The sequence below is a fragment of the Protopterus annectens genome, chromosome 13.part0 (genome assembly GCF_019279795.1).
Source record: "Protopterus annectens isolate FY-2018-M chromosome 13.part0, PAN1.0, whole genome shotgun sequence".
Taxonomy (NCBI): Eukaryota; Metazoa; Chordata; order Ceratodontiformes; family Protopteridae; genus Protopterus; species Protopterus annectens.
In genome coordinates this window covers 994847432-994919520 of record NC_056747.1, presented here as the reverse complement: position 1 = coordinate 994919520, position 72089 = coordinate 994847432, and the positions used below count along the sequence as shown (strand labels likewise).

The following is a 72089-nucleotide window of genomic DNA, read 5'->3' as shown; positions in this document are numbered from 1 at the left end:
TAAGGGTATGTGGTTGTACCATATCACACTCAAACACAAAAAGGTTTTGTATGGTATATTACTATGTTCTGTTTAGTGTACACAGTTATAAATAGGTTTTCACAATGTTTGTATATTTATATTTGTTATAGGTAATGTGTTGTGTATTAGTATGTTTCTTTAAAAGATAATCACAGTTTTGCCGCCAAGTATACTATTTAAATGCAAGTAATGGTTGCATACATTAGTTCTGAGGAAGTCTGCGCGTAGCAGATGAAAGCGCTTAACAATCAGTGTGGTTACTTTGTCGTATCTTTTGTGGATTTTGTGCAATAAAGAAGAGTTTTTCAAACTTTGACGGTATTTGTGGATACTGTGTGCACGGAGATATTCAAGGTTGACTTGCTTTGGATTTATAGTTCCTGCTGTTCCAGTTTCATTCATCTGACCTGGTACCTTTCGAGATGGCTTTTGCTTTATTTGGTCACTTCGCTTTACACTGTTACACTCAAACACAAACCAATGTTTAGTCCAAAAAAGGAACATCAATGGAGTAATGTATTGTTTACCACGGAAAGGACAGGATGACTACAAAATTTCAAGAGCAAACCTCTTGAAACACAATTTTTGTTGTGGCAGCACATAAGTAGTACTTTTTTCCCCTCACTCCCAAAACAACAGGCAAATGAGAGTTTATACAAATCAAAGAATACCATATTAGTCAATTATTATAAATGCTTTCAACAAAATTCTCATTAAATGTATTCATATTTACAACAGAAAAGTCAATTTTATAAAGTTGCCAGTTACCCTTTACTGTGCCCAGCACTCCCCTGGAGGTGTCTATTGGCCATCTTAGAAGCCTAACACACCTGGCTCATTGACAATATAGTATATTACATTTCCCTGCAATAACATAGAAAAGTGTAAGATATGCAATTGTAACAATAATACTTGTTTTTTTATACTCAAAAAATTGTATTGCTTTTCTTCAGAATATAATAAATGACTCAATTGAAATTTAGGTAGTCCTTCAAAACATATTGACAAACTATATACATTATTTACATTTGGCCTGAAGACAAAATATTAGATGAACCAATCTAAGTCAATTTTATGTAAACTTTGAACAAATATTTTTCTTCCTTAATTTTCTTTTTTTAAGTAGAGTCTGAGTTCATTTTTAATGTCTCAATAAGAGTTGAAATCTTCTTCCTTGGGTTGTTTGTCCATATATTAGGAGCATTCCTTAGCTCCTTGACTTTCACTTCCATCATTGCTGTTTCATTTAATAACCTTAAAAATTCTTCAAAAGATGGTTCAGAAATGGATTTCCACTTTCTAGTTATGCACTTCCTAGCAACTGCTAGTATAGTCCAATAATAAATATAATTTTTTTATTCATTTCAGTTCTTTTATTAATATTCAGTAAAATTAAAGATTTAGTTAAAGTAAATGAATTTGTGAATATGGCTTGAAAGAAATTATCAATATCTTCCCAGCATTTTCTGACTTTAATACAATCATAAAATATATGTATCCAATCTGCTTTACATATGTGTAGGCATCTCCAACAGGTAACATTGTTGGAAGAGCCGAGTTTAGCTATTTTATTGGGTGTATAAAATGATTATGCAGAAATTTCCACATGTATATTCTCCAAAATTGTACATTAGATGTTAGTTTAATAGACTACAATAAGTTTGTTTTGCTTTCTGTGGATAGATTTATTGAATGTCCTTTTGTGATGAGATCCCAATTGTTCTGTTGAGTTTTAATTTTATTAGTAGTAATTTATATAATGTTGAAGTTATATTATTCCAGTTATTATTATCATATATAATTTCATCTAAATATTTTATGAACTTAGGTCTGTTTTTGAAAGGAGAATTGTTTATTATTCTGCATAGATATTGTGAATATATCAATACACTTTGTAGAACTAGCCAGTCTGAAGGTGAAAGATCATATGCATTTATTGTTAGTTGACTGTCAACAATTTTTTGATTATTAAAACATTTCTGCCAACAAATAAAGTTTTTTTTTTTCCCAAGTGGTAAAAATATTCTTATGAAACATATTAGGGAAGATTTTTTGTAGAACTAAAAGGAATTATTAAATCCATCCAAATCTTTATATCTGTATTGGCGATAATAAATTTTCTAAAGATGTTAAAAATGTAATTTGTAAATTCTAATTTAGTAGGTTTTACTATATGATATTGGATTCCTATACATAAAATGTGCCAGGGTTTATTAATTTGATTATCTAACATAAGGCTATTTATTAAAAGATTTTCGTTTGAATAAATAATAGTATGTAAGGTTTTCCAACTAGAGGAGTAATTTGGATCTATCTAGTTTGTAATTATTCTAAATATAGAAGCTTTTATGTATGCCTCTATGTCTGGAAAGTTAATAATGGCTGCCTATCTGAGAATGTAACATGCCTGACAAAAATGCCTGTGCCAGCAGTAAACTTATAAGAAGTGCATACAGATAAAAGTTCCATTTTCTAATGCATATATATATATATATATATATATATATATATATATATATACATATATATAGAGAACATATTTTTCCTTGTAACATGTGAACAAATCTAGCATGTACATGAAAAAGGCAAGCATACCTTAACAAGATCCAGAGGCTTCTATACAGATAAATCCAAATGAATGTCAAGCTTCTGTGTTCTCTGAATATGCAGCTCTTCCTCACCTTCAAGTTCCCCAGCTACATGGTTACCTTTTTATAGTGTAGATTCAGACCTCTGAGCATGGTGAGATACAAATCAGGTGTGAACGTATTAGAATTGGTGAATGTCAAACTTTAGACTTTGTGTAGCAGGTGTAAACATAGTATAGGAACTACCTTAGTGTTAGTTGCTAATGGATTGCAACTGTAAATGATTAGTGGTAGGGAGAAGGAGGATACAACAGCAATTCAGACCTCTTTACCTGAATTAGGTATGTCACCCATGATACACTTTCAAAGTTTTGAAGGAATTGTAGCAAGATTTTAAATGGAAATGAAGAGCACACATTTCTCAGATTTTATTTACTAACAGACAAACTCTCCCACCTGTAATGAAAGCTGTATTTTACTGTCATGTAATATTCTCATATATTTTAAGGACAGTAATACAAAGTGCTATATATACTGCAGAGAGTGTATAAGTGTTATATGTCTTTATAATAGGGTCTATATTATATTCTCGAAAGCCGACAATATCGAAGCTGATATTGTCGACACGAGAATAGTGAAAACGCACATCAAACATGTAAATGGAAATCTCCATAGGGGGAGATTTCCATTTACTGAAATGTAGTGCGGTCTCGGAGTTGATATATTTAAGTAGTGGGGGGTGCAGGGGGGCTTGCCCCCCTGTTTAAACCTGTTAGGGTACTTTCTTCTTTTTTTTTTTGTTGTTTTTATAAGTTCGATGTTTGAAGACATCGACCATATGGTGTCGACCATATGATGTTCGATGTTTTATACTGTCGATCCTATAATATAGACCCTTTATAATACTATGGTAGAAATGGGTCTTGCTTGCATGCACAATGATTTGCATTCCCACTACAAAGCTGTTTCTGTGGCCAAGAGAGATAAGAAAGCTTTACTGTGTTTTGTAGGTTCACTAGTCTGACAGTTCAATTCCAGAGTTGTGTAAAAATCTGTAAGGTGTATTAAAAAGTATCTTATAATATTGTTTATGTTTCCTTTTTTAAAATATTAATATTTGCACTATGTGTGGCTTTGTGTAAATATGGTTTAATGATGAAATAAATTACATCTAATAGAAGCAAATTATATGATAAAGACAGCAATAATTAAAGTTGTGAATCAAGGGTGTGTGTGTAGATATCTGGTAAATGTGATGAATCAAGCAGCACATAGTATATGTAGATCAAGATTCAAGTACTGCATGTATTTTTAGGGAGGAAAATAAATAAACAATTTTTACAATATTAATATTTATTTTATTTATTTATTTACAGTTTGTTTACCGGGATAGTCCATTGGGCCGAGAAAAGCCCATTTTCAATAGAGGCCCAGGGAGAAAAGCTCCCTAAACATTATATCAATTAAAAATTAACATATTTACAAATTATTATACAGTTTCAGAAATTGCAGCACATAATGAAAAGCAAAGCAAAACATAATGTAATAACAAATCATGTTGTAACATGCTCTGTTAGAGCAACAAGGGATATATCCAAGTGAGAAGGTAGCACAAGATACACAAGGTAGGGGCAAAGAAACTCACACAGCATATAGGTAGGGATGTGTAACATATTAATAAAGATGGTAGCTAAGCATAGGGAAACCAGAGAAATAGTTAAGTTGGGAGAGAAAGAGAAATAGGAAAATAGGGGTGTAGTAAAAGGAAGTTATGTGGGGGTGAGAGCAGGAACATTCCCAGTGATGATCTTTCTTACTCTCATTTGCACAGTGCTCTCCTCTGCACAAACAAGGTGTAATGGACCATACAACAAGCAGACATTGTAAATTTCATAAAAAATACATTGTAACATCTTTTGTCTGCCATCTCGCAAACACACTAGGCAGCATTGGTTAGCGAATTTTCACAACACTTGCAGATAACAAGCAGACACATCCCAATTTCCAAATGGATACATTGTATTATGTGCGGTCTTCCACTGTGCAAACAAGGAAGAGGAGATGCGCAGCAGTCAGTACATATACATAGAAAAGAATGTCAAACTAGACACATGCTGCCTTGTTGTTTCTGTGGCAGCAAATGTAAGTTTAGAGCTATAATATAGCTAAGCCTGGGTTCTAATACAGCAAAGTCAAACTTTTTACTACTGCTGTTCCACTTTATTTCATATAAAAATTCACAATAGAAAACGAATTACACATGGAAATAACTATGTATAGCAGGTGCACTGAGTATACACAGGATGTCTTATATATTAAATATTAACTGTGGGTATCTGTTGAATAATGGTTTTACAATTAACCATTTATTTTCTGAACTTTCATGTCACACACATACATGGTTAGACACTCAGCTCTTTAATGTATATGTGTAATTAATGTACAGGTCTGACAAACAAGGTTTTAGTTGCACTGTGCACTCTGCACAGTAATGGTTTTAAAAAATTCACCTGTTACCCAGCTTTCTCTGTGGCAACTACTATAAGTTAATACCCACAGTACAGGTGAACCAGCATTCTAATCTAGCACACTTCAAATTTTATTCCTGATTCTCCAGTCAATTTTAAAAGCTAAAAAACAATGTTAAGATAATTATTAATTACAATAAGTATGTGTAGCACTGGAGATCATATTAATTATATGCATGACTGGGGGTATATTGGCAATTATGTTTTTGCACTAAAAAGTGTCTTTTCTGCCATGGGGTGGACTTCATAATTCAGTGATAGTCAGATACTCATTTATGTATAAATCAGGACCTTGTCAGGTCACACACATACATGGTTATCCACTCACTCTTTCATGCATCCATATAATTAATGAGCATGTCTGACAAGCACTTCTTCTGTGGCAAGAGTGAAAAAACACCTATGTGGAAGAATATGTTTAGTCTATTTTACATAGATTTGAATATCACATTGTACAAATTGCTTTTATTTGTGTGTAAAGCCACACAAAAATGTGTCAGGTCATAACATTTATAGCCCCAATACATGTCTGCAAAGATAAATCAACTAAGTGGTCCAGCAGCAGCCATACCAAAAACTAATGCCAGCTGTCACATTGCCCTTCCTAATTCATAAACTGCCTTCCTCAATGTTTGGTATTATGCTCTCCTCTTAACATCATGCAAACGACTCTGGCATCATTGTTCATGTTTGCATACTAGCCTTAAACCCACTAACACAAACTGGCAGGAAAAAAACTCTGATGCTGTTTGACCTGTTCTGACATGACTAGAGCTAGAAGGGAAGTTGTTCAATTTAGGGCTCAAAGATGGGGTCTAGAAGAGTCCAGAATATTCACTGGACTCCTTGTAAAGTGCCAGAGTGGTAGGCTATTGCACTGGGACTATACTGAGTCTCAGTACAAATCAATGGTTTGGAATAGTCTGGTCAGGGCTGTCTCCAGTGCAACTGGCATTGCATGCACTAGAGAGCATTGCAGGCATCACTACAACAACCTGAAAAGATGCAAGCAGGAATAGCGCAACCAGTGGCTGCATGAATTTAGGACTGCTGACACTCCACAATTGTATAAGTATACAGATAAAGATACTTTAAATTATATAGAAAGCTGGATATAGCTAAGACTATGGTATGCATAATGCTCTTCTCTTTTTCTACCCTCTGTCTTTTACAGCCACCCAGGAGATTGCAACAAACAGGAATGCACATGCTGAACATTTGGAAAGACTTAGAAAAGCAAGGGGGTATGTATGCAGCACAAAATAATATTATTTTATAGGTTCATAGGTTCATAGGTTTATACTAGGCTATCTGCCCTAAGGCATTTATAAGCCTAGCCCAAAGTTTTGTGGCTTACGCCACCCCTTATATGAAAAAATACTGTACCCATTAGTTTGTTGTGCCTCTGTCCAGCAGTGACACAGAGATGATTCCCGGGGTAAACCTACGATCTCCCATCCACAGGTCAAGATTTCTCTTGAACAGAGCCAGCGAGGTGCTCTGACTCACATGGACCGGGATTTTATTCCACAGCATAGGGAGTCTCTGAGTGATAAATCGATCCATCCAGCACATCCTATTTATATCCGTGCTAAGGTTTAAGTCACTTGCTCTAGTGGTTTTGGTGGATTTGGATTTTTTGAGGTGGAGCATGTCCATTAATTCCGGGTTGGACATGGCCTTGTATGTCAGGCACATGTCACCTCTGAGCAGACGGTATGCGACTGAATAGAGCTGGAGTTTCTTCAATCTGGCAGCATATGATAGATTTTGGAGTCCCTTTATCCTTTTGGTGAGGAACTTTTGGGGTCTCTCCAATTGCTGCAGATGTCGGGTGAGATACATCCCGAATGGGGCATTGTACTCGATCATTGGTCTGATAAGTGAAGAGTGCAGGGGAACAATGACCTCACTAGATCTGGATGTGAATCCCTTCATGATCAGGTGGGCAATGTAGAAGGTCTTTCTAACCACTTTAGCAACGTGAGTGTCAAAAGAAAGGCCACTGTCAACCTGGGTCCCCAGGTCCCTGATAACCTCTTCTGTGCTTAGTGGATTGCCACCTATATGGTAGCTTGGGGTTACCTTGTTTTTCCCAAAGGATATGACTATACATTTTTTGGCGTGCTCTTCTATACATTAGTAGCACATTAAACATGCATATTATAACTGTAAAATCAAGCATACATGCTTCAGTTTGTAGCCCAAACTAACTGTAGTAGTCTGTTTTAATAGTGTATTCCGATGTTGTCGGTTCAAATCCCAGAGGTAACAAATGTATTGTAAAATAATTAAAAATATTACATAATAATTTCACCAAAATTGACATACATGCCATGCTATTAACTTAATCAGTATTATTTGACAAACCATGTGTGCAATATATGCATAATGTAAAGATTACTTGGAGCAACTATCGATCCTACTTTGTAGTTGTTAAAATGTCCAGCTAATATAAAATAAAGTTTATTATTTATATCATACTAATTTATTGTATGTGACATATGGTGATTCTAATTATCTTTTTGATTTTTCTCTTACCTCACCTCACCCCTTAGCTTGCCTTTTTATTTTTAGATGTTTGGTCACAATGTTGTGATGTTGTCAGTTTATGACAATTGACAAAATGATTTCCAGCACAGGGAGGTTGGTCAATCACTGTGGCTCAGCCTGTTACCCTCCCAACAGCCACACTGATGACCAGCACATCTGGGTCCCAGCCTGGCAGTACTGCCTCTGCAGCCCCTGCGCTACCTAGGCTCTCTACATCAAGTAGTATTACCCCAGCAGCTGGGTGCAGTGGTAACCTCCAGGAATTCTGGTAGAGGTGGTGATTTTGTCACCCACCCGAAGATGCCAGGTATGGTGTGTGAGGTCTTGAAAAGAACCATTGGTGAATGCTTCAGCTGGATGGAGAAGATGCTTGCCAGAATGCTCGGAAAAAGAAAATGTCAAGCACTCCAACAGCAATCTCAGGAAGGGGACAGTGATGACAGTTTTGAGGGTGAGTACTAGATTCACTCTGTCTCCATGCTTGACAGGCATGGGCATTTGATTTCCCCTCCCTATCCCCAATAATGGTGTCCCCCAACCTGTTGTGTCCCTCACCATCCTTGTTCCTTGTCTTGTTTGTCCTGTTTGCAGCCACTTCCTAACCTACCCTTCTTACCTGACCCTGACACATCTACATCCCTTATCCAACATTCCTCTCTTACAAAATAAAAACACAAAAATGGGCAATTGTACCAAAACAAAATATAGTCCCATACATTGGTCTCCACATCACACGTGTCTTCTCCACACACTTGCTTCGGTCCAATTGGCTATACAAAATTACTGCATGGTTGCCACCCACCTTTGTTGAGGTGACAGTCCACATTCATCCAGTACTTTATCCATGTTCATTTTATGCTGTTGAAGAAGTAGATAGCTATGGTTCTTTCAAAGTTCCCTCCTGTACATTCCTATATTGCTTTCCATATGTTTTACCCACTCCTTGTCCTCCCCCCGCTTCACAACTTTCCTATCTGCCCCATTTTCACAACTTTAATCCTGACAGAAAATACAATCATACACAACACACACATAAATAATAAATCCCCAATGAAGCTCTTAACTTTTTGTCCTTTGCATTTGTGCAGAGTTTAGCATCACGCACCAGTGCAAAGCGACTGTGAATGGTTCATCATGTCCTATGGCATGGTGTGGTTAGCTCCACACAATGCTGTTTAAACCCACTGCACTAAGGAAATACACAGTTAAGTAGAATAAAGGCACTCATATTAAAAATGTCATATAAATTCATTTAGACTGCTGAATGTATAAATATGCAAATCCATATGTGTGCTGTTGTTATAAATTAAGTAGTGTTAGTTTTTATACAACAATTCGCTGTAGTCAGTCCCTCTTACATTTGCAAAAATTATCGCAGGTAATTATTTAATGACATGCTGAATACATATGGGAAAAATATAGATTGAGCTGTATTTGAACCCTGTATCATCTGTGCTCAAAATAAGAGCTCACTGCTGTTATACCTGCTGCTACAGAGACAGGTAGGGAGTAGGTGTTTTTCTTCCACTCAGTACTGTCCAAAGTACTGAGTGCCGCGATTCTCCACTTAGCGTGTTGGTGTGGAGGAAAGCTAACCAATAGAACTGCTAAAATTTTCTCAGTGAAGCAGAGATCTGATTTGTTCGGCACTTAACTATGCGCAAATGGGGAAAGCTCTATAAATAATTGTTTAATGTCCTAAAATTTATGGCACAACATTTCCGATATGAAATACTTATGAAAACCATAGTATTTGTTAGCTATTTTTACCATAGCCAGTATGGATAGGTACTTCTCAACTTCAAGTATGAGTCCTTAAATATGTATCATGTATGTGCAAACACTTTGTTATTGATCGCTCAAACCAGCTGATCTGCGGTGCACTATAGAAAGTACTGATTAGCATGTATTACTTATGTTTATTTTCCAGTTAGTCTTTATCCCATTAAAATCCATGTAAAAACACTTTTTACGGTCTGAATACCCATTTACACTGAGTCATGTATGCTCTGCACCCATGCATTTGAAAACTGGCATGTCAATAGTAGTTCCGAAATATCAACTGCACTACAGGAATAAGTAGCACAACTGCATTGCAACATCATCTAAACCTTTATACTGACAAGACAGTCAGATTGTCTTATACATGTATTAATGTGGGCAGCAATTCTTTATAAATATGAACACTGTACATCCACAGTTGTATCCATTCTGATGACAAAAAATGTGTGTGTCTGTATGTGACAATAAGGGTGTAATGTACACAACCTTACTGAGAAAACAGCTGCATTCCTGATGGCTTTTTCCATCTAGTTTGAGAAGCTGTCTTGTAAAGTATACCTGGACATTGTAACATAACAGGAAATACAAAATCCACACTTTGCACACCACTCTCATAACAAGATATGTTACCAGCATCATATAATGATGATGGCATCATCTATAATGACTGATATGACAAGGCGAAAACATAGTTCATGTGTGCCACAATTATTAACTACTGTGTTTGGAAGATGGTAGCAAACTACTTACATTTGTGTTAAATTACCACAGCAGCCACATAATGTGTGTGTCTGTTTGTATGTGTAAGTGTGTGTGCATAGTCAGAGGACATCAGTCTGTATCCTACTATCATCAATCCAGTCACATGCAGAACTGATATCTTCGCAGTTGTACATGCATACTCAACCATTTCATACAGGCATCCCAAAATCTTCTGCCTAACATACATTGAGGATGTCACCCAGTATAAATTGTCCAGCAGCAGTGTAAATGTCAGATTTTTGATTTGGTGCTTGCATTAAGTACTGCGTTCTCTAGCTAGTGTAGTTAGTTAAGTAGAGGTTTTCATCTCACTGCAATCAACTGGGGTGTGTTTGTGTCTAGTCAGAAGAGTGTACGTGTGTATCCTACTGACAGCGATCAGTCCCATGTAGAACAAATAATTTTGACAGTCGTACATGACTACCCAGCAATTTCATACACACATCTTCTCTCAAACATCCAGTGAGAATGACATCCATTATAAATTGGCAAGCAGCAGTACAAAAGCCAGACTTGGGCCACAGCACTTGTGTTAAGTACTGAGTTCTCTAGCTAATATAATCACTTAAGTAGTGGTTCTAATCTCACTGCAGTCAACTGGTGCATGTATGTGTGTAGTCAGGAGAGCATAAGTGTGTATCCTACTCTCACCAATTCAGTCACATAGAATACAGATATTGTGACATATGTACATGCCTACACATCAGTTTCATACAGGCCTCCCAACATCTTCTCTCAAACATCCACTGAGGATGTCATCCACTATAAATTGTCCAGCAGCAGCAGCAGCAGTGTAAACGTTGGATTTGTGCTTTGGTGCTTGTGTTAAGTAATGACTTCATTAGTGGGTTTAGCTAATTAGGCAGGGGTTCTAATCTCATTGCAATCAACTTGTGTGTGTAGTCAGGAAAGAATAAGTGTACACCATAGTGTCAGCAAGACAGAACCATAGAGTCCAGCTATTTTGGTATTCATACATGCTTCCACATCAGTTCCATACAAGCCCACAACATCTTATCTCAAACATCCAATGAAGATATAATCCAGTATAAATTGTCCAGCAGAAGTACAAAAGTCAGACTTGTGCCATGTCACCTGTGTTAAGTACTGAGTTTCCTAACTGGTGTAACTAATTAGGACTAATTAGGAAGGGTTTCTAATCTCACTACAGTAAACTTGTGAGTGTGTGTGTGTGTGTGTGTGTGTGTGTGTGTGTGTGTGTGTGTGTGTGTGTGTGTGTGTGTGTGTGTGTGTGTATGTGTGTGTGTTTACTGGTAGTCAGGAGAGAATAAGTGTGTATCCTAGTGTCAGTAATCCAGTTCCATGGAGTGCAGATATTTTGATATTCGTACATGTTTACACATCAGTTTTATACAGGCCTCCCAACATCTTCTTTTACACATCCAATGATGATGTCACCCACTATAAATTGTCCAGCAGCAGTGTAAAAATGAGGCTTGTGCCATGGTGCTTGTGTTAAGTACTGAGTTCTCCAGTTGTTGTAACTGGTTAAGTCAGGGTTCTTATCTCACTACAGTCAACTGGAGTCTGTGTGTGTGTAGTCATATCAGCATGAGTGTATATCCTCCTGTCAGCAATACAGTTCTGTGGAGAACAAATATTTTGACAGTCATACATGCCTACACATCACTTTCATACAGGCCTCACAACATCTTATCACAAACATACACTGCTGATGTCATCAGCTGTAAAGTGTTGTCTGACACTACAAAGGTTGGATTTGTGCTGTGATGCATGCATTAAGTACTGTGCTCTGTAGATAGTAAGATAGGGATTCTTCCCTCACTGTGGTCATCTAGTATGTATGTATTTGTGTGCAGTTGGTTCACATTCAACAGACCCTTTTAGGACACCATGTGAGACACTCCTACTACTGTAATCTTCTCACAAACATACAATGCTGATGTCATTGGCTATAAAGTGTTGTCTGACAGTATAAAAGCCAGACTTATGGTGTGCTGCTTGAGTTAAGTACTCTGCTTTGTAGATAGTAAGATAAGGGTTCTACTCTCACTGTGGTCACCTGGTGTGTGTGTGTGTGTGTGTGTGTGTGTGTGTGTGTGTGTGTGTGTGTGTGTGTGTGTGTGTGTGTGTGTGTGTGTGTGTGCATATGCTTGTGTCCAGGTGGTTTATATTTAGGAGATAATTTTAGAACAGTGTGTGAAACACTATCACTACGTGTCCAGGTGGTTTATATTTAGGAGATAATTTTAGAACAGTGTGTGAAACACTATCACTACTATCTTCTACTCCACAAACACTGCTGATATCATCACCTATAAAGAGTTGTCTGACACAATAAAATCCAGATTTGTGCTGTGGTGCTTGTGTTAACTGATTTGATCTGTAGCTAGTTAGGTAGGAGTTCTACTCACTGCATAGTGTGTGTGTGTGTGTGTGTGTGTGTGTGTGTGTGTGTGTGTGTGTGTGTGTGTGTGTGTGTGTGTGTGTGTGTGTGTGTGTTTGTATTCAGTAGGGCTCACATTCAAGAGACCATTTCAGAATAGCATAGGAGACACTCCTACTACTGCCTTCTTCCCACAAACATACACTGCTGATGTCAACAGCTATAAAGTGTTGTCGGACTATAAATGCCAGACTTGTGCTGTGGTGCTTGCATTTAGTAACTCGCTCTGTAGATACTTACTAGGTGTTCTCATTTCACTATGGTCAACTGAATCATGTGTGCATTCAACAGACAGAATGGCTACAGTTTTAGAATGGCATGTGAGTCCACACCTATGTCAGACATTCCTCAGAATATCTTCTTGTAACATACACTGATGATGTCATCCTGTATAATATGCACTCTAACTACACATTAAATACTATGATATCAAGCTTCAAGCTTCTTTGCAAAGATATATAGGGGTTCTTATCTAACAGCAGGCAACTTGAGTGTGACTGTATTCAAATATTACTTTTGAGACAATTTTACACAGAGATATGTCTCCACATCCATTCAGACACTTCTCCCAACATGTTCTTCTCAGCATATAGTGATGTTATCATACTCCATAAAGTGTAGCATGACAATGTTAAAGTCAGAGATATGTGATGGTACTAGTGTTACATTGCATGGAATTCATCTTCTGTACCTACACAGGTGTAATGATCAAACAAACCCAGCCTACTGCTATGTGTATGGTTGGTGGTACATTATGGTCATTGTATGATCTTTTGAATCACTAGTAATTTCACTACCATATAGGGGAAACTTAGCATAGCCCCATGCATCAACCATTCTCTTTTTTCCTGTGACCACATGACATCCTCCCTGCAAAGGAGTAGAGGATGTCCTCATATCAAATATGCATATACACATCATAAAGCAGTGTCCTACCATGAGCCTCTGCAAGCCATCTCCAGATCACTGCATGTGTGATTACTAATTATGTCATGCTCTGGTGCTGCAATACAATCCAAAAAATATACACATATGCACAATAGTCTTACTATCTTTAATCATATAGCTATAGTGAGTTTGTATTACATGCTATAATAAAGTCTAGGATTTTATGTTATTTTGGCCATTTGCTTAATAATGTCCTTTAAGCCCATGAACACTTGACATGTCAATGTTGCTGTCATTGACATGTGCTATGTTGAGGTGTGGATTTACAGTATGCTTACAAGAGGTTATTACAATCTGTGATGTAAGCTAATGTATTGAGGGCCAATGCTGCCATTTCATTACATGCTCCTTCTATAACAGCTGCAGTAATATGCCTCCTGAGAACTGCTGACATGGTATGATAAACTTTTATGCATATTGTCATTAGCACGTGTTGTTGTAGAGCAGATCAACATCCTACGCAGTTCTCATTCAACCATCACAGTGACACCTGTAGTATGGCTCAGATGTATGTGCCTACTTGCCATCATTAAATGCTCTGTGACAGATTACATGGGCACACATGTCTGGTTTAATCCACATGTAATGCTGGGATATACAGAAAAATATCACATGTTTTATTCAATTGCAACCTTGTGGAATTCTTTGTATGTCCAGTTGTGTTGCTATTCCCAAGGAATACTGAGGTAGTCAACAGCACCATTGTGTGACTATCATCAACTGTGTCAGGAAATGTTCTACATGTTTCTCAAACAACTGATTTGTAATGCATCCTTATATGGTATCAGGCCACTCAAACACAGCTTTCCTATGAAATACACACAGGCATATGTTGTGCAATTGATGTAATTAAGTGGAGCAGCTATATGACAGTGTGAGCAGTATTAGTATGTGGCATGTAATGCATGACCAAGGATGTATTTGGAGGTGTTTTCACGGATTATTTATTAAAATAACTGTGAAATGTTAAGGAGAATGCACAAATAATCACAGATTTGTTTGTGGATGCCACCAGGCATACCCAACAGGAGAAAATAGACAATTTGCTAGCAGACAATTTGTCTGACACTATACCCCCTGTCACCACTGGCCATCAGCCAAAGTACACATGCAAACATCACTGTGTTTATCATCTCAGGAGTGCAGCTCATGTGCACTCTCTATGGCTAATAATACAGAATCAATGAGCCCTGACAACATCCCAGGATGTCCATAGTATGACTTAAAACCTTACCTAGCAGGCACAGTTGATTGCCTACTTTAACACAGCCTCTAGACAGCCTATGTTCTAACAGAAGGGTGTACTGCAATTGTCATCTGTCTGAGCAGGGGGTACCATCACTTGATGCATGGGGTTATAGACCTATGCTCCTAACTCTCCTCATCTGTGAGGCAGACCAACAAGTCATCTTGGAAGTTATCGAAAAGGACATAAATAATCTCATGACTGTGTACCAAACCCATGATTGATTTGTTAAGGCTACATCATGTTTGTTATATCTGACAGCAGGTAGGTCTATATTAAAAGTATGAAGGTGTACTTACCCGAATATGTAAACGTTGACACGTCTTCATCGAACCTTGAAAACATCAATCCTCCTAAAGAGTGAAATCTGAAACATCGAATCATCATGGTTGGTCCCTCTGCGGTATAGCTCCGTAAGGTAAGTGTGCAATAGTTATGGACCTTAGGGTTAGGGTGCGGGTTAAGGTAAGTGCATAGATGGCAATGTATGTGAGATTTAATGTAGGGTCAGAAACAGGGTTGTTTTTAAGTGTATGTGTGTGGATTATGTGTCTGTTTGGGTATAGCTTTTTAAGATAAGTGTGCGATAGTTACGGACCTTAGGGTTAGGGTGCAGGTTAAGGTAAGTGCATACATGGTGGCATATGCAAGATTTAGTGTAGGTTTAGAAGTAGGGTTTAGTTTAGGGTTAGAAGATGGGTTTTGGTTAGTGTATGTATGTGGTTAATTTAGTTTGTTTGGGTAGGTAGTATGTAGCGGGAAGTGGGGTGGGACAACTATGACCGGTTTAGGGCATTCGGTGTATTTGTAGTTCACAGAATATGTGTCAGCGTTTAAGTATTCAGGCAAGTACACCTTTGTGCTTTTAATATAGACCCACAGCAGACAACTTGAGATGGTATACATCCAAATATTACACTATTATCCTGCGTAAACTGACCTCCCCAAGGCATTTCACACAAATCCACACTCAGGAATTACTGAGAAACTGTCTCAAGTAGGCATAAACACCTATGTCACCAAGTGAGTAGACAAATGGATCACATACATGACACATAATGTCGAAGTGTGTAAACTCACCTCTGCCTAGATCCACTGACTGGTCCGTACCTCAGTATTCTGTCCTAAGCCCTTTCCTGTTCATTATTTAAGTCTCAGAAGTCAAGACTAACTTACACATCCTGTGTCCAACCAGCTTTGTGGAGGACTGCAAATTTTGGACAACCATTGAATCTAAGATTTGTATTAGTATACCGCAAACAGTATTAACACACATAAAGGATTGTTGCCAGAGCCATGGAGACATAATAGATGAACAAAAATCATGGGGGATTAGTTCCTTTATGAAAGCAAATATACAAACTAATTACAATATAGACAGCACACCCCTATGAGCAGACCAAGTGGTATGTGACCTGTGTATTCACATAGATAGTATGCAGAACTTCCACTAGCATGTGCCCACAGTGGCAACTAATTCCTTGTATGTGGTACAATTCCTGAGTAGGTGCAGGACATCCACATCAAAGGACATTATAGTCCCATTGTTCTCAGCCCTCATCACACCAAGAGTTGAGTACAATGCACCCATTTGCATGTACCTCCCAACACATCTTCTAGCGATGATTTAGTCAGGTATATCACTTTTACCACAGTGAGATCCCACACATCTTATTGACCATACTTAAGTAAGTATTCGTTTTGATGCATAACCATTAGAAGATGACAGTGCAGAGCTCCCTTCAAGGTGTTATACAAGATGCATGTGTATATGTGTACCTGTGATGCACCCAGTAAATACAAAGCTCATTGATAACACTGCTGGCATGTGTTACATTTGTGCAAGTGTAGACTGTGGCATATATATGCCATGCAAACCCATCAAGTAGCCTGGATTTCTTGTAATTTAAACTACAGGTCATAGCTCACAACTGTCCCAATTTCCATAGAATGCCCAGATTTTTCACTCGTATTTTTGGTATATTTCTCATAAAAATGTAGTTTTCTGTCAAATCAGTGGAAAATCATTGAGGACTGAAATGAGAAAATAATGGCAGACATTTGATTTTCAGACTTCATATTCTTCAGAAAATTCATGCTAATGCAAACCTGTTATTCTATCAATTTTCTAAGTTTGCAAGAGCAATATTTAAAAAGTGTCCTTATTTTTGGGCCTTTGTTCCCCATTATTTGAGGCTTTGTCCAGATTTCTTGCTCTAAGATGTTCAGAGGTATGCTACAGGTGTAACAGTGCCCTTCTTAACACCTCTAAAGGTGTTCATTTTTAAGGAAGGTATGTTTAATTCACCTTTTACATTACTGACAAATCATGACAGTTTTATTAGTGTGCTCATGCAGAATATGTATAATAACTCACAGTCACATATTTATGTCAGTGACACATTAATGGTGGTATTATTCTGATCTTGTCCATGACTATGCATGCTTTTGTCTGATGCTGTTCATGGGCCTGTTGCTATGTATCCCACTTGACTAAGACCTACCCTGATATTGCATTCATATTCAAGCAATTCATTTTGCACATCTTCACAATATGCACCTACTTCATATTGCATGTACTGTCCTCACTAAATGTACTCCCCAGTGAACATGTCAGGGAGCTTATATCACAACCAGTCATCTCCACTGATATTCGACCCTGTGTGACAGTCACACATTATAAAAAACTGTGTGATAATATGTCTATACCCACACAGGAGGTGTAAACAGCAGTAAGTACTGTATTATGCACATATGTGATTATTGTTCATACTACAACTGTCTTGTCTTTGTTGTGTACATACATTGACATACCCTTATCTACTGTATATTACCATGTTTCACTTGTCCTCTTCCCTGTCTTTATTCCTACAATTCATGTGTGTGGCCTTTTTCAGTACACACACTCCCCCTGAATAATCATTCATAATGCAGTCTATGTGCCCCTGATGATCACCACCAAAACTGCATTTTAGTATGTCTAAAACAGGTTTTCACAGCACTTTGCACTGACTACACTTTCCTATATTGTGTTAGAACGTTATGCATTGCCTTACGTAAAATCCTGCTAGTCATTGTGGCTGTTTGTGAAATCATGTAGAACTAGTTTGCCTGTAGGTAAATATGTCTGCTTGTCTGTAGGTGTCTGTGCTGCTTTACATGATTTTCTGGCTGGCAACATTGTTGCTGTCCAAGAAACTGTGCTTGTACTCATCTAGGCGTGATGTGTGGCATGCATGTGCAGTTAGCAACTGCTGCTCACTGTACTAACATGTAAACTCTGTGTAGGCTTTCCGCTAAGCCTACACAGAGTTTATTGAATCCCCAGGATTGTCTTTGCCATCTGTTTATTGTTTTGTGATAATTTACAATAGTTACTTGAAAGTTGGCATGTGAATAAATATTGGACTTTTCTACCTCAATTCTACAAGTGATTAGCTGTCTTAACTCATTTTCTATATTTTTGAGACAGAAGAAAACAATTAGTTATCATAATAAAGCTGTGAATGGAAATTGATATTTTCATATTCTTAATATATATCACAAAATGCAGTGACATCATAGCATAGAATTGGTGTCCTCACACATCTACTGCAGATGACCTAATGCTTTTGACCCCTGGTATGTAATATACACCAGATCCTTTCTCTGGTCTGGGCATACATTGGGTCATATCTATGTCTCTTTCACTCTCTCTACTATTAATAAAGTAGGCAGGTTTTGCATATTTCCACTGCTTCCCCACAAAGCCAACCTTCTGGCTTCCTCTGCATCACTCACAGATGCAGGACATCAATATCAACCTTTTGGCTTTCTCTGCATCACTTACAAATGCAGGACATCAGTATCATGGATATAGATTGTGCTCCTGCACCAGAGGGATAACTGTAATGCTTGGGCTTGGACAGTGTCAATCTATGGAGAGTGTTTTGTATGAGGTAACTATTACATCTAAAAACTTCCAACATCTCCTGTTATGAAGATATTAAGCTATGCCATTTCACTGCAGATACAAGTTTGAGCACATGTGAATTTGTTTTTATTTTTAACTAATCCAGGGAAGGGAATAATGTATGTCATGACTATGAAATAAAACATCATTAGGGAGAGTTGTATAGGGTTTACACACTTCCCAAAACTTGTCACAGACTTACTGCTGAATGATATGCAACATAACTGCTGCACAAGATTTGGAATGTTGATAAATACAGTGATGTACATATCTACAAGTTCACAGTTAAGCTATTTGCAATCAGCCGATGGCCCGAAGATTACCCTAAGTTTGACATCTGCACTGATCTGTCCGGGCTAATGGATAATGTTAATATATTCTTGCCAGCTCTTCCAAACTCCGAAAATTTCCACCATACAGAACCAGTCATATGTTTTCCTCTCTGTATGAAATTATCCTACACTCTTTTAGGTTTAAGTCTCATACCTTGTATATGCAACATAAATAAACCATTTACAATCTCCCCTTTCCCTGGTTAAAATATCTATGAATTTTCTACTTAGCCAAAAAAAATTGTTAATGTCAAAATATGAGGTGACATTATATTTCAGGCTCAAACACCTACACTTTTATATAATCTAAGAATAATCACATGAACATTGAAATCATTATCAAACCAAAACTTCAGTTCAATAGAAAAAGACTTTATTACATCTTTCATCTGAAAAAAAGTACAGACAGATCTCAATAGTGACATAAGCTAAATTAAACATTATGGTGTTAATACAAAAATGAGACAAGCTAGTCATGAGTAATATGGCTGTTTATCTAAACTCACTTCTGACTGTTCTGTGAATGTTCCGTGACTACAACTGATGAATTTCTGGCTGGATCATATTATTTACAGTGTACTTCAAACACAAGTCAAATGCATGGTCCTGGTTTTCAATCTTACAATTCTTTTTCTGTTTTTTGCAATGTAGAAAAGAAAAGTCCTCTCTGGAGCAAAAGATTTTTATCCATTTAAAAATCAATTTTGCTTTTGCTGATAGCCATCTCTACACTCTACTGATAGTAAATGGCCACACTCAATATGAAAGAAATCAACAACTTTTATGCTTTTTGACTGAATGTTGCTAGCTATGTCATGGTGAATGTAATCTGCCATTCCCATGTTTTCCCTTTCACCCATACGGCATTTGCTTAACATTAATACATCTAAATTATCCCCTTGATCACAGGTTGATAGTAGGCACACAAGGGTCTAGGTAAACTTTACATCCTTAAATGCCTCTCCTCCTTCTGTGATATCTTCTTTCCATCCTTGTATTCTTCCACAATTGTTTTGATATTTAGGGAGGACTTTGGACCTGTTTAAGGAAAGATATTAACCAATAACTTGGCATCGAACAATGATAGTGCAATTAAAAATCTTTTCATGCAATATATAGTCTTCACAATATAGGCAACAATGTATCTAGATGGTATCAGAGGGTAAGACCAACTAACTTATCCAATCTAGTTGCATTTCAGTATGTTTGTTTAAGTGAAAACAAAAAGGCAAACAGACAAACTAGGAATCAAAAGAACCAAAGGCAAGCAGGACAAACTTAAAGACAATTTATTATGTAAGCGCTTTCGGAAACAAACAGTGTTTTTCCTTCTTCAGACAACAAACTAACATTTTCAAATGCTTAAAAACATTTGAAAATGTTAGTTTGTTGTCTGAAGAAGGAAAACCACTGTTTGTTTCCGAAAACGCTTACATAATAAATTGTCTTTAAGTTTGTCCTGCTTGCCTTTGGTTCTTTTGATTCCATGTTTGTTTAAGTGCTGAAATTCTCAGTCAATTAACTACATTATTCCCTTCATTTATTTCACTTCCTTATGTTTATTTTATAAAAGATTAAGTCACTGTTGTGTCTTTCGGCTTTTCCCGGTTAGGGGTCGCCACAGTGGAACTCCGGTCCGCTAATGACTGGCAGTTGATTTTTACGTACCGAGTTGCCAGCTCTGATGCACAACTTTCAATGAAGGTACACCCATTCACACATGTCTCCACGCAGAAGACGCTCTAGCAGAGACTCGAACCGGACAGCATCTTACTGTGAGGTGACAACACTACCACAGCACCACCACCGCAGTATAAAAGACTAAGTCACTGTAGTTATCCCAATTATTGCTTCTTCTAAGGTATTCTACAATTCATATAACACATGGAAGATAGTGGTTCCCCACAATAACCCCATTGTCTGGTATGTAATTATGAAATGTTCTCCGCATCAGTAATTTGGCAGAGGTTTTACGCCAGATGCCCTTCCTGATGCAACCCTCCCCATTTATCCGGGCTTGGGACTGGCACAAAGAAATGCACTGGTTTGGGGATGCACAAGCCAGTGCATTTCTTTGTGCCGGTCTCAAGCCCGGATAAATGGGGAGGGTTGCGTCAGGAAGGGCATCCGGCGTAAAACCTCTGCCAAATTACTGATGCAGAGAACATTTCCTAATTACATACCGGATTGGTCGAGGCCCGGGTTAACAATGACCGCCACCAGTACTGTTAGCCAACTGGCGGAAATTGGGCTACTGTTGGCCGAAGAAAAAGAGGAAGGGGCAGGCATGCCCGAAGGCAGGAAGAGAGAAGGAAGGTTAGGAGTGTAGTACTGAGGGTAGCGACTTTGAATGTTGGCAGTATGACTGGTATAGGGAGAGAGCTAGCTGATATGATGGAGAGAAGGAAGGTTGATATATTGTGCGTGCAAGAGACCAGATGGAAGGAAAGTAAGGCCAAGTGTATAGGAGGCGGGTTCAAATAGTTCTATCATGGTGTGGATGGCAGAAGAAATGGGGTAGGGGTTATCCTAATGGAACAGTATGCCAAGAGTGTTTTGGAGGTGAAGAGAGTGTCTGATAGAGTGATGTTTATGAAGCTTGAAATTGATGATGTAATGATGAATGTTGTTAGTGCATATGCTCCACAAGTTGGGTGTGCGATGGATGGGAAAGAAAAATTTTGGAGTGAGTTGGATGAAGTGGTGGTGAGTGTACCCAGGGGTGAGAGACTAGTGATTGGAGCGGACTTCAATGGGCATGTTGGTGAAGTGAACAGAGGGGATGAGGAAGTGATGGGTAGGTATGGTGTTAAGGAGAGGAATGCAGAAGGTCAGATGATTGTGGATTTTGCGAAAAGGATGGACATGGCTGTGATGAATACATATTTTAAGAAGAGGGAGGAGCATAGGGTGACGTACAAGAGTGGAGGAAGATGCACACAGGTGGATTATATACTATGTAGGAGGGCTAGTCTGAAGGAGATTGGAGACTGTAAAGTGGTGACTGGAGAAAGTGTAGTTAAGCAGCATAGAATGGTGGTCTTTAGGATGATGTTGGTGATCAGGAAGCGGAGGAGGAGTGTGAAAGCAGTGCCAAGGATTAAATGGTGGAAGTTAAAAAAGGGTGATTGTGAGGTGGAGTTCAGGGAAGAGTTAAGACAGGCACTGGGAGGCAATGAAGAGTTACTGAATAGCTGGGTAACTACAGCAGAGCTAGTAAGGGACACTGCTAGGAAGGTGTTTGGTGTGACATCTGGACAGAGGAAGGAGGACAAGGAGACATGGTGGTGGAATGAGGAAGTACAGGAGAGCATACAGAGGAAGAGGCTGGTGAAGAAGAAGTGGGATTGTCAAAGAGATAAAGAAAGTAGACATGAATATAAGGAGATGAGGCGCATGGCAAAGAGAGAGGTGGTGAAGGCTAAGGATAAGGCATATAGAGAGTTGTATGAGAGACTGGACACTAAAGAGGGAGAAAAGGACCTGTACCAATTGGCTAGACAGAGGGGGCAGAGCTGGGAAAGATGTGCAACAGGTAAGGGTGATAAAGGACAGTGAGGGAAACATACTCACAAGTGAGCAGAGTGTGTTGAGTAGATGGAAAGAGTACTTTGAAGGACTGATGAATGAAGAGAATGAGAGAGAGAGAGAAGGTTGCATGATGTGGGGATAGTGAATCGGGAAGTGGAGCAGATTAGCAAGGAAGAAGTAAGGACAGCTATGAAGAGGATGAAGAATGGAAAGGCTGTTGGCCCAGATGACATACCAGTGGAAGCATGGATGTGCTTAGGAGAAATGGAAGTGGAATTTTTAACCAGATTGTTTAATGAAATTTTGGAAAGTCAGAGGATGCCTGAGGAGTGGAGAAAAAGTGGTACTTATCTTTAAGAATAAGGGTGATGTGCAGAGCTGCATTAACTACAGAGGGATAAAATTGATCAGTCATAGCTTGAAGTTATGGGAAAGAGTAGTGGAGGCTAGGTTAACAAGGGAGGTGATGATTAGTGATCAGCAGTATGGTTTCATGCCAGGAAAGAGCACTACAGATGCAATATTTCCTCTGAGAGTGTTGTTGGAGAAATACAGAGAAGGTCAGAATGAGTTGCATTGTGTCTTTGTGGACTTGAAAGCATATGACAGGGTGCCTAGAGAGGAGTTGTGGTATTGTATGAGGAAGTCGGGAGTGACAGAGAAGTATGTAAGAGTGGTACAGGATATGTAGAAGGGTAGTGTGACATTGGTGAGGAATGCAGTGGGAGTGACAGAAACGTTTAAAGTGGAGGTGGGATTACATCAAGGATCAGCTCCGAGCCCTTTCTTATTTGCAGTGGTGATGGACAGGTTGAGAGATGAGATTAGACAGGAGGCCCCGTGGACTATGATGTTTGCAGATGACATTGTGATATGTAGTGAGAGTAGGGACCAGGTTGAGGAGACCCTGGAGAGGTGGAGATATGCTTTAGAGAGGAGAGGAATGAAGGTCAGCAGGGCTAAAACAGAATATATGTGTGTAAATGAGAGGGAGGGTAGAGGAATGGTGAGGATGCAGGGAGTAGAGTTGGTAAAGGTGGATGAGTTTAAGTACTTGGGATCAACAGTTCAGAGTAATGGGGAGTGTGGAAGAGAGGTGAAGAAGAGAGTACAGGCAGGGTGGAATGGGTGGAGAAGAGTGTCAGGAGTGATTTGTGACAGACGGGTACCAATAAGAGTGAAAGGGAAGGTCTACAAGAGGGTAGTGAGACCAGCTATGTTATATGGGTTGGAGACAGTAGCATTGACAAAAAGGCAGGAGTGGTAGAGTTAAAGATGTTAAGATTTGCACTGGGTGTGACTAGGATGGACAGGATTAGGAATCAGTATATTAGAGGGTCAGCTCAGGTTGGACAGTTTGGAGACAAAGCAAGAGAGACGAGATTGCATTGGTTTGGACATGTGCTGAGGAGGGATGCTGCTGGGTATATTGGGAAAAGGATGCTAAGGATGGAGCTGCCAGGTAAGAGGAAAAGAGGAAGGCCTAAAATAAGGTTTATGGATGTGGTGAGAGAGGACATGCAGGCGGTTGGTGTGAAAGAGCATGATGCAGAGGACAGGAAGAAATGGAAACAGATGATCCGCTGTGGCGACCCCTAATGGGAACAGCCGAAAGAAGATGATGATGTCCTATAGGTGGCATCTTTCTAGATGCAATTTAACAACAAATTACTTAAATTAAGTATATGGCAAATGCAGGATCCAGGAGGAAGGAATATGCCTCGTATGCCTAGTGCTTTGTAAATGGGCATTCAGATATAAACTTTGACAGATATATGTATGCCATCACTTAAAGTTTATCACATGAATACACAGCCATGTGCCATTTGGGTCTGCATGAATGAGAAACCAATAAGATATATGTCTAGCATTTACTATAGAGGCTGCTAAACATTTAAATCCTTGTGTGCCTTTTCCACATACTAAGCTACTTCATACAATTCTCTGAAATATCTGTAGGTATTCTACTGCCACACAGACCTATTTCTTTACAGCATAATTGAATGGCACAGTGGTGCAGCGGTAGCGTTATCACCCCACAGCAAGAGGTTCTCCAGTTTGATTCTCGGCTGGGGTGCCTTCTGTGTGGAGTCTGCATGTCCTCCCTGTGTTTGTGTGGGTTTCCTCTCACATTAGAAAGACATGTGTCTCCCCAGGCATCTGCTGAAAATTGGCTTTGTTCCAAGTCAGACTTTCTCAGTTAACAAATGTTAAATAAAAATTTACAGTCTTTGTTGGTCTGAAGCACCATCCTACATTTCACAGACCTTGGCCTAGTACGCAGCCCAGTAGGATCTTACTTCAAGCATTCCATCAGTTTGGATTCACCATTAGGGTCCTCAGAGTTAATGTTGGGTAAAGCCTATCTTTTGTCTTTACTTTTAGTTGCTGATAAAGTAAAGCTCAGCTTATCTCTTTGCTTTAAGTTGCTGATAAATGTACATGGCATATCATTTATACTAGCTGTGGATTCTTATACTGCAGTCTTATTATCTAAAATTAAAATTAACAGGCAAAGACAACATGTCAAATCCTCTAAGGGTGACTGAGAAAAATGTAGCAATCACAGCCAAGAATAACCCTAAGGTCTTTTACAGCTACGTATGTAACCTAAAAGGTTGACCCAAACATGTGCTGAACTAGTGACTAACGGTATCACACACACTGATCCAGCAGAAATAGCAAACCTACCAGCAGATTTGGTGAAAATTTCACTCCCTTATCCCCTCCAAACTTATAAAAAACCTTGTCCCAAACACTCCACGCCACCCTAGATATCCAAAGAGTAGGTCAGCAAAGCCTTGTCTAAGGCAAAAAACACAACCTCTATGGGGCCAGACAGCATCCCAGACTGTCTTCCAAACAAACTAAAATATGACCTAGCATAACCATTAAGTACCCTTTTCAATCACAGGCTTTGTTCCTGTGGAATGGAGAACAGCAACAGTTATTCTCCCTCCACAAAGGTGGCTTAGCAACAAACCCAGGGAATTATATACCCATAAGTCTGACAAGCCTCATCTGTAAAGCCTGTTTAACATATCATCATGGACCTCATAAATGAAGACATAGGTGACCTCCAAACCCTGGATACAACCAATTTGACTTTGTCAAGGGCAGATCCTGCCTGTTAAACCTGGTGGTTCTTCAAAAAATTGACCAGGGCCATTGCTGAGGTAAAATCTGTGCACACAGCATACCTCAACTTGACAAAGGCCTTTGACACAATCCCACACTCAGGCATTATCAACAAACTTAGCAAACTGAATGCAAACCTGCCAACATGCTCACAAACCAGTCACACATTATCAAAATTGGTGACTCCACATCAGCAAGAGACCTGTCACCAGTTGGGTGTCACAAGGGTCAGTGCTGGGCACCATACTGTTTGATATATACTTCTCAGAAGTTCAGGTCAAAACTAAGGGGCTGTGGCTGAACAGGTTTGCAAACAACTGCAAACTGGGTGTAATTACTGTATCCCTTAATGATGTCAGTATACTTTAGAAGGGTCTTACACAGACCAACGACTGGTGTCTTAGTCCAGTCTCAAACTGAATGCAAAGAAATGTATCATCTTTCCCTTCAGTAAAAACAATGTCCCTTCACACTATCAAATTAACAACACCCTATGTAACTATAAAGTAATAAGAGATCTGGGATCACAAGTAGACTGCAGCCTTAACTTTGACCACTATGTGTCTAGTCTAATAAGGAAGGCTTTCTATGTAGCACACTTGATTAGCAAAAGCATCACCTCTAGAGCAAAGGACATTATAACCCTTATATGCTTGTCACTAATAAGGCCCATAATTTGGTATAACGCCCCTTTCAGCATGTACCATAGCAAGCACCTACAGCAATTGGAGAGATCTCAGGGGTTTCTAACTAAGACGATCAAGGGTTTCCAGCACATGCCTTACACAGACCGACTAAAGTCCCTGCCACTGTACTCAGTATTGTATAGACTTCTTAGGGGAGACTTATGCCTGGCTTACAGAGCAATCTCTGACCCAAACCTAATGAATTTACTGCACATCTGTAAATCAAATAGGGCTGAAATATGGCCTGCAATTTGACTAGGACACGCTGGAGGGACAGATTTGTCTTCCAGTGACTGTCAAGTTTTTGGAATAGGCTGCCAGTTCATGTGAAGTAGAGGACCTCTATTACACTGTTCAAAAGGAACATAGACAAGTGGGTGGGGCACCGTAACTTCTTACCAGGGCACAACCCTCATGGACATGAGCAGTCATTACTAAATACAATCCTGGGTATTGACTAGAGTATTTACAGATTTACATTGGGATGAAATGGCTAGGCTTGAAATGACCGCCAGGCTGATAGCCTAGTAAATTCCTATTCTCCTATGAAATTCTTGGTCAAGGTTATATTTTTTTGCTCAAATAAAGATTGCATTTTCAAATCATTTAGAGCTTAAAAAGTTTTGGGATCTGGCTGTTGGTATTCCTGTGAGAAATTCTTTGAAGGTGAACGCTGTTTTTTCAACCAGTGGTTTACAGATGAGGGTTCACTGATCCTCTGTTATAGGTCTTGGTCAAGTATTACCATGACTGATTTATAGAAGACTGCCCCACAAACATGTTTTTCTTGTTATTAATTTTGACTGGGTATTTATGAGAAACTGACACTCACTTGAAGCATATTCCATATACTTACAATTAAAATTTCCAGACACAGAAAAAAACAAATGTGACAGAAAAGGGGGTACATCAAAATCACAATAAAATGCATGCAAGTATTTATAGATATACAAAGAATAAAGAATGATGTAAAATAGTCAATAAGTATTACCTGAAGATGTTGCATATCTGTGAAAACAAAAATAATACACATCAGAATGTCTTCAAAGAGATAAGCAATATTTTCAAGCAAAAAACACAATACAAAACTTAAATTTTGTTTCCTTATGCTGAGTTTTTTCTTTCTGTTTTCCTTCGTAAGACATGATTTTTTCCACAAGGCTTTCTAATTCACATTGGCCTTACAAACACACACACACACACACACGCACATGCTGACCTCAATACAAAGTCATGTTTTGTTATCTTATTCTGCATTTTGAATGGATTCCTATTGTATGTTTGATGATGGTTGCAATCCTTTGAAATGTAAGAATGTGAGTGTGATTACAGAGAAGTGCTAAGTCTGAAATTGTTTATCTAGTATATTCCTTCTTTTTTGAGACAAGACAATCTTGGAGTTAATGTCCATTAGTAGCAGGAGTGCAGCAGTACTGCCCCAACATCAGGGGATGCAGATGGATCTGATCTCCTCCAAGAAAATGCAATGGATAAGGAGTGCCTCCATCATTTAGAGAAGAGAACTGCTTCACCTTACAGTACTATTGCTACTACTTAAGTCCGTGTAGGAAACATTATGCCTAGGATGTTAAAGGTGACATTCTGTTATGAACCATTAACTTAAAAAAACACAGCATCAATGGGACCAGACGGTGTCCCGGGCTGCGTCCTACATGAACTCCAAGAAGAGCTAAACCCAAACATAAAACTACTGTTCAATCTCAGCCTTACTACAGGATATGTACCCAAAGAGTGACGTACAGCAACAGTGGTCCCTCTCCACAAAGGTGGTGCCTCAATGGATCCTGGAAACTATCGCCCCATAAGCCTGACTAGCTTGGTCTGCAAAGCTATGGAAAGGATCATCATGGACCTCATAAATAAAGATATTGGGGACCTACAAACACGGGATCCTATCCAGTTCAGCTTTGTTAAGGGCAGAATTAATGGACATGCTGCACCTCAGAAAATCCAAATCCCATCGAGCTACGTGCTCGAGAGACTTGAACCTCAGCACTGAAATAAATAGGACATGCTGGAGGGAGAGATTCATAACCCAGAGGCTCCCTTCACTCTGGAATAAAATCCCAGTCCAGGTTAGGCAGATTCCCTCATTGACTCTCTTCAAGAGGAATCTTGATGAGTGGATGGGAGATCATAGGTTTACTCCCGGTATCACTTCTGTGTCACTGTTAGACAGAGGCACAGTATACTAACCTTGAAAAAGGGCATAGCAAAATTAATTTAAAATGGGTGGTGAAAGCCAAACACACTCTGGCTAGGCTTATAAATGCCCTAGGGCAGATAGCCTAGTATGAACCTATGAACCTATGAACCTATGAACATGACAGGATACAAACCCATCATGCTCACTTTTCTAGAAGGGTTAGCCATAAGGAATACGGTAAGCAAACATGCTTAACAGACCATCCTGCACACATCTAAAGAATGAGTAACACCCATTGTCAATTGCTCTGTTTCAGGTGACTGCTTTATAGATCTCTTGAGTAGGAAAAACAAAAAGTCATAAATCAGTTATTGGAGTCCCATTTAATAAGTTTATATTATTCAGATATTACATTAATGATAAGTATTTTATTTATTTTTGACTTTAGGAGTTGGTCTCTGATCAAAGATTACTTTTTAACAAGGTTGTATGTCTTCATTCTGCGAGGTGTAATGCAGACATTCAGATACTGCAAAATATACTTGCACATTTGGAGAAAGTATTTTTTTCAGTTGCTATGGTTTTTATGATATCTCTGATTTGCATGTTACATGCTTAACTGCATACTGTTTTTATTAAACAATGATTTTTCTGCATAGGAGAACACTTGCTGTTCAATTCATTAGGGCTGTTAACTAACAAAGTAATAGCTTGACATAGCCTCTTGTTTAGTTACTTAATAAGATAAGCAGGCACCTTCCACTAAACATCTTCACTGTATAGATTTTACTCATAAAGTTTTGTATCTATCTAGGAACAATGGCTAAAATGAAATTTCATGCAGTAACTACACAAAAGAACCAGAGCAGAAACATGTTGGCAACACATACCAGAGCTAGATCTACAACTTTTACTAAATGACTTATTTATTGGAACTAACAAATAACTGTTTTTTCACACATTTTTGTAATACTCAGAAAGAAAAATGCCAGTGCACTCTGCATAGTGTGTTTATAGGTTGATATTAGGCAATCATTCTGTACACTTTTACATGGCTAGCCAATAACCACATACTGACCAAAGGGGAGACTCAAAAACCCTGTAATTTGTGTCTGGAAGGTAATCTACTTAACCTTAAGCATTATGCCAAACCCTAACTCCTGTAATTCCTGTGTTATAACAGCAATTCCATATTAGTATTCAATAATTATTTTCACTGTAAACTTGTAGTGCATCAAATTCATTTATAACGTCACCCACATGCACAGACACAAAAACTCTTTCCTTACTGACTGCCCCCTGAAATGATAAATTTACAATTTTTTTGTAGCCATAACTTGAAATCATAACTCAGGCTGTAAGCTGCCAGGTCTTATTTGCTGTATTATCCTTTCTCCTTTCTTAATTTCTTTCCCCCTAAATAGTTATGAGCTATGTCACTGCACATTTAAGCACAATGCCTGTTGAATAATTTCTTGGATAATCATTTTCTGCCATCGGTAACTTGAATTGTTGAGTCAGATAACTGACTCTACATGCCTCACCAATGAGGATACATTTAATGCAACAGTCTAGATCTCCTAAATCTGCCTTTTTCCCCATTGGCTCACCTGCCATCTTCTCCTTCCAGCAGCTGACGGTAGTCATTGATCTCTTTTTCCAGTCTTGTTTTGACATCCAAGAGCAGTTGATACTCCCGTGATTGACATTCAATTTCTGATCGGATATTGGCCAGACTGGCTTCTAAATTATTGATTGATATTTGAATGTCTTGCAACATTGTACCATAGCGAGACTCTGTATCTCTCAATGTGTTGTCTAATGATCCTTTCTGAAAAAATGATGAAGAATTTAACATTCTGGAAACATTGTGTTACTGTAATTAAACTATAATTAAATACAACATGAACAGTTCAACAAGATTCTTAATTTTTGACTTTTGCAGTTGAGCCTCCTATTTTAAAACTTTAGGGATACATCTTTTTTCCTAATTTGAAAAGTATATAAATATGCTAATTGAAAACCAGCATTTAGGTTCATAAAAAATCTACTTGTCTCAATATTGTGATGTGCATATCATTGCATAAATAGCAGTAAATGAGTCTGTGCATAGTCTGATACAAAGTATGAAATGAGTATTGTCTCACCTTGGCAAGCTGAGCCTGCAATTCAATTTCCAATCCCTGCAAGGTGCGTCTCAGGTCTGTTATCTCTGTCTTGTGAGTCTGGAGTGCTTCTGTGCTAACAGTCATTTCCTTGCTCAGTTCACTAGCCTTGAAAACAAAAAAAGAAAAAAAAGCAAATGCAAGCCATATGCAGAATATTAGATACCACAAGGTCTCATTTCAGAAAAGCAGTCGCATCATCACTACATATTAAAAGCCATGATTCATACTTTATTGCCTGCCTCTGTGTTTATAGAAATGCCATACCTGTTTGTTGAACCATGCTTCAGCATCTGCGTTATTTTTCTCTATTATGGTTTCATAGTCGTGCCTTATTTCTGCCAGTGCTTTCATCATGTCAGTGCCAGGAGCTGCATCTACTTCGACGTTAATATTTCCAGTGACATGGGAGTGCAGTGAGGATATTTCCTATGGAGAAAAATGTAGACATTTTTCCTTTAAGAATATTTGTTAATTGCAAAATGCTGTTTGCTCTGAAGAAATCATAGTTCTGGTAGGATAATGTCAGTGGTACTGCATATGTATAATGTGCAAAGCCATATGAGCATGCACATACCCCCCCCCCACACACACACACATACACACTTTGGCCATCACCTTTCACTTTATTTCCTTAATTTGTTTTTATACTTGTAACAAATGTTTATAGGCAAATAATAGCGTACTAGGCTAGCTGCCCTTGTGGTCCATTTTAAGCCTAGCCAATTCCGCTCAAAGGTGAGAATCAAACCCTGTACTTTGTGTCTGTGACATAAACACTGTAACCATTATCCTAGACAACAAAAAGCATTTGTCCCACTTTTCACTGTTGCAAGCCAAACAAAAACATTAGAAACAAACAAACAACAAATAAATAAAAATAACACGATTCCACTTACTTCTAAAATAGTGACATAAAACATTTTTAAACATATACTAGCAGTGATAGATTCAAATGTCAGACCATTAACATCACAGGTATAGCTCTGGGTTAGCTGGCCCTAAATACACAAAGTAAAGATAACATTTTGATCTCAAAATTATGTCAATGAAACTATCTTTGAGAAATGCATTTCTTTGTGAAGGGCAAATCCACATAGTCTTCACATGTGGGTCTATACCACCTGTAGTACATTTATCATTCTAATTAACTCTGTTCTCCTTGTAACCCTGAGGGAAGAAGAAATCCCTATTGTAGTGATCTGTTTGAAACAACTAACATTTTCAACAAATTAGTTCAAAATTGCAAATGATTCACGCAGCTGGATATGAAAGACCAAACATACTCCCAAGATCTGGATGAGTCAGAAGTTGAAATAAAGTATTCTTAAATTAAGCTATTGTTCCAGTTTCATGTCATCTTTCAAAGGCTCCCTACTGAAGTGTGTCTCTGAAAAACTGGGGTGGATGATTAGGGAGAAAGAGCAATTGTTGTACCTATGTTTTCAAGAGTGCAATTTCTCAGACTGAGAATATCTAGGTAATAAGAGTATGGGTAGATGAGACTTACTTTCAACTATGAAATGTTTTCATGAATGTCTGTACACCTTGAGTACATAGATTTAGAACTTACAGGTTATACGCCAAAATGTAGAAGCTGTTGTCTTTAGAGTTCCTACGGTTTGAGAAAACATAGCAGTTCTTTTATTGTAGCCCTAAGTAGCTGAAAAAAAATTGGAAATATGAGGTACAAAATATTGTGGAAAATGTATATGTCATGGGATCACCCAATTCTAATAGTTCAAAAATAGATGTGAGACAACACATAGTAGTCCATGAAAAGAATGCAAAAGTAACATTGATCATTGAAATTGCTATACCTAGTCACTACAGTGTCTTACGTACAGAGAAACACAAAGTCATAAAATACCAGAATTTTCAAGTAGAAACTAAGGCAATGTGGAAGGAAGGATACAAAGACAGCTCCAACAGTAGTAGAAGCAATCAATCTACACTATGTGCCTATTGTATGACAGAGGAGTGGTCAGTATTATATAAATCTGACTACTTGTCCCCAATCTACACTTGCACCTGCTCTATAAATGTTTCGTACCAAGCTAAAATTACATACTATACCTCAAGCCAGTCCAAAAAAAATAAATCAGTCAATAAATAAATAAATAACAATCAAACAGTTCCCGTGATGAATGGGGCATTCAGTGGACCAGACTCAAAGAAAGAGCTCCCATTTTTCTTGGGGAATTACACTGGATTAAATGAAACCCATAGTCCATCTAAAAATGATTTAGTATTAGATTTATTTAAAGACAATTGCTTTTTTTTCTTCTCAAGATAAGAAAAGGACATATCTTGTATGTACCAGCCTTCCCTCTTCATTAGAAGTGCAACATCCCAGCATCTATAATTTCATTAAAGCAACTTAAGCTATTGCTGTTAATGCCAGTAAAGAAAATGTTTTTGATGGATACAGCTACACAGCTTGACAGAGGAAATGACTTTCTTTCCCTCAGTACAATCTTAAATTGTAAAAATTTTTATAGGTTTATCTGCTCCATCCGTGGGCTTAAGGTCAATGGGCACCCAAAGAACACTCTCCACACTGATATAAAGCGAATGAGAACAGCAGCTTTGGTTTTGAAGGCTGACCACTTATGTATACTACCAGATGTTCTTTAGTTAAGCATGCATAAAGGGTTATGTGATCTATCAGCATGGGGGATACATTGGTAGCCCTGGTGTAGACAGACAATTAACTTTTGGCAATAGGCATTGGAAAGTATCTCCATACAGTCAGTTTATCTTGCAGGACAGCAAAATACTCTGTCAGACTTTTGAGTAAAATACTAATCTCAACCATTAAATGATAATGTGCCTGTCTATAACAGTCTGATTGAAACTTGTTTGCCATCAATAAAGCAGTTTGGTGATGGAGTTTTTCTGTTCATTCTCAACTCGGACTTGAAAGACATATGACTTTTCCATACCCAGTTTACCCAATGGCTTGTGGTAAAGTCAGACCTCCACTCAGCAAGCATTGGGCATATGTCAGAGAATCAGTCTTGAAGGCGATGGCAGTCCCATGTAGGAGGAGGAACATGCACACACACACACACACACACACACACACACACACACACACACACACACACACACACACACACACACACACACACACACACACACATGGGTTTTATATACTTTGTTGAATGTTTGTTTGTTTCACAGACTAAACTGCAAGTTTGTGCAAATGTCCATTTTACATAATGTTTGCTTTGTTAAAAGTGTTTGCTGTAAAAGGTAGTTTGTTTTGTATCAGGGGGTGTATGTAAACATTTGTGGGTTAGGTAAGGGAATAGATTTAGTAATACCAGACAATTGTTACTCTCAAATTTGGGGACCTTTGAGCATTGCCATAAAAACAGGCCAGACTTCTACTGATATCAACTAGTGTGAACTTATTTATTAAACTACTGCAGAAGTCTCTCCTTTAATAATTTATTGTATGGTAACCACTTTACGCAATTGTATTTGCTTCTTGTCCATTCTTTGGAGAGAAATTCTTTTAGTACAAACTCGTTTAATTTATGATCCCACAGGGATTTAGTTCATGTTCTCACCTTGAGACTACTCTTAAACCATCTGGTCTGCTTATTGACCTTTTCTATGGTATTGTGCAGTAAACATTAGATTAAAGTAGAAGGTTTCCAGATGAAGAAATACAGGCACTGTAGCAGTAGCTTTTCTGAACAGGAATATATTTTTTTATCATTTCTTGTCTAACCATGCTTTTTGGGTTTGTGATATCCATTTATCCCTACTACATAGTATACAATGTTCAAATAAGTTCTACTTACATCTGCATGGTTCTTCTTTGTATAGGCTAGGTCTTCTTTCATGCATTCGATCTGTGACTCCAGATCAGCCCTGCTCAGGGTCAAGTCATCCAGAAGTCTACGCATACCATTTATGTCTGCTTCAACACATTGTCTCATGTTCAGCTCATTTTCATACCTGCCAAAAAAGGTCTTCAGTTACAGATAGCACTCAATTCATACTATTCCTCAGTAGTTATTTGAAATATACTGTATATTTATTGACACTGGCAAACTATAGTATCAGCATTCATTTCAAAACAGGATTTTATAGCATTCTTACTTACCACATCCATTATGGAGTCCTCATGCCTGCTATGTGCCATAATTTCTGATTTCAGTAAACTCTAAGTTTGTCTGACACAATCCCCTTTACACAAATGTGTAATATTATGCAATATATTCTGTTTTGGTGTAAAAATGAATTCTAAATTAGAGATATTTAACATAATTTTTATAAACCTGCATGAGATATTCCACTCTGTATTTTATGGCTCTAACACTTTTTGCTTAAGTAAATCTTGAGCCAGAAATGCTTAACAGCATTTGCATATAGTAATAGGAGGCACATTTGTCATATTCAACCATGTGTTGGTACAAGGATTACCTCTATCTTGATTTGCTAAGGGTCCTCTCCTAAATATTAAGACTAACTGTACATTGAACTCATTTGTGGAGCTTTATTCCCTGGGCCTCCGCTGAAAAAGGACCCATGTCCAGTTGGACTTTCTCGGTAACCAAATGTAAAATAAGTAATAAATAAATAATAATAAAATAAATTGCAAAGCATGGATAATGAAAAACTTCCATAAAGTCTGACTACGTTTGCAGATAACTGCAAGCTAGAAACAGTCATTGAATCCCAAAATGACCTAGCCATTCTGCAGAAAGTTTTGTCTCACATAAATAACTGGTGATAAAATCATGGACTGAAACTAAATGTCAAAAAATGTATTATTGTATCCTTTGGAAAATCATCTACCCTAGGGAACTATCACATTGACAATACACTCCTAAGAGTTGACCCAGTTGCTCAGAAGTTCGGAACCTATGTAGATAGTGACCTAACTTTTGATCAACATTTGTCTATTGCTGTAAGAAATCCTTCTATATTGCACAGCTTATAAACAAAGTGATTTTGTCTAGATCTAGGGATGTCATTGTCCCCCTTTACTCAGCCCTTATTAGGCCAATCATTGAATATAATGCCCCTTTTTGCATCTGTCTGTCTAGACACAGGCAACAATTGAAACCACCACATGGATACCTTACTAAAAGGATACAAGGCCTAAACAACATGTCCTATATGGACAGAATCAAAGCCCAATCACTATACTCAGCATCCTGCTAAGAAGTGACCTGTGGCTAGTATACAAGATATCTCCATACCCATTACTGATGGATTTACTGCACATCAGCAAGTCAAGTGGCATCAGAAATACTTGGGCTAGGATTCCAAACCTCTTTTGCAACATCAACAGAATAGTTTGGTGGGACAGGTATATCTCACAGAGGATACCACTGCTGTGGAACAGACTTTCCATCCACATAAACCAAATTTCATCCCTGTCCATATTCAAGCAAACCTTAAATCTATGGATAAAAAACAGAAAATTTACCACATGACTGCCCACTGTACAACTAATGGACAAAAGCAGTTTCTACATGCTTTACTGAATGCATGTGCCCCCTCAAATTATCTATGGTATGATCTCAATTATTCTCATTAAAGGTAATATGTAATTATCGACCATGGGATGGGTAAGGCCAGTCTATAACCAAATGGGCTACATTAATTCAAGCACAAAATGGGAAACTGGCTAGGCTTAAAATGGCCTGCAAGGGAAGCTAGCCTAGCTTTTACCTATAAACCAGTAAATATAATGGCATTTTGAAAAAAATGTAACTGCATTCATTTTATATATTACTGCCTTTATTTTGCAAGACATACTCAATATCCTGGAAGGTAATTTCAAATTCCTCCCATCAAACTTTTAGTTTGATCCAATAAGCAAATGCTGTTTTTTTTTAAGTTGCATTTAATAGGAATGCTACAAACTCACAGTCCATGGTTAGTATAATAACCAGTCCCATATCAAGCAATACACCATCTGCTCATATTTATAGAAAATGACTTAACCAGTCAAATGGCAGCAGTGTGTCCTTGCAAATGGTCTTCACAAGATTACTTACTTGAGTCTGAAGTCATCAGCAGCCAGTTTTGCATTGTCGATACTTAACAAGATATTGGCATTCCCCACAGTAATATTCTGGATCTGAAAAAAAGAAAATGTGGCAAAGAATAAAAATTATACAATAAAAATATTTTCTCAAAAAAAAAATTCATTAAGTATGTCTTTTCAGGATCACATTTAATTTTGAATGTCTTGCAGTTTCAATGGTAATGAAGGAATGATAGAGGAGTGTGTGTTTGTGTGTTTATGAGTGTATGTAGGGAAGGAAGTTTACGCATAAACATTTACTTTTTTATTGACTAGGTTAATCCCAATAGGCATAGCCTTTTTTCAGTAGAATAACAATATCATATACATATTGACTAGAGAGACTTTTTTTGGCCAGGACACCAGGGAAATCCCACTGGATCTTTTGTATTTACTTGTGTTACCACCAGCTGTTAGAGAACGGGACTCATTATAATGTATCAACAAAAAAAAAAACTCAGAAAGACAGCACCCCACACCCATCTTAACATGCACTACAGAGTCTATACTGGAAAAATTAAAATTAGTCTAAACCCACAGTTTTGTAATCTTCCAGTATGTGTTGCCTAATAATCACAGATACAGAACTCTAGTGACAGCCCAACATTTACAAAAATATCATTCTAACACGCATTTATGTCATATGCCTTAACATGCTGCATTGTAATGGCAAGAAGTAATACATGAGTGCCGAGCATGTTCTTTCCTCATGGGATGTCTTACAAGTCAAAAACCATCAGAAAGATACTATTAAAACTCTATATATATATATATATATATATATATATATATATATATATACATATAGGTAAATGTTGCACTTCCTCACTAGACTGAAATTAACATGCAGAGATGCACATAGTTGCATGCGTCCCATTCACGTTGTTAAACTTTTGCAAGTTCAAAAGTCATATGATCAAAACCATATGTTCGAACTTGTAAAACTTTGAATGTTTCAGCGGAGATCTCTGTAAGGGAAGCTTTCCCTTTCCAGCAATGTAGTGAGATCTCAGAGTTGGTATATTTAAATAGTGGGGGGTGTGGGTGGTGCAGGGGTGCTTGCACCCCTGCTTACAGCCTTCAGGTAAGTTTTTTGTGTTTTTTTTTCATATTACGTTTTCGAACTTTTAAAGTTCGAACATATGGTGTCGACCATATGGCGTTCAAACTTTTAAAAGTTTGACAACGTGATATAGACCCATTTGCATTGCTGTGCTAGATTTCAAGCCTTAACACCAAGAAAAGTAAAAGAGTGGGCTCACTATCACCATTTTATTAGATACCCTGAATTTTCAAAATAGAAAATGAGAAATAGCTATCAATTCTAATAATTATATATGCTTATTTGCCTCCTTTAAATGCAATTGGTCACAATGTGTTAATATTTACTACTCTTTCAGACACATGCAACAATGTTTTACTAGTTACACTTATAGCCCACTTTAAAAAGTGCTCAGGCATAGAGCGCTGATTATTTTATCTCTTGTGTTAGAAACCAGATTCTTTTCCCAGGTACAAAGACATGATTTTTGCTATCTGGGCGACTATCTCTTATTTACTTGATCTGCTTTCTGCAATTAGGACATAAATTAATCGGGCACAGAATTTTACAAGAGGGAAACTTAATATAGCTATTTATAAGCCTATTTACTGGTATTTCTGAGTTGTTTTTAGTCTGTAAATTAACTTAGCTATTAGTCAATCACCCTAGCCATTCCTCACCTCATGTAAGGTCCTACTAATGTTAATTTAACCTAGTAATATTAGAACCTGTGCAGGCTGATATTATGTGGATTATGACTCCAAATTCCTAGGTACAGGAAATTACCCTAGAGTTGCATACTACTTGTAAATTTTAGTTGTTGTTTATCTAATATAGTGGCTTTTGTAATCTGTATATGCTATTTAATGTGTTTTTGCACTATAAGTATACAACAATTTTCTCTAGCTAATGATAGCATTAATTGTTGCTGTGAATGCTGTGAATGTTGTATTTAACTATTAATCTGATCTGTTGTTATCTTCTTTATCTAAGATCCTAAAGTGAATACAGATTAGTTGAAGAAGGTTGTAGGGGGCTAATGTTTTGTTTTTATGTGCCCCACAATATTATTTTTTTTTCCAAGAATCAATATAATGTTTTTCTGTGTCTAGCCTACCTTGCTTCTTTACATTCCACTCAGTTAATGACTTGCACTCCTCCCCACCATTTCTCTTCCCAATTTTTGTCAAGACTGCAACCTAATTTGCCAATTTTTATTTATATGTCTCTGTCTCTTTTTCAGCTTATAAGCCTAGTGCTGTGGCTCAGGCTGTCCCACTATTTAACAAGATAGCAACAAAAAAGAAATCCCTACTGAACTGCAAAGAAAACGCCACCTGTAACCCTTACGTAGACTACCCAGAAGTGCTTAGCTCAGCCTCACAGTGTAGGTGATATCCTACATTTTTACAGGTTTGGGTAACCTATTTGTAAGGGCCAGCACACCTGCAGACCTACCCTGAGGCCGTCCATTCCCCTCTTTTTTAAACTTCTTTGCCTTACCTCCGATCAAGCTTTGTGAATTAGTGTACTTCCCCACATAGGCCACTAGATGGCAGCAGAACACCAGGCTTTAAAATCTGTATTCTGTACTTCTAGCTGAACTCCTCCAGCTCTAACACCTACCTCCAGCTATTCCTGTAGGATCTCTACATCCTGATATCCCCCTCCCCTAGAAAGGCATAAAACAAGGTTTTACCTTCTTGTATTAACAGTACTTCATCTAGATAGCTCATTCTTTCTGTCTCTTAATTACTCCTGCTTCTGGGCTCTTTACTAAATACATACTCCCCTTACACCCAGAACTAAGGACACCCTTTACATTTCTTTTTTGGAAAGTAATTAAAGAAACCAATGGATGGGAGATTGCAGATATACCCCAGGGATTACCTCAGTGTCACTGCTCGACAGAGGCACAGCAAAATAATGGGTATAGTTCCCCATACTAAAGGGGTGGCGTAAGCCACAAAACGATGGGCTAGGCTTGTAAATGCCCTCGGGCAGATAGCCTAGTATGAACCTATGAACCTATGAACCTAAGTGCCACTTACCTACTCTAAGCTGTATAAATCTCAGTCTCACTGAATAACTGATTACCTCTCAGCTTCTCTCAGCTGCAAACTGCTCTGTTCGCCCTGCGGGCTCACTCCACTCCCCTACCCTACCCCCAATTTCCACCCACTCCCAGGAGTCCTAAACTTATACTCCTTTAACCACACCCTCTCTCCCAACCATCCAATCTAATACTTCTACCAATCTATATCATTTAACCACAACCCACCTATTTCACACTTCCCACACCTCCTACATCCAGTACCGCCTTCTAACCCTCTTAAGATAATTGTATACCTATCTCTGCCTCAACACAAACAGCTTTATAATACCCTTACTTTTCCTTTGTCTTTCTGTCCCTGTTCCTGCTATAGGTATACAAGAAACTCTCTAAAATATGTCCTCAACAACTAAACCTATCCTAACCAAATGTATAATACTATTTACTCTCATATCTATTCTCACCTCTGCCTATCTTTTCACCTCCATTAATAAAGTTAATCATGACTACTTCAACTACTCTCCTAAACAAACAGCTAGTCACAAGTACACCTTTACCCATTTTCAAATAAATACCACATCCACACCCTGCTACCTGCTAGCCAAATATCATCGACTTACTCATTAAATTCAATAACACAACTGTAAAAAAACTAAAATACCTAACCAGCTTCCTTAACTACCCATCTTCTGCCCTAAAAACTCCTACATTAAAAGATGGTGACATCCACCCTAACCCAGGCCCAACAAACATTCCAACTTTTACAACTCCTTCTACTACTCACCCCACCCTAACTACCCAAACCTATCTCTCAAACTTTTTACTTTTAGGTCATCTCAATATCCGCAGTATAAATAATAAAATTGTCCATCTCCATGCCTCCTTGATATACATTATTTTCATATCCTCTGCCTCACAGAAACCTGGTTAAAACCTGTAACTAAAGATAATGAAATAATCTCCCCAGGTTACAATATATTGAGACTTGATCACATACAATGTAGGGGTGGGGGTGTAGCACTTCTGTATTAATCCACTCTACAGATCTCCTCCATACCCTATAACCCACCTCAGGATAGTAAAGCTGAAGTTCTTATCTCCCGACTTCAACTAAACACTTCCAAAGCCCTTTATATTATCTGCATCTGCCTACCCCCTGGTAATAATATCTCTATAATAAAGACATTCTAAGCTGGGTATCAACTTCCTACCCACAAGAAACCATTATACTTGGTGATTTTAATACTGACTGGAAATGTGTAAATACAGATAATCCTTCATCACATACTAATCTTCATGGCTTTAGTCAAACTATCACCGCCACCACTAGACTTAACAAACCCAACAACAAAGAGAGTATCTTAGATTGGATACTCATTAATAAACAACAACAAATATACAAGGTAGGAACTCTACCAAATGACTTAAGTGATCATATGTTAACTTACATTATAAGACAAAAGAATGAAATCCCAAACACCCCTACTTATAAAATCTCTTGAACTAACAAACATTTTAACCCTGTAGTATTCCAAAATGAACTTAATGCCTGTAACTGGTACCCACTAAAAACTCTCCCTCTTGAGCAGGCTGTCAAATATTTCAACTCTAAATTCTTAACTATCCTTGATAAGCATGCTCCTACACGTTCTATAAGAATGAAGTCCAAACCTGCCCCCTGGTTTTCAAAAGAAACTAGACAACTCATATTTCTTAGGAATAAATCTTGGGCCAAGTGGAGAGCATCCAAAAATATCTCAGAGCAACAAACATTTAGACAGCTAAGGAATACTACTGAAAAAGCTATACCGACTGACAAAAAAACTACTATTGTAAACTACAGCAATCTCACCATAACAATCCGCAAAAATTCTGGTCTAGCATTAATAGATTCCTTCACCCAGGGCACTCCAGTACACCACCCCCTCTCGGGGCTGATAACAATACCTCCCTTCAAACTGCCAATGCCTTCAATACCTTCTTCACTGACACCATAAAATCTCTAGCCTGCCAACTGTCCCCAAACAACTCTAATCTCCAAACCTCTTTACCTAATACTCTCCCAACATTCCAAATAACCCATCACTACCTCGTACATCCAAAAACTTATACATAAACGTAAGCCATGTACCCCCTCTGCAGACCAAATACCATCTGAATACCTGCAAAAAGCAGCCAGAGCAGTTGCTTATCCTGTATCCATCCTTATAAACAGAACCATAAATGACGGAAAAATCTCAGATATCTGGAAAATCTCCCACATTATCCCTCTACATAAAGGCGGAAACTCTAATGAGTATTCCAGCTACAGGTCTATTGCTCTCTTATCACCCTTAGCTAAAGTTATGGACAAATGCATTCACCATCAACTAATTAACCACCTAACCCAACATAATATACTAGCTAACTGTCAACATGGCTTCAGGCCATTTCATAGTATCACCACAGCCCTCCTATCTTTCACTGACTCTATCAATAAAAGCCGTAAACAACAACATCCTCTCATCAGCACTCTATTGATCTGTCAAAAGCCTTTGACATGGTCAACCACCCCCTACTCTTGAATCCCTTGCTCTTGACACCAAGGCTGTTCTCTTGTTTAAGTCCTACTTTAACAATAGGCAACAAGCAGTCCTTTGGGAGAACAAATTATCTTCCCACCTGCCAGTCTCCCTTGGAGTCCCTCACGGCTCCATTCTCGGTCCACTTCTATTCTCAGTATTCGTCAACTACCTTTACTTAGCAATCTCTCAAGTTACCTGCATACAATATGCAGATGATTCCATGCTCATATGTTCTGCCAACTCCACATCTGAACTACAATCCCTAACCCAGACAGTATTCAACTCAGTCGAGGCATGGTTTCTAAACCGTTGCCTCCTTTTGAATGCCAAAGAACAAGCTCTTACTCTTCACACCTAACAGTAATTCCCCCCCCCATCAATTTCTCAATCAAATCAAATAATGGCACCATTATAACCCCAGACTTTACCACCAAACTATTGGGAGTCTTAATTGACAATAACCTTACATTTGACAATCATATAAATAACACAATAAAAACCGTAAATAGAAAATTGGGCTCCCTATATAGAATAAAACCCTTCTTAACACCAACAGCCAGAACTACAATTGCCCACTCCCATCTAATCTCCACTCCTTTTTATGCTTCCTCCATTTATACCAACCTAAAGAAAAATAATCTCACTAAATTAACTAACTCCTATAATAATATTGCCAGATTTGCCACTGGAAACCCATTTAGAACTTACCACTGTCTGAACCTAAAGCAGCTTGACTGGCTTGAACTAAAAAACATTCTTATACTTTCCCAACTTATCATTGTTCATAGGATATTCTACCAACCTAAGAACACACCGATACTCTCTAACCTTATTACCCACTATGCAAACCTCAATTCCTTACACTCTTCCACTAAACTACTGCCTAGCATTAGCAAGTCTAATAACTTGGCAGGTGACTCCTTGTTTTCTAATACTGCTGGAAAATATTGGAACATGTTGCCATTGGATCTAACGGTACTTCCCTCCTTCCCACTCTTTATGCAAAGGCTGAAGCAACATCTTAAAACTCACTGGTTATGCCCTTGCTGTTACCCTGACTAACTGTCTGCATTCTCTTTCGCCATTTTCTCTATCCTGCCTCCCCTTACCTTTTATCACTACTTACCCCTGGGTAGCGGTAAATGTCTGAAATTATTGTTGCAAATAGGAGATGAATTAAACTGCGAACATATTGTAAATAACCTCTCATATCTTAATTTGAAAGAGTATCTTGTTCCTTTCAAAGTTTTTTTGTGTTTTAGAATTTGCATACTTCTCTCTAGCCAAGGCTCTCTAATTATTTTTAACTAATTTTTGTGTAAATCATTTCTTTTGAATATGGTCTTTGCTTAAATAGTATAACTTTGTAATTACTGCTCTCTCATCTTATTTTGTCTTACATTTTTCTCTTATAATTGTGCATTATAAACTTTTAAATGTCACTGTGGAGCTTTTCTCCCCGGGCCTCCACTGAAAATGGAAATATATCCAGTTGGACTAGCCCGGTTAACAAATGTAAAATAAATAAAAATAAAAATTCACCTGACTGGTTACTCATATTGCCCCAGGGAATTCCCTTTTACTCTTCCAGGAATAAACTAAAGGCAAAATATTGCTCCATATTTAATTCACTTATTTTCATTTTGTTTTTATTCTGCTGTGTAAAAAATTATTGAAATGTCCTTAACCATCATTTGCAAACCATGATGAAACTATGTAAAGCACATATCCAGACTTCACTGTTTTTTTCTACTCCTGTAATTCCATTGTGTTAAGCAGCATGCTTTCTATGTACATTTTAATGTGCAAAATGTTTAGTATTACACTTATAAAGCCATTGAAACTGTTTAAAAAAGTAGTAAATAAGAACTTACATGAACTGCGCCATTACCACATTTCCAAAGGTGTGTGATCAAAGCATGGCACTGAAGAATTATTACATTAAATTGTATATTTATTAAGGTTCCCCTTCATAATCTCGAAATTCTGAAATCTCAAATTTCAGTATCTTGAGACCATAAAGGAGAATTTTTAAAGTAGCGAAAGTGCATAATCAAATTCGCGGTTATGGCTTTACGCTATGTTACATGCGGTGTTTTGTGTAGATGGTGTCCGGAGTCGTGTGTGGATTTAGGTGGAATTTAAGGTAAGTGATTGTTTTGTAAGGGTTTTGGGTAGGAGTTTGAGTGTATGTGAGTGTGTTTGTAAGTTGTACGTGTGGGTTAGGGTAGGCAGGTGAAAGTATGAGTGTGTAAGTGTTGGATGTGTTGGTGTTTGTATATGTCTGTGTGTGTGTGTGTGTGTGTGTGTGTGTGTGTGTGTGTGTGTGTGTGTGTGTGTGTGTGTGTGTGTGTGTATGCACACATGTGCGCGCGTGTGAGGGACTATAGAATTTCTGGGTGTAAGTTTACTTATGCATTCACTATTGTAAGGAAGTCCTTCTTCATTTCATAGCTGTTATCAAAAGGTATGGTGTCCAGCTCCAAGAATGTTATCATGCCACTACACTTGGCTCTCATCAGGGCAATCATTGAATATAATGCCCCATTTGGTATGTAGCTGTTAAATACTGTTCACAACTAAAGAGACCACAACATTTTTTTTCACTAAAAAAATCCAGGTCTTGAATAACCAAAAATATGCAGACTGCTTCAAAGCCTTATCTCTCTTCTTGTTATCACAGTGCCTACTAAGATATGTCCCCTGTCTCACGTATAGTGTCTTGGTGGACCCTATCCTGTCAGACCTATTATAAATTTGTATGTTCAAACAAAAACAGAACATGTTGAAGGGATAGCAATGTATCAAAGAGAATAACTCTTTTATGGAACAGTTTTCCACTCCACGTTGGTTCATAGTTTTATGGAACAGTTTTCCACTCCACATTGGCTCATAGGTATATACTAAGCTAATTACTGACCACAAGTGCCTTTTTAAGCTTAGCCATGCATCTGAAATGTAGCAAACACATTTGGTGCCCTAGAGGTTATTTTTACAGTATGTGTAAGCTAAGGCATGCATGTTCAAACATTTATAGGTTGTCTCTGTCTATTACAGACATAGGTGACAGGCAAGGGGTGAATTTCTGATTTCCCATCCACTATTCCAATTTATGCTTGCTTAGGGTCAAGAAAGAACTCTTTTTCACATGGATGTGAAGCTTGTTCCAGTGAATGGGTATTCTCCAAAACACATACCTGCCCTCCAACATGTCTTGTTTATGTCACAAGCAAGGTTTAGGTCCCTGGATTGGTTAATTTTGGTGTTATTTGTTTTGCATTTTTATAAGAGGTCCATCAGAGTAGAGTCCTGGTAAGTCTTACATGCCAGACATACATTATCCCTCAACAGTCTGTAGGAAACAGAGTATAGGGTTAGGGTTTTGAGGCAATTTGCATGCCATGTTGTTTGCCTTGTATTCCTTTTGTAAGGAACATTTGTGGATGTTCCAGTTGCCACATGCACCTGGTCAGGTACATAATGAAGGAGGCACTGCAGTCAATGATGGCTCTGATGAGGACTGCGTAAAGTGGGACAATGACGTCCTTGGACCTAGATACCATACCCTTGTTCATATGTTGAGCAACATAGAATGATTTCCTTACTACCTTATACAAATGTTGGCCAAAAGACAGGTTACTGTCTACATATATCCTCAAATCCCTAACTTATGGATCTATTCTTAGGGTTGTGTTATCAATGAGGTAGTTTCCTGGGGTAGCCAACTTTTCAAAGGGTACTATTATTAATTTCTTGGCACTGAGTTTTAAACCATGGCTATGGCACTCATTGTTTGTATTAGCACTTCTGGTGAGATATTAATGCCATGGAGAGATTCTAGCACTACTTCCAGTTTGCAATCACCTGTGATCTTGGTCAGCCAAAGGCCCTTAACATTGGCCTTGATTTCTGAGAAGCAGCTGCCAAAAAGAAGAAGACTCTGCACTGAACCAAGAAGGACTCCACCAGTGACTGGGCTCTTTGTGAAAGTGGACTCCCATATTCTAACTTCTTGGGTCCTATCTGAGAGCCATCTGGCACTCTAGATTGTACCACATGAGTTTATGCCTAATTCCATAAGTTAGTATATAAGCCAGAGTGAGGTATTGTATCAAATGCCTTGGCTATGTCAAAGTAGGCAGTTTGCACAATTTTGCCTTGACAACCTTCTCAAGAAGTCTACCAGATTGAGTAGGCATGATCTTCTCTTGAAAAAAAACTGAACTGGGTGGGGTCCTAGTGTCTGGAGGCTTTCTATGTCCTTATTATTCATTTCCATGATCATTCCTAACATGGCCTTGCATATGAGACTAGTCTCACTAATGAGTCTGCACTTTTTGAAGTTCCATAGAAGGCCTGCCCGTACACAGAAGGATGACTGTTGCAGTTCTCTGCTTTCATGACATGAAACCTGACTGGAGGCTGTGGTTAAATAGTGACTGCATTGTTCCTGATTTGTGATGCATCCTGTGATACTATCAGAGCCCATTTATGTAGCATTCTTGGCCTTGTAGGTCTCATTTAAGACTTATTCCCTAGTGATGGTTGGGGGCTTATGTTTGATGATATTTCTTTATTGGTGACAATGGGGGAGAGTGGGATAAAATTAGACCTGAATTTGTTGGCCAGTAAATTTGCTATATCTTCTGGCTGTGTGTAAGTCGCTCCATTTATAATTAGAACTGCACATTGTTGTGCAAAGCCTTTTAGGTTATGGCATCGCTAAAGAAAGTCTTGTGATTGCCCTTGGCATGGGAGGCTATATTTACCTCAAAACTGGCTTTGGAAGGAAGACCTGATTTTCCCTCTGAATTGTTTATTTAGATTGATGAAAGACTTTTTATACTTCTGGGCATTGCATTTCCTAATGTTTGCTATGACTTTCTTCCTTATATTGTACAGCCTACTGATGGTTGGATTCTACCAAGAAGTTTTTTTTTTGGCTTGTTCTGAGTTTATTTCTGGTAGGCACAGCTGTCTATATGCATTTATTAACAGGATTGTATCTGTGAACAATTTCACATAGGCAATTCTGTTCTCAGGGTTTTGGGAGGGCTTGAAATTTTGTCAGGTTGTCACTTAATAATAGGAAGTTTGCCTTAGAGTACTTCCTAAATGCTGCAGGGTTTGTTGGGGTCACTGGTTTTATTTTTATTTAAAGGAGACAGCTTTATGGTACAACTTTACCAGAGGGGACATTGTACTTGAGGTGGGGGGGGGGGGTGCAGCATTTTTCCATGTTAGTGAAGACCAGGACCATTATGTTTGCTCCCCTTATTGGGCATGTGGACTATCTTATGTATGGTATTTAGAAAGGCCAGGAATCTCTGGGTTTGGGTTTGTGTACAACTCCCAGTTTATAGTGGGGTAGTTAAAGTTGCCTATGAATATGGTATTGGGTAAAATGGTTAGTGTTTCCAGTAAATCTGAGTTATGGGTTTCCTGACTCACAAAGCGGGACCTATAGCTAGCAAGGATATGGTATAGGACAGTGACTATGGTAGTTTGTACATGAAGATGATCAAGCTCATTGTCCTGTTTGACTAGCCTCGAGATGACTTTGTTATTGATGTAGATTAATTAATCTCCACCATTAGTCCTTTAGTCCCTGACTGTGCAGTAGTTAGCCGAAATGAGTGAAAGGCATTGTAGCCTTGTACTGCTGGAGTGGTTTCTGCTGCTTTAAACCATTTCTTGGTAACTGCACAGATGTCTGCTTTTTCTTATTCTCTTCAAATATAACTTGGATGAACAGATATATGGGAAACTGCAAATTCATTCCCAGTTTAGCAGCCTTGCCCCACATGGATTGGAGCAACAAGTAAATGTTGTAACATATTCTTGTTCTGCCAACCTTTGGGTTATTTGTATGCAAAATATAAGGGCTAAAAGCTACCATGGGAATGTAAGGCTAGACTTTGTAAGATCCTCACAGATCAATAGCCTAGTAATTACCTATGAAATTATAAACCAGCAATACTGTGATTTAAACCAGCAATACTGTGATTTAAACATATTTGTTGCTGTACTAAAAGAAGGAAATATAGAAACTAAGATCCAGAAGTTAGAATATGAAAGCAGAGATCTACATTGCAGGACAGGAAGACTAACATACTCAGCTCTCCGATAACAGGCTTTGTCTCAAAATCTTCATTATTTTATTCAGAGATCCCTTACAAAATCAGAAGAATGAGTCTTGACTTACATACGTGTACTTTGTTTTTTTCTTCCATTTTGTTATCCTTCATATAAAGTGAAATCCTGATCCAGATACAAACAGACTTTATGGATGATATTTATAAATGTATGTAAGCCAAGCAATTAAGAAAAGGGTTGAACTGTATTTCTACAATGTTTATGCAAGTTTGTCAGGGCATTGCTAGCACACTGTTGCCACCTAGTGGTTAAATTTTAGGCATTAGAAAATGCTCCATATTACCGTGCATCACAATGGATATGTTAAGGGTTACAGTGTAAGCAGTGCAGATTGACTGTGCTGCACACACTGTAATATACTTGTCCTTGATGTCATTCTGTGGGTATCATTTGATGACCCTCTGATTAACATCCCCTCTGGAGCTACTTGTCCTTGATGTCATTCTGTGGGTATCATTTGATGACCCTCTGATTAACATCTCCTCTGGAGCATGTTTTATATCAGCAATGACTGGATATCATAAATGCACAGAAACTGCACATTTTTTGGAGGGGTTGTTACATCAATCCACAGTACAGTAGACTACAAACAGAAAACAGAAGTATTTATACATTTTTCTATGTATACAAATCAAACATAATATTGTTATCTGTGGTACTATAATGTTATACGGTAGTAGAATGTGGAGGGAGTTATGAAATGGCAGTGTCTTAGCTGGATTACACTAGTAATGAATATAACAACAAAAAAATAATTACAATAAAGTAGTTTGATATGACAAAAGCCTAAAACTGACTGCTACCTGAAATACCTCAACTAAGTAGATAGTCTGCTTTCATCAGAAAACATCTATGTGCTTGTAAATCTAAAATAATTATCCCCACAGTTAAATGATAAAATATGCATAAAACAGTTGTTCTGTATGTAAAATACCTAAATGTTATATGAAACATACTCAACTTTTAGATATATTTGGAGATCCAAAAACCAAACTTAATGGCCTGCGAATTTATCAACTTCAATGAATCCCATCAAAACTTACTGTTTGACAGCATACAAAAAGGTTCGCTGTACTAAACATTTTTTTGTAAGGGGTATTTAGCTGCACTGCAGCGACCTTACCCTCATATACCCAATGACTAAATACATTTACATGGTGGTTGCACTAATTCAATGTAAAGAACATTTGTTAATGCAGCCTCTAAGTTAGTGTATTTAGTAATATGTGATATAGAGACCAAAGCCAGTCCTGCAAAACAATATTTGAAATGACAGAGCTTTTGAATACAGCCCAGAGGTAAAGTAGTGGCAAGACAGTTCAGTCAACAAGTCCATCTGCAGCAAGTTAAAAAACAATATCACAATCTTAAGGTTTGTGTACCATAACACACTAGTTGGGGAAAGTAATGCATTGCAGAGCTACAGTGACATTATCTGCATGATCTGAAAGTCTTAAAAGCAGCAACCAACGTCAGGAAAATGTTTGATGGGTCAAATTCCAAGTAAGGAAAACAATAAACAAAAGTGATTTTCTAAAACCTTATCAGTTCTAGCCGTGTTATCAGAACACCACAAACCAGTCCTAACATGGAAAAAATAATTTGAAATGCAATGCATACCAAAAGAAAGTATACAAAATGTAAATATTTAGAAACTGGTATTGCGTAAAAACTAGGCTACTTTTTGCTCTTAATGTATATACATTAAACCTCATCTTGAGTTATTGCAGTCAAGAATTATTCCAGTTAGAACCATACATCAAATATAAGCACTGCATTCTTTTATGTGTGAGGGACTGAGCCTCTTTTTCAATTGTACAATATCAAGTCAAAATCAGAAGGATGTTGCTGCATGATAGAGGTGATAAAGTTGGTTAGTCACATAAAATAACTGGACATATGACTAAATTCATGATTTTAAATGTGAGTGTGCAAAAATCAGTAAATAAATAAATTAATCTAGCATTCAGAAAAAGTTGGATACTCAGTGAAAATAATTGCACAAATGATTCAAATCACCATTATTTAAATGTAAATTTTCAAAATAAGAAATAAATAAATCCAGTACATGTAACCTGGAATGTGATACTATTTTTTCTAGTATTGCAGTTAGCATACCTTGAAATGAGCAATAGTTCATCACAGAACAACTTTTAAACATTTGCAGTTATCAATGGGTAATAACTGTGAGTTGCCTCACAATAAAACAGATCTTACCTTATCCCTCAAGTCATCAATGGTCTTTTCATATTCACTGTAGTCACGGCCTGTCCCTTCCCCACCATGAGTTTGCTTCAGATACCAGTCTTTAATCTTTAGCTCCAGTGCAGAGTTTTCCTTCTCTAGGTCATGTACTTTAGTCAGGTAGGAAGCCAGACGGTCATTCAGGTTTTGCATGGTTGCCTTTTCATTTCCAGATAGGAAACCACCATCACCTGCACCAGCCAAGGTTGCAGAAAAACTGCCAAATCCTGCACCACCACCAAAACTTGCACCGCCACCTAAGCCTGAACCACTACTGAAGCCCCCTCCAAAGCAACCTGCTGCAGAACCCAGACCACCATACGAAGATGATACTAAGCCAGAGGACCCCAGGACAAAAGGCACTGAAGCTTGTGTTCGGCCACCCATTCGTGCCCCGCACACACTATAAGCCTTTTGGGCAACTGGGAAAGATCCACATAATCTCTGAGAGACATGTGTACTACTACTTGGACCTCTAACAGATCTAGACTGCCTTGAAATTGCGACCTGGCTTGTCATGTTCTCAATTACAGATTGAACTGTTAGGACTAACAGAAAACTAGCCAAAATAAAGACAGGTGTAGGAGCAAGTGCACACTGCATGTGCAACCTCTCTTCTTATATAGTGTATAAGGAGGGTGAGGTCAGAATGTACAAATCATGTTAATCTTTCTTGTCACAAATAAGACATGTCCTAACCAGACTATGAGATATTTCCATTGTTCTAAACTTTAAGCTGTTCAGTCTTTCTGAAGATGCTGGCTAAATGACAATTTTTTGAATGAGTAAGCCAAGGGTGGAAACATCCAGAGTATTAGATGTGCTTTATGTACAATTAGAAGAAAGCCATGCTTTGCTTCACTTGATTTGAGACATGCCAACCACACCCCTGATTAGTTTATTGAATATGTTCAGAGTGAAAAAATGCTAATATGAAAATGCAACTCTTACATAATATAAAAACAATAATATGGTAAAGTGGAGCTAATATGACAAGTAGAAGACAGTGTAAAGCATGTTATATCTGTCTGATTATATCTTTTTTTTAGTACCCCTCCCCACTTGTGTAGATTCCTGCCCATTGTCTCCAATATCTGAGCCCACATATCCCATTAATTTTGCAAGTGTAGGATCCAGGCATCCCCAGGCTAAGCAAGATCTTTACATTCTATTTGCTTCTGCCCAGAAAGCTTTATCAGCCCATCTTTTTCTCTAGTGATGAGAATCTTCTGATAGGAGCAGGACTGCTGCAAATCCAGTGGAACGGCCTAACCTTCCCTCCCCTAATCTGTTCGCAGACTCTATCAATGCCATTTTCGGGAAAAGTAGTATATGCACTCTTCACATTTACCTCCTGTTATACTAGCTCAGGAGAATGGCTGCTACCCAACACAGCATGAGCCAACACATCTTTTGAAGGTAAGCAATATACCCAGCTACTACTTGGTGCCACCAATGTTGCAGGGCTCCTTCTCCCCTAGAATGAGTAAGTAGCCACTGACTGCTCAAGTTTTTCCTCTTCCACCAGATGCTTTTGGTGAAAATTGAATGTGGATCAGCTGTAACCTAGTCAGAGCTTCATTACTCTATGCCATATAGCTTAGCCTACCAGTCTATTAGGGGATGTGGATAAATATCCCATCTCATAAATGAAATGAAAGGAGTAATGCAATTAAAACATAGAAAATTAGAAGAAAATTGTGATATTTTTTCTCTAACCTTCAAACATTTATTTAATTGGAAGGATCTCCAGACTGCTAGAGCTCTGTAAGGAAATGATGCTTCATATTTAACAAGCTATCATCAGAAAATTAAATGCCTTTTCTTTCCTTGGTTTAGCAGTGTAATTTCAACCTGCTGCCTCTCTTCAGCAGCAGCCTTCTATTAATCAACAAAAACTCACTTCCCAACACCTACAGTCCAGTGACACACACATATGCAACCAACAGGAAGAGAAATGCCCATTCCCACAGACAACACAGCTATAATTCAAACTAACTACTTAGAAACAGAGGTAAACTTTACTTTTTTGTTTGCTTTTAGCCACCAGTCCATTGTGTAATCCCATAGATTTACAAACTGTCCAAGCCACTAGTTCAAATCTCACTGTAGATTTCTCACCCTTTCTGATCCTTTTCAGTTTGATTCTTTGACTTACATAAGACTAACTGGCTTGCGGAAATGACTAGAAATATCTTGTTACTAGCTTCTCTATCCTTTAAACTGCCTCACAATGAATGTTTCTCCCACACTGGGTTGGTGAAAAGTAGTATTGGTGTAATGGTTAAGGTTTTCACCTCACAGACATTGACCCATCTCCACTCAAGGGTTAAAAACTGCTATCTACAATTATAAACTGAGATCACAATACAGGGTGTACTTGATGTATCAAGATCCTCCTTTGATTTGCTGCTTGGTATTAAACCTTTAATTAGTAAGATTTTCCAAACAACTTAGAACTCCATCCCTCCACATATCATGAACTATCAGACTAAAGACAAATTTTGGTGTATGTTGCTAGATTTTTTCTTAGATGATCTAAACTATCTAACTATAGACTGGGGAACCTACACCTCCATAAGTGCACAGCCACAGAGATTCCTGGACTCTTTCAATACAAATGCCCTGGAGCAATTTATCAGAGTATCCACTAGGTAGAATAACAACTTGTATCTTGTCCTTACTAATATGGGAGCATTTTACACCATCCCTTGTATATCTTCATCACTTATTAGGTCTGATCATAAAGCAGTCTCATTCAAAATAAAACTGAAACCAGAGATCCCTTTGACACAAGGTACCTGTAGAAATTTATTTAATAAAAACTGCATACTGCTAAGTGATACTATCACAACAACTTGCCTCTATGGCTGACTTTCAATAGATGGCAGCCTCTTGCTGCTCTGCTATGTATGAATCCCTGACACAGAATTAGGTCGTCTACAAATGATTTAGCACCCAGTTCCCTACGAATGTGTGATGCACTGCTGGAGAGAGGCAGCACCCTGCAGTCTGTGCTCTGACCCAGTGATGAATAGTGCTCCTCACTGGCCTTGTGGCCAGCTATCCCTGGCCAACTGGAGATCTGTGGTGCTGTGATATCATTATGTTTAGGTGGAATTCTGACTTAATGGCATTCAGTCATAATCCCATAGATGGTAGCTTCACACCATTGGCTCCTCAGCCAAGCACATACACTAAATAATCTTAAGTGATACAGTGACAGGCTTCAAATCTACAACAAACAGAGATAACTACACTGAATATGCAGAAATATACACTGCCGCACTATACCACCATGTAAACAGCTGCATAGATGCAGCTGTACCCTGTAGGAACAAGTGCAGGGCAAACCTAAGAAACAAACCCACATGGTGGAATTATAGTAATAATAAGCTTTATGAAATTTGACCAAATGTAAGAAAAGTAATTCACAGAATATTAGAGCCTTTGTCAATGAAATAAACAAACAACTGAGGAGCTTATTAAAATCCAACAAAGCCAAGTTTGAGGCTAAAATAGCAACCCAAACCAAAGACAATTACAAGGCATTTATTCATTATGTCTGTAATCTCAAAAGCACAAAGCAGCAATGCGCTGAGCTGATTTTGAATGATGTTACCTACACTGAGGCAATAGATACAGCTAATATACTGGCTGATAAATTTAACTCTACTTTTATTCATCTCTCCTTTTAGCCTGTCCCTCTAGATATACCTGAAACTCTCTCACCTCCAGCTATCACACAATATCACATCCTATGAAAACAAAACAATGTTCTGTGCCTCACCAAAGTCCAGTCAAATAAACCAAAGTAGATATCCAAAAAACAATAAGACTGGACACTGCTCGAAGACCAACTCCTTCAGTTTATTGAAAATAAGTACACAAAAGATGAGGCCCGAAAGCGCTCATCTTTTGTGTACTTATTTTCAATAAACTGAAGGAGTTGGTCTTCGAGCAGTGTCCAGTCTTATTGTTTTTTGAATATCACATCCTGAAAGTGGTATCAAAAGCTAAAGATATTGCATCAGTGGATCTTAATAATATCCCTGGATGGATCTTAAATATCATGAAGCACCATTTAGCTACATACCTAACAACACTCTTCAGCCTTCATACAGTTTTGTCCCACATGAAAGGAGAACAACTATAGTAATTTCCCTGCATAAGGGAGGACTTTCCACAGACCCAGGCAATTACAGATCTATAAATCTGACCAGCCCCAGATGCAAAGCCATGTAAAGACTTATTATGGAATTAACCAGATATGACATAGGGAGCCTCCAAACACTGGTCCTGTCTCAATTTGGATTCATCAAGGTCAGGGTATGCTTACTCAGTCTGATGTTTTTTTTTTTTAAAAAGGCCACTAAAAGAATTGATGAAGGCAAAACAGCACACACCCTATACCTCAACCTGGCCAAAGCTTTTGACACAATTCTCCACTCATGCATGGTAGAAAAGCTAAGTAAACAGGGAATAAACCCCTATGCCACCCACTTGATTGCCAGCTGGCTCACAGATAGGATGTAGAAATTCAAAATAGGGGAAGTTCCCTCCACGAAGAGACCAGTCACTAATAGTCCTCCCAGGGTTCTGTGCATGGACCTCTGCTGTATGGCATCTACTTTTCTGAAGTAAAAACTAATATAAAAGGGCTCTGGCTGACTAAGTTCACAGATGACTGCAAGAGATTAGCAATCATTGAATCCCCAAATTGCTTAGCCATCTCAAATAAAGTACTGATATAAAAATCATGGTCTGAAAGTAAATGCCAGAAAATGCATTATTGTATCTTTTGGGAAGTGATGTATGCCAGGAAACTACCACATTGACCATATGTCCTTAAGATTTGACTCTGGTGTTTGGGAATATGGGAAATTATGTGTACTGTGACCTAACCTTTTACCAACATGTGTCTATTGTCATAAAAAAGTCCTTCTATATTTCACAGCTTATAAACAAATGGATTGTGCTGAGATCCAGGGATCTCATTGCCCCCACCCTTTACTCAGTCGTCATTAGGCCAGTTATTGAATATAATGTCCCCTTTGGCAGGTATCTGTCCAGACATGTGCAACAACTGGAGCTGCCGTAATGATACCTTAATCAAAAGATACATGGCCTGATCAACATGTCTTTCATGGACCGACTAAAGGCCCTGTCACTATACTTGGTATTTTGCAGACTTCTAAGAGGTGACCTGTACCTGGCGTACAAGGCATTCTCTGACCAATTACTGCTGGATTTACTGCACAACCGCAAGTCAAATGGCATCACAAATACTCCGACAAGGAATCTAAACCTTTTTGGCAACATCAACAGAATGGTTTGGAGAGGCAGATATATTTCATAGAGGATACCAGTGCTGTCAAACAGACTCTCCTTCCACATAAAACAACATTCATCCCTATCCATTTTCAAGTGCAACTTAGATCTATGGATGGTTAACAGAACATTAACCCCAGGACTACCCCTTGTACTACTAATGGACAGATGCAGTTCCTTAATGCTTTATCCATGCATAGGTCCCCTCAAATTATCTATGGTATAATCCCATTTATTCTTATTACGGGTAATGTATAATTATCAACCATGAGATGGGATGGGTAGGGCCAATCTATAACCAAATGAGATATGGTATTTTGAGCACAAAAGGGAAACTGACTAGATTTAAAACTGCTTGCAAAGGCAGCCAGCCTAGTACTTATCTATGAACATATTCTAAGGACATGGGTCAGGCGGACAATTAGACACCAGGGAGAACTCTACAGACATGGGTCGAGGGGCCATTAGACAGCAAGACAAACAGTCATGCCTTAATGGCACATGCAGAAGATGTAGGTTAGGAAGAACACCAGACACCAGGGATAGATAGTTAACAAGGAACTTGAGTGGCAGAAACAAGATGTGGGTGAAGGGAACACTAGCTGCCAGTGTAAACTATTAACTGGCATACCTTAATGGCACTTGAACAAGACATTGGTGGGAGAACATGATACACTAGTGATAACTCTTTAAAATCATTCTTCAATAGCACATGGGGTCAGGGATTCACTAGCCACTAGAATTGCATTAAACAGCATGTCTTTACAGTGCTTACAAAAGATGTGGGTGGGCATGGGCTCACTAGACACTAGGGAGATTCTTCACACAAGCCTTAATGCACTTATTCAAAACAAATAAAAAGATGATTTGGATTGGAGGAAACAACAGATACCAAGGAGACTCTAAATAGTATGCCTTAAATCCACTAAAAATATTTAGACTCTGCATCCTCCCACCAAAGACATTAATCCAGCACTCCACTACAGCACACCAGAGACATGGTAATACATTAACTATATCCAACAACTTGAAGGAAAGCAGCAAAGAAAAATAATCCACAACCGGCCACAATCCAAACACAGGTTTAATGAAAAAACGCATGGACTCTAGTGCCTTGGCTCTCAGCCTTCCAGGAGTAATACACGGTAGTACATTACCTAAGTCTTTAAATACAATGATGTAATATGAATGTGATGGGTAGATTTTGAAACCTGAACTTTTTACACAGTGAACAAGCACATAAAATAGACTGCTATCTAATTGGGTAGCCATGGGAATTTTTATTTTTTTTTAAGAATAAGAAGCACAAAACTAATGTCTCTCATAATCCAATATTTACAGCAATCCATAAGTCACAGGGACAGAGAAAGAATAAGATAACCAAGGCTCCTTGACTTCTACTGTACAACATCCTGGATTAACAATATTAGTGTCATTCCAGGGTGATTCTCTCATATCACTGCAGAACTTCTCCCCCATCCAGCAACTATTTTTTTTCTTCTTCATCGGCACTATTTCTCCTTTCCTAAAAAAATCCTTTTAGACTTTCTTTCTTCTTTTCTCTCTTATACATTGTATGGTAGCCCTGCATATACCACTTTATGCACAACTAATATATAATGGTATTGTATTATATAATTGTATCCACTCTCACAACACATGCAACCAATCATAAAGCCACACACTGCCTGGCATCCAGCCAATTACAGACCTTACACTTCCCATCCCAACCCTCCACTACCTTTACCAAATAACATTTCCTCTCCATACTCTCACCCACAACAATGACACCCACACACTATAACAACCTAGTTACCTCACTCTCATACAGACTCTCTATCCTATGTATCCTAACACTAAACCTCTACCTTACCTCCTATCAGACCACACTAAATATAACCTACACTACCCCCACAAAGCAAACCTCTACCTATAACCCTAGCACTCCTTACTACAACCAACACATATCACTAAACCTCTACCTTCACATCGTGATTGCACCAAACTCACTTAGGCTACTCCCAATCACCCCAAAATCACCTACTACTAACAAGTTCATAGCCATCTTAATTAAACTTACTATGATCCTCTGCCACATTAATTGCCAATTGATACTTGCAGGTAACATTCTCCCTACTCCAGGACCTAACGCTTGGCAATCCACCCCTGTAAATACCACCTTCTCCTCAACCCAATTACCTACCAATAGAGCAAAAAAACTGCCTACTAATTTTGTGCTTAAATATCCAACGTGTTAACAATAAGGTACACTTACTACATGCACTACTCTCCACCTACCACCGTGATATATTACGTCTGACAGAAACCTGGCTAAAGCCCACTACTGCAGACAAAGAAATCATACCTACTGGTTACAATGTACTCCACCAAGATCGACTATCTAAAAAAGGAGGGGGTGTAGCCCTACTCTTTAAGAATTCCCTAAATTTCACCACAATCAATCTGCAACCCCCCACCCTTTTTACCAACTCTGAAATCCTCCTAGCTAAACTCAGACTTAGCAACAAAAACTCAGTCAACATTGTCATATGCTATATACCACCAGGCAATAACATCCCAACCCTGGAAGCCTTCCTACAATGGTCAGACCAAAACCTCTTTTAGGAAACTATTATACGGTGATTTTAACATAGATTGGAATACCTGCTCAGTCTTAAACCCCACCAACCATATTAACCTCTATAATTTTTCACAAATTTCCAAAGTAGCACTAGACTAGGAAATCCAAAAATTAAAGAAAGCCTCCTAGACTGGATATTAATAAACAGGGCCAACACCCCATGCAGGAAGGTGTCCTCCCAGATTCCCTCAGCGACCATCAACCCACTTTTCTTTTAAAATTCAAAACCCAATCCCAACCCTACCTCCAGATCACTGATAACCCACAATACAAAAAATGTTGACCCCAACAAATTCAAACTCAAACTAAAACACCATAATTGACACCTACTTAAGATTTTACCCGTAGAAGAAGCTGTAAATCATTTCAACATCTTCCTATGTATCCTAAATGTCCACATCTCACCCCGCATCACTAATTTCAAAACAAAAGCAACTCCTTGGCTTACCAAAGAAACTAAAAAGAATATTTCAGAAAGGAACAACGTATGGGATACTTGGAGAGCGACTAGAACCCCAGCAGCTAAGGTACAATTCCAACAGCTTAGAAATGAGACAAAAAGATTGATCCGCCTAGATAAAAAAAAAAAACAATTTCCTAGAGCTGCAAAACAAGCACCAAAACAACCCCAAGAAAGTCTGTGCAGGAATTAACAACATACTCCACCCTGGCCAGCCCTCCCCCTTCTCCTACCTCCTGTAATGAGATCACAAATATACCAGACGCATTTAACAAATACTTTATTTAGACCATTTCTAACCTCATTCAAAAACAGTCTACAATCACTATCACTAATTGCCCACAGCCTATAGACAAACCTAAAACTACCTTACAATTTCAACCCATCCCAACCAACTATGTCAAAAAGTTGCTACTTAAACTCAAACCTACCTCACTAGCAGCCAATGGACTACCTGCTGAATTATTTCAGCTGGCTCCCAATGAACTTGCCTTCCCCATATCCATCCTACAAAATAGATCAATCTCAGAAACGTCAATACCACCCATATGGAAAACCTCCTATATTATCCCCCTCCATAAAAGCGGAACCTCCACCAATCTCACCAACTATCACCCCATAGCCATTCTGTCTCCACTGGCCAAAATACTTGAGAAAAGCTTCCACCACCACCTCATGCCATACCTGCTTAATAACCAACTTCTCACTCCTACACAACACAGATTTAGGCCACCTCATAGCCCTACCACTGCCCTACTTTCCTTCACAAACCTCAACAATCAAAACAAACACATAGGCAAACTATCCGCTGCCATATTTCTGAACCTATCCAAGGCCTTCGATGTGGTCAGTCACCTCAAACTGATACATGCCCTTACTGACCTTAGCCTAAGAAGTCAACCCTGGCTTGGTTTGAGAACTACCTACAAGGAAAACAACAAGCAGTATGGCGGGACAATAACTTATCCTCACTGCTTCCCATCTCCACAGGGGTCCCACAAGGATCCATATTACATCCTCCTATTCTCCATTTTTACCAACAATTTTCACACTGTCTGTCAAGATGCAGCAGTTATACAATATGCTGATGACTGTACATTTGTCTGTTCAGCCAATAACTGTCAGACACTCCTCTCATTAAACCAGCAAGCCTTCCATACCACAGAAAACTGGTTTCTTAGCAAGCACCTAATTATATACCCCAAAAAACCCAAACTACTACTTTTTTTACCCAATATATCTACCACCACACACATTACATTTAACATAGTCTCCAGAGATGGCACCATCATCTCCCCAGACACTCACACTAAACTGCTAGGAGTTACCATTGATAACAACCTCAAATTTGATCATCATATTAACCAAACCATTAAAAATGTCCACAAATAACTGGGCCGTCTATATAAAAATAAACCCTTCCTAACACAACCCGCTAGGATAAGAATTGCTCAAACTCACCTTCTCTCTACACTGTTCTATTCCTCATCCCTTCTCACCAACCTACCCAAAATTGCCAAACTCAGCACTTGCTATAATCAAATTACAAAATTCATGACAGGTGCCCCCATCATGCCCACCACTGCCTATCCTTAAAACAACTTGACCGGCTTGAATTCCCTAATCTCCTGAACTATCATCAACTATCCTTTGCCCACAAACTCCTATTATTCCCAGACAAAACTCCATCACTGGCCAATCTGTTAGTTCTGCAAGCTAATACCAGGCAACTCCACTCTAGCAATAAAAAATTAATTACGATTACAAAAACCAACAACACAGCAGGGGACTCCCTCTTCCACAAATACACTGGCAAAATTTGAAACTCCCTACCCACCTCTATTACCTCAGCCACCTCAAATGCCACATTTAAAAGACTCCTGAAGGAACTTGTAATACACTCATGGATATGCACATGTTCCCCACCTGGCTAACCCCCCACCCCTGCTTCCCCTGCCCAGTACTACAGCCTCATCTCCAGCTAAGACAGCCATTCTAGCTTCCTCCAGTCCCACCCGCTATACTACCCATAGTCATTTTAACTATTATACCATTGCCAGATTTCTAAATTACCTATCCACTAACTACTTCACACACCCTATACCCCTACATCTACTACATATATTAATGCCTCACTTTCCTGTCTCTCATACCTATCCTATCATCTGCTCAACCTTCCCTATCTCTCCCCTGTTAATATTCCCATCTATCTACCCCCTGTTACTTTATTCCCTCTACCTACCTACCTGGCCAACTCCTCCACTACACTATCCTACACTACCTCACCACTATGGAATATCTACTCCATAAACTGATTATCTGTGTGTACTCTATACAATACTGTTAAATCTGAATCTTACTTTGCCTTAAACTGACCTACATCACCATCATACCTGATATGTTAACTTGAACTAAACATGTATAATATGTTACTGGTCTATGTTAAGACTGTTACTTTCTATGAATTTAACACCTCTGTATTCCTTGTAATGATTGTCTGAATGTTACTGTGGAGCTTTTCTCCTTGTAATGATTGCCTGATTTATACTGTGGAGCTTTTCCCCCCGGGCCTTCTTTGAAAATGGACATGCATTCAGTCAGATATTCCCAGTCAACAAATGTAAAATAGAAATAAATAAATAAAATAATTGTGTGCTTTTTTGTGACTACAACAGGTTAATATATCAGAGCTCAATAACTCAATGTTCTTGTTTATGTCAAACAGGGCACATCTGTTACTGTACAATGTCCACATATATTCATTTTATAGTTTTTACGGGTCTTTCAGGATCATACCAGCAATGATTTTTTGATATTGTACTGCATAACTATATTGTGATGTAAAACATTTGCTTTAAAGTTTATTTTTGTAATGTACTGGACATTTTCTCTCGGGGCCTCTGCTGAAAACAGAATCCTGGCCCAGTCAGACATTCCCGATAAACAAATGTAAAAATAAATAAATAAGTAAATACATTTTAATAATAACTACTTGCCTTTTTTAATCCTGCCTTTTATATGTTTCACTTAGTTAAATAATTCAAACCCAAAAAAGGTCTGGACATCATAAGGAGCTGAAAGTTAACAGAAAGTACACAAAAATGTGGAATAGGCTTGAATGAGTTAAGCTTATTTACATTAGATTACTACCATTTGCAAAACCTGTTTTGATACCGAAGAACCGACTCACTTTAGTTGTGTTCCTGAAATTAGGAACATTTGCTTATCTTCATCATTGCAACCTTGACTACAACTTACAGTTTCCATTTTACAGATTACATTATGCTAGCTGTCACTGCTACCATAAGTATGCACATACTGTATCCATTAGGTTCAACAGACTTATTTTCTTCTACAGTCTTCTTTTAGTACTTTATGTCTATTCACCTAACCACTACATTCGTTCATCTCTATTAATCATGTTTCTCTCATTCTCTACAAGTAACAACCCCTACTGCTGGGGGGCATCTTTGATGGATGAGTCCACCATACCCCCCCATCCCTGTGGTTAACTTCCATGGTTAATACAACAGATGGGCTTATCTACTGCCTTTCTGAGTAGAACTTAGTGCCTTGTAGTTTGATGGAGGAAGTTAAGGTAATGTGATTCATCCTGTAGTCCAGATTCTCAGAGTTTCTGTTTGTACACTGTGTAACTCCGAGCAAGTAACTTAAAGGAATGACACTCTGTTACTGACATATATGTGTTTTTTGTCATATCATAGTTGCTGTATGCCCTACTAATGATCCACTGTGGGGGTGCCATACTGATGCTGTTTAGATTTAAATTTTTTACAGCTTAATTAACACGTCAGTAATGTAGCAGAATCAACAATATTTTATGACATAGTTTTAACCTTAAGCAGTTTTATGACATAGTTTTAACCTTAAGCAGTTTTATGACATAGTTTTAACCTTCTTAAGCAGTTTTCCTGTTCTTTTCAAATTTCTGTTTTTTCTCCAGTCAATTTTTATACAGCAGGTATAACCTAATACATGAGAACATTTTTTAAGTCAATTGTTGAATTTCTCAGTCCTTCCACTCCCCCCCCCTTCCTTTGTACAACTTTCGGGAAGAGTTAAGGCAGATAATGACTTGCTCCTCATTTTTGTCTGTCTCATGACAACCTCCTTCTCATACTGTTAATATTAGTCTCACTCCTCAGTGTTGTATACCCTATCCCAGCATGCCCAGTTTGTACTATGGTAATTACTTTTCTTCCCTTACAGAATAGTAAGCTCTTGCCCCTTTAGTTCCTGCGTTATTATTGTGGCATCCTCAATTTCTGGTTCCAGGGCTAACTTCCAATTCCTCAGTATGGCCTTTTTTATATTAACCATGCAAGAGACCTCTTTGCAAAGACGTCACCCACATGATTAAGCAAATAATCTACATCGGTAGTCATGTTGTTTTCCTCTAGGATTTTTACTACCAAACCCTGTAAACTGGAATCTCCGAAACTTGCTACAGCTCTAGAAGATGTGCCTTCATGTGCCTGTAACCTCCCAGGGGAGTGTAGCTTGGGCCATTAAAATATGGCACAGCATAGCTGTTATAAATCATTTTATTTTTCTCATGTCAATTTTAGTGCCAGTGCTTTGAGCCACTCATTGTCTTTTTAAATGGTCTGTGAGAGTGGAGTTAGTACTTTTGTTTAAGTAAATTACTCTAGTTTGTATTTACTTTATGCCTGCAAAAACCTTTCTTGGTCACGTCACCAAATATGAATGCCTCATACATTGCATATTACACATGCTCATTCGCCAACAATATTGTCATTCTATATAAGCCACCTAAAACTTAATGCCTTTTCTACTACCTGTCAGCTATGCTCACATATGAGCAAGGGCCCCATCGTGCACAGGGCACCTAACTCACTGTCTCTAAACACTGTCACAAAATTATGGAGCCGCTTACCTCACAATATCCAATCATGCCCCCACTGTAAGAATTTAATTCTCCCCAGTCCAGTTTGGCCTTCCAGCTGTTACCTTAGTTGTATTGCCCCTGTAGCCTTTGGTCCCTACAGTGCTCTTGCCAATCTGTCCCTAACAATAACTGAAGTGCTTGGGGGACTCATTGAATTCTCAAAGAGTTGGCCTTATGGTGCTCTATTGTAACACCTGGAAAAACAGCTGGATCCCATGGGTGGCACTAGACACAGCACTAGGAGCCATCATGGATGCAGTGTCTGGCCAAACTGTCCCTAGTTCTATTGCCTCTTCTAACATGTTGATGGTCAGATAGACAGGTAATGAGAAATTATGTATGGATGTCACCAGCCTGGGCCATTAGAATAACCTGCCTATTGACTCCTTCTACATGATTATTCTGGTATACTGTCTTCTGCCAGAGCTCGCCAAGAACTCCACCGAGTATGTTCCCTTCCCCCTCTCAGAATTGGCCTACCCAGTACTCATGCCTGCTGACAGTCAGATTTGAGTATTCTGAGCCACCATCAGGACCTTTATCTCTTTACATCACTGAGGAGGCTCTCACCAGACGTATTTAAACAGAAACTATGAGCTTACCTATCAGCTGGAGTAATTTGCATCTCCTTTCAGAATAACAATAAGCTTAAAAATAATCTCTTACTTTGAAAAGATCACCTTGCCAACATTCTATTTGTACAGAGACTGTTCTATGAGGATTTATATTCTTTCACCTATATTTTGTGTATAGGTGATATAAGACCTTGTAATTCTGATTGCAAACTGCACTGTTTGCTTTTATCTAAATTGGAAATTTGAACATTTTGGCCCAGATTCTATAAAGGTCTGCACTGTGACTAACCAAGTAATATGCAAATATGCTTCAGTCTATAAAGAATAACTCAGAGCAAAGCAGACATAGCCAGTAACATCATCACAAATGTTAAAGCTGTATGTAAAGAAAACCAGACAAGTTGATGACTGTATTCAAAATCCTCTGTGTACTGCAATCCTCATTTGGTTTTGTACAACACACACCTACCAATGCACATATACAGAAATTATACAAGCTCAATGGAACTTTCAGTAATAGCTAAAAAAAGTACTAAAGCAAGAGCAATGTGCACCAGTCACTATGTCTGAAAAGTGACAAATATCTGCAAACAATTACAGATATTGTTGTAATTCTTGGATGGACATATATAAATACACCCATCACAATCCATGTAAATCTGTGCATATGCACTACAAATGCATACACGTGGACATAATGCAAATCTATCAATCCACTTCATACTATAAGCTATTATCAAAAAGACCGTCTGATATCGACAAACAAGGGAGTCATGAATGATGCTAAAGAAAGCATCAGTTTTGTATATTTACTAATAAATCATCCCCCTGATGTGATGGTGGACTTCTTTGACAATGAACAACAGGAACAATGGCACATGCAGATCCTGGTCTGCTGTCATCGTCATCATCCCCATTATGGTTATCATACTGGTCGTTAGAGTTGGCTGGCAGTGGTTTGGAACATCAGCAGTATATGATAGGTCCTACACTCTGTCAAAGTTCAGCACAGGAAAAAAACATTTTACATACACAATAGGTATTCATAGATAATTGATGATTAAATAACATGTTGTACAAACATACACAATCAACATGTGGTAATTATGTGTGTCGCATTACAATACTGGATAACCTTATTCAGCTGTAATACTGTGATGTAAGGCATGAAAATCCATACTATTGCACAAAATTGTGAGTAACGTACATAACAGCCACACACCAAACATGTCTGTAATTAAACAAAATCAGATGTGCACCTACATAATTGTAAAGAGACTATATGATATGTAAATGATGTCATCAAAACATTTCAGGTAGGACATGGAAAATGTTTGCTCAAGATATATCACTATATAGTGCATTTGTCATTACACTGTAATTGTCAGCAGATATGTTCCATAGGGTTTATTTATTCATTATATAACATAAGACACAAAGTTGTGATAATAACAAGTGTACTTTCATGATTATGCAACATTCTCAATGTGCTAATAATCATTGGTGATATGAATAAAGGACCTTGTATAAGGCAGGGTGCTCATCATGCCATGTTGGTATGTTGCTTAAGTACATCACATGGCATGCAGTACCCAATTTATCAGACATGATTCTGTTATTACTTGTTAATTTACTGGCATACCAACCATCAATATACATGCAAAACACACATTTGCACAGCACACAGACTCATTATATCTCAATATAAGAATGACATGCCACTCTGGCATGGGCTCCATTCTAAAAGACTTGGACAGTGTAAACCTACAGTGACTCTGCCAACATTTTTTTGGGAATGTGGTTCCTAGTGTAACCCAGTTACCATATAGTCCTTACATCAATATTAGTCACAGACTTGGAGATAAACCCTTTGGAACATGGACCACTATCCGTTACACAATGTGTACCTCATACATTTATGGTGAGGTGTCAATATGGTATTCACATTTCCACTGTAATGTATCATTCTGTGCAAGTGATGTGTTATGTTGACATCCCATGAGTAAAATATGTGTGCTCAAAATATATTGTAAGAATAACAGGCAATGGCACACATAAATGTCTGCAAGATACTAAGGGCATAGGCACAAATCCATGCAATTTCTTGCCATTGGGGAACATATACTGGATACAATTGAGTTATACTGGCTAGGCTTGTAAAGGCTGTCAAGTTGTTAGCCTAGTAATCTTCTCTGAACTTATGAATGTATATGCAAATGAGATTAGTAATGCAACATGGTAATAAAGAACATCACAACATCATGTAACTGGAATCAAATTTAAAATATTAGAACAACTGCACAATAACAAGCACAGCAACAGCATGTGAGACCTAGAAGTTATGTGTACACATGATCGATGCTGTGAGTGGTCACAAAAAATTCAAAGAAGGCTGTTGGCATCATTACTCTGACATGATCCTCCATACAGCCAATAGAATCCATCTCTGTGAGAGGGTGAGGAATGCTACTAGAGGTGAGCCATCCTTGCCTCCAATAAAATCTACATCTATGAGAGGGCTAGGAATGCCACTGGAGGTGATCCATCCGTGTCTCCCCTGAAGAAAGTAATGATGTTTCTGGTCTCACATCATACCACCAGCTAGGATCATCAGATACTCAAAGCTGGTATTGAAACAAGTGTTGCAAGATGTACATGTATGTCCTACATTCACAGACACTTCAGCACACACCATTTCTCATTAAAGAATATTAATTCACAATTTGTACCATATTATGAGAATGAGCATGCCTTCGTTGAAAGTTGGGCGTCAAGCTGGCATCTCAGCACCATGAAAATCTACTGCCAATCATTAGTGGACCGGAGTTCCACTGTGGCGACCCCTAACCGGGAAAAGCCGAAAGACAACAACAACATGATATTTGTATTCCAGTAGCAGAAGTATGCTATGAATGTGAAAGCCCACCTGATGTGGATGTACAAGGTAAGAGTTATAGCTTGGTACCTTACCAGTGCAATACAAACATAAGACTCTCAGCAACATGTGTGATGCTGTATTTTATAATTGCATAGGTCCCTCAACATCCACACAGCAGCAGCATGTGTCATATAAGTGCCCCCATATCCTGTTGGTTTGATCTATAGTTGTTGCGCGCCTCTGCTCTTGTCATGGTTGTGGTGTATACTCACATGTTGTTGTTTGCATCCCATTTTAACCTACAGATACATCTTTACAAGACATGGGCCAGAAAGCTGCACATACAGACAGACATGGTAAAGTTGTTCATCTGGATGATATTATGCAGCACTGTTTAGCACACCTGTGTTCTAGGATATTCATGTTGCCTTGTTCCTTACACAAGGGCATCTGGCCAACATGTACATCATTTGTCACGTAAATGTCTCCATATCCTATTAGTGCAATCAATAGTTGTTGTATGCCTCTGCCTCCTGTTATGACTGTGGGGTTTACTAACATACTGATATGTGTGTACCTTGTTAGACAACAAGATTTGCATTATGACAGATATTACACATGGTAAGGCAGTGTATATGTTTGCTACATTTCACTATTGATAATTACATCTGTGGCTTTCATGACTACTGTGGTCTTGTTCACCTATATGGGACACCTGCAAACTGCACATCATCCTCGCCCATGTGGTATATGCCTGTCTTATTTCCTGTATCCTATACCTAAGGTGGAATGCTACTTGATGCCTGGTATGTGCTTAATAATTATTTGTGTATGTCTATCTTTTCAAATGACTGTTGCATTTCAACCTCACCTTCAGAGGTGAAGTCACAGGAGGACATGTCCTGGTAAGTCCATAACATATTTAGCATTTTAATCATATAGTTTCCAAAATTTCAGTACTAAGCTGTATCATTTGATTTCTGTGAAGATATGTGACATGTGTCATCTGTAACTTTTTGTAGCACATCCACTGTCTGCTCCCTCCAGTAGCCTGTCCACTGATCCTGAGGTGGGGATGTGATGTGCCTAAGTATGATAGCATAGCCCATGGCACCCATGTCACTGCATTGAGCTCATTGTTTGTCTTGTGAGGGGACAGCCATGTTCATGGTATATCTTCTGATCAGGAGGATAATGTGGCTAGACATTCTGATGATGCAGGGATATCAGATGATGGACAAGATGATTAATGTGACTCACTGACTCATGTAAAGGCTGATAATGATGGTGACTGTTCCTCATGATGGGCCGATACTTCCTGTTGGACTACACATGGGAATGTAGTTGATGTACATGGATGTGTGTTACCAAGTGTCTGCCTACTATTCAGGCACATGATTGTTCATAGCAATGTCATGGCTCTGACCTACATGTACTTGCCCATGTCACTGACCATGTAGCACACCAGCTACATGTGTTACATGAACATCAGGAATGCAAACATGGTGAGGTCATGAAAGCACTGGCTGCACAGCATGACAGTATGTTATCTGTTGCATGCTGTGTTGAAAGCCTTGTTACAAAAGTGCTAGAGCAGTGCCATAATAATAACTGGGGTATTGCATGCCCTAAGTGTACTAAGCAGAACTCCTCTCATTAGACATACACTTGGTCCTCAGATGTTAGTGTCAGTGCAATGCATCTGCTGTTGGTCACTCAACTGTGAGCCCAATAGTCATGTCTAGACTGTGACATTACAGTACCGCTCTACCCACATTGTGTCCAGAAGTGCTAGTGTTTCCACATCCGGGTCCTTAGTACAGTATTGTGGACTGAGTGCTTCTGGATGTGGCAGGGGCAGCCAGGACCACTGTGTGAATCATCAGTGTGGGCGTCCTACACTGCATTAGAGTAACACTGACAGCTGATCAAAAGTGAGTCTTTTAGTATCATTCTAACCCTGTGGCAATGAAGACTGCTGTGCTGACCATTGAATAATTAATATGTAGGTGTTTTTTCAAATGTCCAATGCCACAGGGATATTCTGATTATTTATCTCACCTAGCTGGATAGCTTTGAGTTGTGATATGTAGTACTTCTTTGCTATTGATGTAGGTTAGTACAGATATTTTTAACAGTAATGCTGTATATGGCTTCATGCTTCTTTGCATCACTTGCTAGTTGACATATTGCATATAGTTACATGGTTAACAGAATGTCATCTTTAAAAAAATGCTCAAACATGTTTGTTGAGAGTGTATTAAAATCTTGTCTCAATTTTATTCTGCCATGTGTCGGTGATTCCTGGTTACTTGAGCATTCAGTTGGAGACATTTTCTAGGAACATCATTAATTCTCGGGGGAAAAGTTTTGTCGTTTCATTTCAGAATGCCATGTTTCTCATCCAACATTGATTACTATATCATATATTTCCTTATTGTCTGCCATTTATGCATGCACAAGTTACGTCTGTATGCATATCTGTGTTACTTTTATTATTTTAATATGGTACTACACATGACTTACCTTCAGCACTCACTGCACTTCTGTGGACCATTTTCAATTTTCAGTCCTCATGCTGACATGTAGTTTCCATGTTTGTCTTCCCATATCTACCTGTTTGCACACACACACACATATATATATCTATATATATATATATATATATATATATATATATATATATATATATATATATATATATATATATATATATATATATATATATATATATATATATATATATATATATGGGTCTACTTCATTTGACAGAAAGCACATTTCACAGAAACTCATTTGATAGAAGTCTCATTTCACTGAAATTCAATTCCCTGAGCACAATTCACTAAAAGCTCACTTCACAGAAAACTCATTTGACTAAAACTCATTTTAACGAAAGGTATATTATGCCCTCTTTTCCACTGTAGTGTGACCCTGGAGTTAGTACATATATATATATATATATATATATATATATATATATATATATGGTAATTGGGGGTGTGGGGGCGTATCCCCCAACCTATTTGAAATGTTGTAAATCATAGACATGCATACTTACAAGTCAAATGAATAACTCTTTCCAGAAGATAATATATATATCCAAACTATGTGCCCCCCACACACCCCATTTAGACGAAATGAGTTTGACAGACAAACGTAGGCAGAAAGATATGTTCATCACTGTTGGAACATATATCACAATTTCATTTAGTTAGGAGGGCAGTCAGTGTTAAAACACAATGGATTATATTGTGCCATTACACATGTATATGCAAAATATACATGTATTGGCAATGAGATATACATAGAGCCGTAATGACAGAGACTGGATGCTTCCAGAATCTTTGTGGATAGCAGAGATATTTGTAGTCATCCAAGGAGTAAGCACTGTCGGTGTCAATGTACCGCGTTCATACTAGATGTATCAAAAAGCTACACTGGATAACTGAATAAATAGCCATTACTGAAATACCAATATAACATTAATGATTCAAACCCACATTTATCCCTGAGGCATTCATATCAAACTATTACTTAATGGGTTCATCTATGGGACAGAAAAATCACTCTCATCATACAGAATAACTAAGGGATGTTTCTAGAATTTTGTAGATAATGGAGACATGCATAGTCATCCAAGACCTATGTGCTATAGGCATTAATACACCACATACTTAGTAGATGTGTAAAAAACTATACTACATAGCTGAACAAGCAATTACCTCATGTATCTGCTTTTGAATAGTAAATACGTAACTATCAAAATAAAAGCCAAATTTTCCTTATCAAGATTCAAACCCAGATGCAGCTATAAGGTGTTCATATTAGACTACAGCATGACAGGTTCAGCTCAGAGACCAAATAAGTTCTTCCATCATACAGGATTATTTCTATGACATAATAATGGAATCCATCATATAGCACTAGTATGTTTCAGTATTTAACTGTTGAATAATGTAGAGCCTAATAATGTATGCCTGTATTACTCAACACACACACATACAGAAGTATACAGAGTGATATTTTTCAAACCATTACAGATAACATTGAAATATATAGTCATCTAAGGCCTAAGCGCTATACGTGTCAGTGAAACATGGCCAGTCTATACATTTACAAAAGCTGTACTGTATAGTTGCCAAAGATAAGGCTTACATTTATTATATTCAATATTAGCTACATAAACATTAATATTTATAAAGTGACATACAATGGGCTTTGAACCCACACATAGATAATCACTTAATCTGACTCTTTGCTTAACCAGTTGTGCTAATTGACATAATTGTTTAACCTTGCTTGTAATAGGAATTTTTATGGAATATTACTC

At 38.2% G+C, this 72089-nt stretch overlaps 1 protein-coding gene across 1 annotated transcript; it reads right to left on the bottom strand.

Annotated features, from left to right (window-relative positions):
- Positions 1–19496: 19496 nt before the first annotated feature.
- Positions 19497–51539, bottom strand: LOC122788051 (keratin, type I cytoskeletal 19-like). The gene is made up of 8 exons (XM_044054972.1): positions 50915–51539; positions 36854–36936; positions 34643–34799; positions 31095–31256; positions 30810–30935; positions 30273–30493; positions 27487–27503; positions 19497–20178 (listed from the first exon to the last, which is right to left on the bottom strand). The coding sequence occupies exons 1-8, from the start codon at positions 51458–51460 to the stop codon at positions 20084–20086; spliced, it is 1407 nt and encodes a 468-aa protein (XP_043910907.1). The 5' UTR covers positions 51461–51539; the 3' UTR covers positions 19497–20083.
- Between the last annotated feature and the right edge of the window lie 20550 nt (positions 51540–72089).

Coding starts and splice junctions, on each gene's coding strand:
- LOC122788051 (XM_044054972.1), bottom strand. CDS start 51,460: ATGACAAGCCAGGTCGCAATTTCAAGGCAGTCTAGATCTGTTAGAGGT. Junction 36,937..50,914: donor TTGATGACTTGAGGGATAAG/GTAAGATCTGTT, acceptor TCTTTTTTTCAG/ATCCAGAATATTACTGTGGG. Junction 30,936..31,094: donor AAGCATGGTTCAACAAACAG/GTATGGCATTTC, acceptor TTTGTTTTCAAG/GCTAGTGAACTGAGCAAGGA.